The sequence below is a fragment of the Nelumbo lutea genome, chromosome 2 (assembly GCF_056320005.1).
Source record: "Nelumbo lutea isolate HS-2025 chromosome 2, American lotus-T2T, whole genome shotgun sequence".
Classification (NCBI taxonomy): domain Eukaryota; kingdom Viridiplantae; phylum Streptophyta; class Magnoliopsida; order Proteales; family Nelumbonaceae; genus Nelumbo; species Nelumbo lutea.
The window spans coordinates 80,487,081-80,559,169 of NC_142685.1; the positions used below are offsets into that span (position 1 = coordinate 80,487,081).

Sequence of the window (72,089 nt, forward strand, 5' to 3'; positions counted from 1 at the left end):
TCCCTCGAGCTCGGGGGGAGCCTGGGAGCAGATCCCGAAGGCTCGAGAGGCCTCCGGCGATGTAGCATCTACTTCTAGGGGGAGGGAGCTCGACACTTTCGACCCTTCCTCCATGACAGCGGAGAGACTCAGGTCTCTAATCTGCTACTTTCGCCTCCCTAGGGACCTGGCCTACAGTCTCCCTACTGGCAACTTCCCTTGGGAGCATGGTCCCAACGACATAGTAATCTTCCAGGAACAGCTCGAGGCTGGCTTGCGTCTCCCCCTGCACCCCTTGATAGTGGAGGTGCTAAATCACTTTAACGTCACTATTGACTAGCTTCATCCCAACGCCATTCGAAATATGGTTGGGACTATATCTTTGTGTTACGAGTACTGTCTTCCTTTGGACCTTGATATTTTTGCCTCTATCCTTTGTATAAAAAATGTTACTCTTGAGGTTCCTCCGGAGAGGTGCTTTTACTACCTCTCTCCCCATCGTGGCTATAAGCTCTTGTACGAGCTGCCAAATAAGATTCCCACTTGGAAGCGGGATTACTTTGTGGTTTGCAACCTTGAGGGGTGGCCCTTCCCAACTGCTTGGAGGGGCGCCATCCAGGACCCTGAGGCCGAGCTGGACCCCGAAACTTGGAAAACAATGTTGTCTTGGGCATCGGTAGGCTTCCTTTTCTCGGACTACTTGGCCGAGGAGAAGCTCGTGCAGGTCAGCTTGAGCTCGGGTAGGTTGTTTTTTTAGGTCGTATAGTTTCTGTAATGATGTCGTACTCACACTCGCATGCATATATTTCATCCTTGTTGGACTAACACTAATGCTCTTCTTGGCAACCATTATGTCTTGTGTCAATTCGCGCCGCCTTCCCTCGAGCAGCCAGAGGCGCCATGCGAAGAGGACGCACCTCGACCGGACTCCCCCTTCAGGAGATACTGAGTTTGGGTCTGTCGAGCCGGTTTTATCGTCCCCTCCGCCCGAGATTCTGGCACCCCCTTCCGAGGGAACCAATGGGGTCGACTTCGGGGGGATGAGCTCCCTCAACAGGGGGAAGCTCCCGGTAACCCCCTCCAGCCACGCCCTTAACTTCGATTCCTAGTGGGGAAATGGGAAGGGGTGAATGATTACCTTGTGGCTCGTCGGAGGAGCCGGAAGGCGATTACTAACGATGAGGTCGCTCAGTGGGGGAATATGGAGCCTGGGGACCTCGCCGCGTTCGTCTCTGCCCACTACATGGTGGTAAGTGACCCCTTTCCCTTTTTCTCTCTTGTTTTGCTCCTCTCCACTGTCTTCTGACCTTCTCTTCCATTGGCAGGTGAATTCCACCATCCATGCCATGGCTCTCCAGATGCACGTCCATCGCGTCGATGCCCTCGACCAGTGAGCTGCTAACAAGAAGCTCTAGGGCGGGCTCGACCAGATCCGAGGCGAGCTCCATCACACTTGCAAGGGGAGTGAGTCTCAAGAGCTACTCGTCCATGACCAGGAGGCTCAAATCGCTCGTCTTTCTAAAGAGAACGCGTGTTACAGGGAGGAATCGTCGAGGATGGCGGCGGAGAGGGAGCTCCTCAAGCTGCAGGTGCGGGACTTGGATTCCACTCTTCTAAATCGGACTCGAAACTTTGATCAGATGGTGGAGGCAGAATGAGAGAAAGCAGTATGGGATTTTAAAGACTCCTAGGAATTCCATGACCTCCAAGCGGAATATGGTTCGGGTTCGTACCGTTCTAGGTTTAAGCTTTACCGATGGCTAGTTTGGAAGAAGTTCTCTGGACTCAGCCTCAACGGCATTACTATGAAGGGTCTGTCTCCTGAGACGGCGGACCAAGCGAAGGAAGAGGAGCCTGACTCCCCAGAGGATGAGGAGGCGAATCCCTGAGGCAGTGATTCTCTGGACTTTTAGTGGCTTTCGGGTGTCGTAAACCCGGTCTTTCATAAGTCTTTGGTCGGACGGTTGTGCCCTGTGATAGTCAGACTTTCCCAAGCTGTTTAGCTTGGTTATTGCATTGTTATTCTTCTTTCTTCTCTCTCTTTTTTCTTTTTTTTAAATGACAATGAAAGTTCTCCCTTTTTTCTTCTAAGTATAGTGTGCTCTCTTTATCTTTGCTAAGGTGATCTCAACACCCAAGCTATTAGAGCTATGTACCCGAATTAGAACTCCTCGATAACTGTTACCTCAAACTGTTCCTTAAACTGTTTAAGGCATCTTTATGGTGCACGATGAAGTGATTACCAAGTGTGCCCGAACTATATGCTCGTCAGTTATGCTCTAGTTTGATCACCGTACTAGAACAAGTTGTGCGCGGTGGGGTTTAAGCCCGAGCTACTTACACCTCACTTGAAGTTCGCCCATGTCATGAAGACAATTGGGTCTGATTGCGCCGAGATCGTGTTAGCTCGGCATTTTGGCCCTTAGGCTCTGGGAGTGATTTATAGTTCACTTTTGAAATTCGTCTGTGCCTCAAAGGCGACCGGGTCTTATTGTGCCGAGATCGTGTTAGCTCGGCATTTGGTCCTTAGGCTTTGGGAGTGGCTCGTAGCCTACTCAGTTGTTACAGATAATATCGTCTTAAGTTGGCAATATTCCATGCCCGAGGTACTTGCTTCCCTTCGAGGGTCTCGAGCTCATATGTTCCTTCCCCGAGTACTCGTTTCACTCGGTAAGGTCCTTCCCAGTTAGACCCAAGCTTGCCAGCGCCGGGCTCAGGTACCATAACCTTTCAAAGAACCAGGTCGCCGACGCGAAGGTTCTGCTTCTTGACCCTGGCGTTATAGTACCAAGCTACTCTCTGCTGGTAGGCTGCAATTCTGATATACGCGAGGTCCCTAACTTTGCCGAGTAGATCGAGGTTGGTATGGAGCTCGTCTTCATTCATCTGATCACTGTATGCTTCTAGTCGCAGCGTAGGCACCTCGATCTCTGCAGGGATCACTACTTCGGTGTCGTAGGTGAGATTGAAGGGTGTTTCTCCCGTGGTGGTCTTCTTCGTGGTCCGGTAAGCCCATAGGATGCTAGGTAATTCATCTGCCCACAACCCTTTAGCCCGGTCCAGCCATGCTTTCAGTCCGCAGATGATAGCTCGGTTCGTGACTTCTGCCTGACCGTTTGCTTGAGGGTGCACAAATGAAGTAAAATTCTGTCAAATTCCCATGTCTTGGCACCAGTCTTGAAATTTGATGTCCTCGAATTGCTTGCCGTTGTCAGAAATCAATACCGGAGGTAACCCGAAGCGGCACACGATGTTCTTCTAAAAGAAGTTTTGGACGTTCCGGGCTGTGATCGTTACAAGGGGTTCAGCTTTTACCCACTTGGTGAAGTAGTCCACTACTACTACTAAAAACTTCCTCCCACCCGTTGCCAGCGGGAATGGCCCAAGTAGTTCAATGCCCCATTGTGCGAAGGGCCACGAACTGGTGAGATATTTGAGATCGGTGACAGATTGATGGTGAATATTGGCATGCTTCTAGCATTTGTCGCATTTTTTAACAAGCTCAGTAGCATCTGCCTTCATTGTTGGCCAATAATACCCTTGTCAAAGTGCCTTCTGGGCGAGGGCCCTACCTCTTTCTTTGATACTGGTACTGGTATTGAGAGATCTGGTGCAACACGTGTTGTTGATAGACCTGAAACTGTTGAAACTGTTGCATTTGAGCCTGCATGGCCCGCATGCACTGCACCAAATCTTCCAACTAGTTCGGGCTAGCCGTTGGGGGCACAATCGAGGGTTCAGTGAAGGTTGTTCCAACTGTGGTAGGGAGTGGAGCAACGATGGGTGCCCTTGCAAGAGGCACGTTTAAACTAGGGATCCCGTCCGCTGAGAGGGGGATGGTGAACTGTCCGATACAGACAGTAGGGAGCTGGGGTTGTTCCGTGGAGTTATTCATCTCCCTGCTAAGGATTTCACTGATTGGCATATCAAAGACAACCCAATCCGACACCTAGTGCAGTATCATAATCGAGTCTAGGGGTCAGGTGTAACTTTCTAGTTTTGCCCACTAATCACCAAGGTTCAGAGCAATACTGGAAATCTAGTTCGGTTCAGGGTTTCAAGTAAACCTACACTGCATGTACCTCGGGTCTCACCCTGGCAGCTGAGATAGGCCACCCCAACACTTGGCGGCACACCAGTGTCAGCCTTAGCAGGATAAATCTCCCTAGACTTATCTAACGACTGTGAACATTCTAACTAACACGAGTCTCATTATATGTTCAGTTTAAGGGTATTATAGAGAAACACACCACAATAACATGAATCAAATATGTACTTTATTCATTTGCAATAAATCATAAGTACATCAATCTGATTGGAGCTAAGGGCATACACTGTCTAATAAGAGCCACTATCGAATCAACATGGGCCAAGTGCTTATGACCCATGAACGTAGCACATCTCACATCCATACATCTCATGCATGATATCCATAATTGATCCAATTAATTAAATAACTGTAAAACCCATAAATAAAGCCCATTTCATTCCATAAAATTACCAATTTATTTGAATAAATTCTTTGATCGTTTGATAGACAAAATATACCAATTCTAATAACTAGCATATCTTGCAAGTTCATAATGAAGAATGTGAACTATTCTGTTTGGACTATGAGCCAACCATTGATGCCAACAATGATGGCATTAACAATGGGACTTATGAGGAGCTTCTGGCAGGTGATGATGAAGGTCCTAAACAAGATTTTCATACAAAACGAATGAAAATCACACATTCGAGCGAATTTCTCATCTGAAAACGAATGAGAAATATGAAATATATGGTCCTAAACAAAATTCTCATCTAAAGAATCCTTAGAATCAACAAAATTAATTATGAAGAGTGATACCAAACAGAGCCCAAAAGAATCACCATAAATGATTATTTGGAGTAATGCTAAACGAGGCATAAAACTTTGATGATGGATGAGGATGGACAAAGTAAAATTCTCTCAATATAGTTAAATCTATACTACTTTAAAAAGCACGAATAGACTCTAGAGTATTTTTGGATTTTTTTGAGGACAAAATTTACCCATCCATATTTAAATTTAGTGATAAAAATGAGGGCGAATAGGGTAATTGGTTAGTGATATTAAATGAGTTAAAAAGATGTAATTTTAAGATATTAAATGCATCCAATTCCCTTTCATTAAATTCAACATTTAAGGTATTAAATTGCATTCAACTTCATTAAATCACATTTTAAAACATTTTTGTTTCTTCTCATCATTAAATTAAATTAATTAAATCCATACATAATAAAATAATAATTCCAATAACATAAAAACTTATACTTTCAAAACCTACCTAGAAAAAAATAGTATTTTCATCTAGGTAGTGGTAAGAAATTACACCATTTTGGTTCAAATGAGTCAATCAACGTTGCCACATTAAATAATAAAATTCAAAATTAAAATAGATAAAATGCAAACAATATAAAAATAAAAAATGAAAACATTTTTAACATTATGTTTGACATGTTAAACTATGATAAGTATGATAAATAAGAAATGCTTTTATTAATGATGAAAATGGAATATAAAATTAAAACCAATTGGAAATAAAACTATTTTCTTATTATTTCTCATTAAATCTTATATCTAAGGTATATTCTTTCATTAAATCCTATATTTAAGATATTTATTTCTCATCATTAAATTTTTTTAATTAACTTCATAGCATTAATTTTAATAGTATAAAAATAAATATTGTCAAAAGTACTTTAAAAACAAAATCACTTTTTTCCCTCCCAATGGTGGGTAAGCAATTCAACCATTTGTCAAATGGGTTAATAAACAATACCATAATTAAAAAATAAAAAACTAAAATAAATAAAATATACAATACAAAAAACGGGGATATCTCTAATATTGTATATTCACTATACTAAACAACAATAAGTATGTAATGTAAGAAGTATTTTTATTAACCATGAAAATGGAATGCCAAATTAAAAATCAACCTAGAAATTAAATGATGTCATAGTCAAATAATAAAATTTTAAAAATAGAAAACAAAGAATCACAAAAATAAAAAAGATAGAGAAAATTTTGGACACATATCTAATCCTATATGTTTATAAAAATAAAGTATTGGGTAAATCTCTAATATTATAAATTCATTATATCAAACAAAAATAAGTTTTATACATAAGAAATAATTTTATTAATGATGAAAATGTAATATAAAATTTAATTTCAGCCTAGAAATCAAAATATTTTCCTTTTTTGAGTGGTGGGTTATTGGTTTGGGTCAAATGGGTTAATCAATGATATGATGGTTAAATATTAAATCATTAAAAAATATAAATAAACAAAAGAATATATAAAAAATTATATATTAATTATGTCAAACAAAAATTTAGTGTGATAATTAAAAATTATTTATATAAGGTAAATGAAATATATAATTTAAAATTGATTCAAAAGCAAAGCTATTTTCTTACCTAGATGGCGGGTCAATGATCCAACTTTTCAAAAGACCCATGAAGTTATAATTGAATAAAAAATATTTAGAAAAATATAAAACACAAAGTTAAAAAATATAAAATTTTGTTGAAAACATTTATAATTTTATATGTTCATCATATTAAATAAAAATAATTATTTATAAAAGAAATGGGATACAAAATTTAATTATAATAATAATTTGTTATTATAATTTAAAATTTTCACATGCGCACATTTGCTACAAATATTTAAGTTTATTTTTAATTATATTATTATTTTTATAAATTTTTAATTTCTATCTCCACTATGATATATATAAAATTAAAGTAATTAATATCAAGAAAAGTTTTTCACGTACGATGCACGTACCTAATTACTAACAGAAAGTAATAATTTTAGCGTAAAAATTCTCCATCAAACTTCTAAAATCTCAGGAAGTAAAAATTAACGCTTCTCTTCTGCTTAACCCCTAAAAGTGGATAGAGATATGCTGACAACATAACGCTCTCAAAACTGTCCCAACAGATACTGCAGCCACACATTGGTAACAATCTTCCTTGTCATCATTCATTGCGAGAAGTTTCCAATATAAGGCTGCAATGGCTTGTTGGGACTTGTTGGGCCCGTTTATCTGTAGCTGAGCCGGTAAGTCTTCTCTTATGCGTCTCACGTAAACCCTAATTCCTCCCTTGTTTTATCCGTATTTCTCTTCGTTTAGTTTCTCTCTAATTTTTCCTTTCTAATCTTCTTCTGGGTATTGTTATTATTCTTGAATTATTCAATCCCCTTTTCGATTAACGGTTTCTACACTGGGCTTTCTCTTGTGCTTAGGAACTTCGTTAATCGTTTGTGTATTCAATTTTGTTTGTTTGTGATAGTTGGCGATTATAGTGCGGAAAAAAGGTGATTTCGATGTCTGTGGCAGCCCCTGGGCAGCTCAATCTCAATGAGTCCCCCTCGTGGGGATCTCGAAGCGTTGACTGTTTCGAGAAGTTGGAACAGATTGGTGAAGGAACATATGGGTAAGTTGGAAAATTAGAGGGCAAGCAACAAAGTCCATGTGTTTACTTATTTACTTGTCTTAGTAGAGCTCGTTGTCTATTTTGTCTGCTAAAATCGTGTGTCCCATATTTGGATGTGTTTATGATTATGGTTTTCATCAATTGGTCTGACTATGAGATGATTTATAAAGGCAATTAATTTGTGGGTTGCCCATAATATGAACGTAACGGAGTTTTTCTAGTTTTTTTTTTTTTTTTGGATTTTCCTCTAGCTGGAAGTAGAAGGTAGGATTTCCAGTTTTTATTCCGTTTATTTTGTTGTGTTAGCTGTTCTTTTAAACATCATATTTTGGTTTGAAGTGATGCAGTTTCTCAATTGATGTTATGTTTCGTTAACTAGTTAACAGCATATGGTCTTTCATTTTAGAAATATGTATTAACATTCCTTAGATGCCAGAAAAATGAGGGAAAAGTAGAATCCTTCACAAAGCATGGTATACCATATATATCCACCATCCATCATTCTATTGTACCATCTTCTCCTTTTCTCCAAGGAAGCATAATCCATGCCAAGAGTATTCACTAAGAATAATGAGCGATCCCTCAAGGTTCTTGCCACAAATAGTTTTCACTTTATATGATCTTACTGGGAAGTGTCATTTATCTAATTTTACATCATTGTCTTGGTCATTATAATAGATAAGCTAGCCTTTTCTTTAGAGCATCTCCCTGATGTGTAGGATATTTCTTTACGATAGTGATTTTCCAATTTGGAAAATAGAGAATAAGAAACTTTGTTTCTTGTAAAATTGGATTTCTAATCAGTGAGAGTACTGGTTTTTGTGTGCACTGCTTTGTCTTCCTTTCCCCCATGTATGCTGAAATTTCTATCAAATTTCTAATTGGAAACATTGAAAGAACAATTCAACTATACTTGAGGCACCTTAAAGAAATATGAGAGATTTTTTACACTAGTTTCTGAAGTTTGCATTCCTTCTGTTTGCATGTAGAAATATATATTTATATTTAATTTGATCTGTTTCATAAGAATATGGCTTCCCATTTTGGGGTACTGCCTAAATCTCTTAAAAATGCACTTTTGGAAATAATTATAAATATTACCTGGTTGTTGATGAACCTGGAAGAACCTTGAATGACTTTCTATTTTGTTTTTGTGCTTGCAGTCAAGTCTACATGGCTAGGGAAATTGATACAGGGGAGATTGTTGCATTGAAAAAGATTCGAATGGATAATGAAAGAGAGGGTGTATGCTTTTACCACAGTTCCACCCCCTTGTTGATTTTTGCAGAGGACAGTTATGAAATTCTTACTTTTATGCATCTTTTCTTTTGGAATGAATATGATAGTTCACTTTGATTATGCAGTTTCCAATTACTGCCATACGTGAAATTAAGATTCTAAAGAAGCTGCATCATGAAAATGTAATTAAGTTGAAGGAGATTGTTACTTCTCAGGGTAATTCTTGTTTTTCATCTTTCGTATTGACTGGATACTTATTAATCTTTCTACACAAGAAATGCCTCATTTATGTGATCTATTTTACTCTCTTATAAATTTTAAGTTTGTTTTCTAGGTCCTGAAAAGGATGAGCAAGGTAGATCAGGTTAGTAGTTCAATATTACATGTAATTCAGTTGGCTTGGCTAGATTAATGAATGCCATCATAGTTTTGCTTCTCATTGATCAATAATTTAGTCAATTATATAGTTTCTCATTATTACACTTTTATATTGTATATATTGTATACATGTTTGCTTGAATTTGAAGCATATATTGTATAATGCTTTTTGTTATCTTTAAAGGATGAACTTCCCTGATGTTAATCATGTTTGCTTGAATACAGATGGCAATAAGTACAAAGGTGGGATCTACATGGTTTTTGAGTACATGGACCATGATTTGACTGGTCTTTCTGATCGTCCTGGGATGCGATTTTCAGTTCCCCAGATCAAGGTATCACAATTCCATATAGATTTAATAATTGTCATCTTAACTAATTGGCATTCACCTGATAGTAATGATTTAGTGATGAATTTTCTTATCAGTGCTATATGAGGCAGCTGTTAACTGGACTTCATTACTGTCATGTTAATCAAGTACTTCATCGGGACATCAAAGGTTGAAACTTGCCCAAATGTTATCATTTGTTGGATATGCATATTAACCTTTTACAGATTGTTTGATGTTTTTAATGCATCTGTTTCTGCAGGCTCTAATCTACTGATAGACAATGAGGGAAATCTGAAGCTTGCAGATTTTGGCCTTGCACGGTCATTCTCCAATGACCATAATGGACATCTTACAAATCGTGTCATTACTTTATGGTATAGGTAAATAATTCTACTTTGTGTACACTGTTATGCAGAATATAGATTTAATAATCTACTATTTGTTTCTGTAAATATTCACCATTACATATCTTTTAAACTAATGCTATTTTGTATTCATAATGATTTGATCAGGCCTCCTGAATTGCTGCTTGGGACCACAAAGTATGGCCCAGCTGTTGACATGTGGTCTGTTGGTTGTATATTCGCAGAACTTCTGCATGGAAAACCAATCTTTCCTGGGAAAGATGAGGTGGGGCACTCATTCTCCTCAATTCATGTGGGTTTCTTGAAGTTTTAAGAATGGTGGATATGAGATGAACTTGTTCCTTCTATGATCAAAGAAATATAATTAATGTGATATAAACCATAAAACTTCTCCATTCAAAGAGAATCATGTGTAGTGGATAAATGATTGCACAAAACTGACGACCATAAGATAAGTACATGCTTCAAGAATCACTGATGCAGAGCAAACCTCACCTCTGTACCCCAAGGCCTGGAGCACTGAGATTCAAGATGGGCTTTCTCCAATATATGATCATTTAATCAGTCTAGTTGTTGTTCCATACTGCATGTAGGTTGTGCCTTATTTTATGTATTTAAGGATACACTTAATTTGTTCCATAAGCAGGCCTCTTATCTCCTTTTCTCCCTTTTCCAAAAGGAAGCACATGAGTCCTCTGAAATTCCAACCTTTTTTCTGATCATTGACAGCAACATTTTATTAATTAGAGGAAAAGTAATTACAAGGGAAGCAAAGGGGAGAGAAAATCTCTTAACCATCCCCAAGAAAACAGAAAACAATTACAACATTGCCGAAAATAATTGTTCCCTTCCCACCCCTTGTTTAGCCAGAGCTTCTGCGAAGGAATTAGAAATTGTTTTCACCCATTGAAGCTGAATCTCTATTCCCTGAGTTACCCATTCAAACTCCCTTTTCTCATTAGTAAATTTCCAAAGGTTACTATTCTCCTTTTGCAGCCATCCTGTTCTGAAATTCCAAATTTTATCAGCTAAGTCATGTGGAACATGAAAAACTAGCCTTTTTCTTCCTAGTCTGAATAAGAGGAGGAAGCCAAAACATATAATATCAACTGTAGCAACATTGAAACGCATGAATCCAGCTGGTTCCTATCCCCAACCTTCTCTTACAAAGGACAACAGCAACTCTCACAGGTCTTCCCTTTTCATCACTGGGATCTCTCTCTGTCTCTCATCTTTACCATATGGTATTGATTAATCACATTTAACAAAAGTTTCTTAGTTAAGAATTATAGACCAGTTTCTGAACTATCATCCTACACACAAACAGAGTGCAGGCAAACGAGCAAGAAATTGACTCTTAAGCAGATCATTTATCAAATTAAATAAATAAATACAAAGAATCCATTAAATAGTAATCCTAGTAATGACTGGTAAATTAAATCTGCACTGATGACTGACCGACATCATCCATCATCCACTACATTCTACTAATCACAAAATAAGGATAAAAATAAGAAAAGAACCAAATAAGTAATAATTCTGGCCAAGGAGATAGAGTGTGTATTGGCAATGAAAAAGAACAATAGTAAGGGCACAGTGGTGAGCACTCTAACCATAGGAGGTCCACTGATGGTAATTCTATTTAGTCGTTGTAAAGCTATGGGTAATCAACCACAGCAAACTAGCAATTTGAAGAAAAAATCTCCTGTTTGAACCTGAGTACTCACATGTTCTTTGGTTTTAACCAGTCGAGGATATGGATTATGCAGGCAGCACACAGAAGCAGTTCAAGAGCCTACTTCAAGCTTTCAGAGTTGAGAAGAGACTAGAGAGAACTTGTCTGTTCAGTCTCTTCTTCAACAGTTCAATTCAAAGCTCGAACTAGCCCTAATAGTTTTTTTTACTCATTTCACCGATTTTGCCCCTTAAAGAAACTACTTCTCTTGAAAATTACAGTGGCTCGAGGCACCTGCCTCTAACAATTTGTGGTGCAAGGTGAAAGGTGTATGCCTCTTGGCACTTCAAAACCTATGCCCTGCATATACACCATGAAGCTCCAAGGCCAAGTCATTTTTTAGTGCCTTGAGGCGTATGTTTTTGCTTCGCCTCTGATACCTTTTAAAACCATGATCCTATTAACTCAAGAGGGAGATACAAGAGAAATCTGTGCATATGTGTGTTGAAAACAAAGAATGGGGAAAAATAGAGAGAAAAGAACAAATCAAGGAGCTTTTGTCCCTAATTAGCCAATAGAGGGAGATAATACCTTGTACTGCATGTGAGAATTGAGGGATATGGGAGTAGAAGGGCCTTCTTACAGAGAATACACAATGAAAGCTACTGATTTAAGCCCTATTGCAATGAACAGTTGAACACATTACTTTTCATTTGCCGTCATGGTTTGCCTTAGAACCTGTTTTTATGGCTCTCTAAACTGAAAACTAGTCTTTTTATTTTCAGGAAAATGAGCTACAACAGGGGTAGCCATCCCCCAAAACCCAAACCCCCCAAATTCAGGTGGAGACAGCAGTACCCAAGTCTCTGCTACTACCAGCTAGAGATCTTAACAGCAAGCTAGTTGACACCTTTGGAAATTTGTCTTTTATGAGGCCATTTTTTATGCTTTGACCCATATTTATATAACATGATATGGTTTAGTTGACTACACCTAAAGTTGGTATTACCTCCCATATAAGAACACTAAGGTGAGGCACAAGATGACCCCAAAAATATGCCTTATCGACTACATATTACCTTAACAACTATGTTATCAGAACCAGTGATTCAAAAGGCGTGCCTAAGTGCACAGGCGAGGTGCATTTTGGGGTATGCGCCTCGCCTAGGACGGTGTACCCCTTTCAAAAGGCGCACGCCAAGTGATTTAAAAGGCGCGCCTAGGCGCACAGGCGAGGCACATTTTGGGGTATGCGCCTCGCCTAGGTCCTAGGCACACCTCTTTCAAAAGGCGTGTGCCTCAGCCCAGGCGTGTGCCTTTTTAAAATTTTGCATTTTTTTCTGTTTTTTGAGTCTAATGGCTGGGCCGGGAACCGAAGCTCCGAGAACCCCTATTTGCTTATGTTATATATATATTTTTGATGAATTTTGCTTATGTTGTTCATTAATTCATTGCAATAAAATCTCTTCTTAAAAGGTAATGAAAGTTGTAAAATCATTATTTTTTATGTGAGAAATAAGAATTTCAGACCCTAACATAGACTTGTTCGGGCTTGCCTTGAGGGGCATGCTACAAAGGCGACTCATAGAATCAAGAATGCAATATGTTTTAGATCACATTAACTACTTGAAGCAATGCAATTAAGGAAAAAAAGACATTGCGGGTTTTACATGCTTGAAAATACTTTATATGTTTGCTTTTATTTTTAAATTTTCATTTGAATACGCTTTACATGTTCTATTTATGTATTTTAATTTTAGAAGATATGTTTTTTAAAACCTTTATTTTTAAATTTAAGTTTGTATTTTTTAGCATTATGTTTAGTATTTTTTGAAACTTTTGCAAATTTTTTAAAATTTTGGCTTTTTTTTTTATTTTTTACCTTTTTTTTTTTGTAATTTTGCGCCTTGCTTAAAAAGGTGCTTGCCTCGCCTTGTGCCGTGTGCCTTAGGCGCAAATTGGCCCTTGCGCTTTTAAAACACTGGTCAGAACATTTGATGGGACTCCCCTAAGGACTCACCTCTGCTGGGAAACAAAGAGATGCAGTCCATCTCTTTCTTCCTTTGTAAAGCACCCAATAAATTTCTAACTATATCAAAAAGAACTATTTTCTAACAATTCAGGACTTTTGATACAGAAAGAAACCTCAACAATTCACTAAATTAACTCATTTTTTTTAGAACAAGGCAATTCAAATATTCCATAAATTGCAATTATTCTGAAGATGTCACTTTGCTGAGCTATCTTGAGCATAGTTTTCAAGGCGCCAAGGTGCCTAGTCGCGCCTAGGCGATGGATTTTTTTTAAGTAAAACCATATATCCTAGTGTAGTTCCCTAGGTTCCATAACCATCTTTCCTTAATAATTATTCATAATTTTCATAAGAGAAGTACACATTTCATGTTTAAGTCTAGAAAATCAACATTTTATGAGAATAAAAAGAACAAAGGATAGAAAATTAAAAAAATGTAGGGGTAGAACCCCTACTTTTGTTATAGGAAAGAAGAAAAGAAAAGGTGGAAGAAGAAGAAGAAGAAGAAGATGTGGAAGAAGAAAATGTGTTGATTAGACAAAATTTTAAGTTCTTCCCTTGCTTATTGGTTCAGGTTTTGAAAATTTTGAGGGTTCAATCAAGGATCAAAATTTTGATATGATACGCCCTATATCGGGTGTATTGTATTGTATCTTTTGGGTCTTGATACACCTGTTTATAGGTGTTTTCAGGGACCCATTTTTTTTAAATAATATATATATATATATATATATATATTTAAAAATGAAATTGAAAACCAAAGAAATAAAAGAATAGGGGGAGTATCGTTACAAGTACTAATACACTTCTATCGATACACAAACATGAATATTCTAGTTTAATAATGTCTATTTTATAATTATAATTGTCAAAAAGTTAAAAATATAAAAGTATGTTATAACCCAGTGCACCTTGACAACTATGATCGTGAGATACATTTATCTTGATATCTAGTGGAATCTGAAGTGGCATATGGCAACCATTGTCTTGCTTAGCCTCCTTTAGGATGGGCATGATTGCCAACTCCAAAAATCTTTTGATCCAACAAAAAGAGTCTTCCTAAATTTGCAGCTTCTCTCCGTGGATTTTTTTGCTTGTTTTCAGGTCCTGTATCACATTGGAGAGCAATATTTTTTCTATGATTATAACGCATCCTTGTTTGAGTACTTTTTTTTATAGGAAACGGTAACTTTCATTAGAGAATTGAAAAGATTTCAGGCTTACCACCCACAAAATGGATGGAAAAAGAAAATAAAAAACTTACACACAAGCCCAAAACAAAGCCTCCCTAGTAACTCCTTGCTTAGATAAAGTGGCAGCCATTCCATTTGCTGACCTTCTTACCCATTTAAAATGCACCCCAATCTCTCTTGCTAAGCTAATAATCTCTCTTAGAGGCTGTCTAAGAGACCACACTCCTAGGTTTTCAGCTTACATCCACCCTATTACCAGCTTGGAGTCTCCTTCCACTTCTAATTGCTGCATTCCCCATTGTTTCGCTAGTTTCAAACCTTGAAGTAAGGCCATTACTTCTGCCCTTACCCTTAATGAATCTCCCACCCCAATTGGGCCCGATTAAATGGCCAAGACTTTTCCTTCCTCGTTTCTGTACACACCTCTAACTCCTGACTAACTTGGATTACCCAAGGAGCTTCCATCAAAGTTTAGCTTCACCCTGAACTAAGGCGGTGGTACCCAACATTCATGTACCATAGGGGAGGAAGGTGAGGACACAATTATAGCACTCCATTTCTAATTAAGTTAGTTGAGGAGAAGTCCTTGAAGAGATGATGTACTTTCAGCCAATGCATAACCTTGATGGTGACAACCTCCACATGTGCTTCCTTGGATTTTTTTTGCCCTAGGAAGATCCTATTGTTTCTCTCTTCCCAAATTGACCATAGGATGATTGCTCTTGTTATTCTCCACATCACGTTGCCCTTTTTCCTTGGTTGTCAGAAGAAGCTAGAGTAAAAAAGGTTCAGCACACCCGGTGGGGGGGGGGGAGGGGGTTCCATCTATAACCAAACAAAGAAGAAAACCAATCCCACAAATAATAAGAAAAAGGACAAGAAATCAAAAGATGAGTTGCTGCCTCACCATTTCTTAAGCAAAGGTAAATGTGGGGAAAAGACTCTAGTTTGGCCTTTTTCTTTGAAGTACATCCATGGTATGGATCTTTTGAAGAGCCACTTCCTAGCAAAAAGCCCTAACCTTTGGTGACATAGGAGAATACCTGATTTTTTTAGCAGGAAAAGAGACAGACACAAAAGAAGACTAAACTAAGGCGTTGAAATAGATGAACAAGAGAAAGTCCTTGAAGAGGACTCTTTCCAAATTCTACTATCTGGGCAGGAAAGGTTTAGGAAAATTGAATTCAACACAGTGAATAACTCATCTGTAGAAGCCAATTCTGAATCCCTCAACCCTCTTCTCAAACCCAAATCTCAAGTCCCCTCAGACACACAAAGTGAGGAGATGGTTTTGAATTTATTTAGGGAAAGAGAATACATTACCAGGAATCTATCCTTAAGGGGGGTGTTTCTAAGCCAAAGGTCCTCCCAAAATAGAATTTTATTACCTGAGCACACATCAATCTAGCAATTGCTTTCCAAGGGGAGAAGTGAGAAGCCCTAGGGTTGATGCCAACATTTCATCCATTATCTGCCATCTCGTGAATACTTTCCACCACCAAGTGCCACAAACTGTCTTGCTCCAAAGGAAATCTCTACAACCACTTTCTTAACAAAGCTACATTTCTTAATCTGATATTGCTAATGCCTAGACCCCTCGCTTACTTCTTCCTAGAAACTACTTCCCACTTCACTAAATGGTCATTTTTTGAGTTACCCGGTTCCCACAGTAAATCTCTCATGAGCTTTTCTAACTTATTTGGCAACCTTGGCAGGAAGCTTAAAGTTAGACAGAAAATACATCGGAAAGTTGGCCAGAGTGGACTTGATACCCCCTAGTGAGATATAATTTCTCTTTCACCCTGCTAGCTTCTTAGTGAATCTTTCTAAAATTGGGTACCAAAAGTTTTCTGTTCTAGGATTCCCCCCTAGGGGCAAACCTAAATATACTAGAGGCCAACCACTTACCTCGCAACCGAAAGCCCTAGCCACCAACTATACTTCATCATCCTGTAAATTTACCCCCGCTACACAACTCTTGTCCCAATTGACTTTTAGATTGGATCATTGGAGACTCTCAAAATGCATCACCCCCAATCTCAAATTATCCATCTCCTCAATTTCCCCTTAACAAAAGAGAATGAAATCATCCACAAATTGTAGGTGAGTGACAATCACTTGTTGCCTCCCAACTCTCCAACCTTTTAGTAGATTTCTTGAATCAGCCCTATAAATCAAGACACTTAGGACATCCACTACTAAGGTGCAGAGGAAAGGTGACAAAGGGTCTCCTTGTCTAAGGCCCCTCTTTGCAGGAATCCCTAGCTACTTCATTCAGTAAGATTGAGAAGTGACAAAAGGTAATACAACCCTTCATCCACTTACACCATCTCTCCTCAAAGCCTCTATTCTTCAGCACTTCTAGCAAGAAATCCCAATCCACCAAATCATAAGCTTTTTCTAAGTCAAGTTTACAGATCAGGCCCTTTTCTCCTTTTCTTTTTTTTTTTGTAATCCACACATTCATTGGCTATTAAAATATGATCAATAATTTGTCTCCCTTTCACAAAGGCCCCTTGATTCGGTGAGATTAAGGAAGAAGGACTTTCTTGAGTCTTAGTGCAAGAACTTTAGAAATGATCTTATACAAATTCCCAATCAGACTGATCGGTCTAAAGTCCTTGGGTTGAATTGTAGGTACCTTCTTAGGGATCAAAGCTATGAAAGTAGCACTTGCACCCACATTTATTTTTCCTCTTTCAAAGAATTCCAAGAAGACCTCTACTAGGTCATTACCTAAGATGTCCAGCAGTCTTAATAAAAAGGCATAGTGAATCCATCCGAGCCCGGGGCTTTTGATCTTTCCGTAGAGAAAGCTGCCTCTTTTATTTCTTCACCTCAAATGATCTTTCTAGGGGTTCCAACAATTCCCTTTCTCCAACATGCCACTCAAAGATGGTTGGAGTCTCTCTTACTCTACTGGGGCTGTCATAAATGGATTTAAAATGCTCCACAAAAGCTCTTGCAATCTCTTCCTCTCTTGTCAGCATTGCCCCATTCCATTCCAAATTTTCCACTATGTTCTTCTTCTTTCTTCCACTTGCCAAGCTATAGAAAAATTTTGTATATCTCCTTTCTTCAACCACTTGCATCTTGATTTTTGTCTCTAGCTTATCTCTTCTTTTCCGAGAATTTCCTCCAAATCCTGTTTCAACTTCCATCTTTCTTCCCTTTCTTCACACCTCAATCCTCTCTCTGCCTCAGCAACATCAAGTTCTTGAATCCTTTTACTAATAGCCTCCTTTCTGTCTTCAATTCTACCAAACTCTTCTTTGTTCCAAGCTTTGATCCTGGCTTTTAGATTTTGTAGCTTCTTATAAAATCTATATCCCTTCCATCTAAACTCCACCTGATCCTCTTCCCACCATTCTTTCACTTTCTTTTGAAAGTCTGGATATAATAACCACACGTTTTCAAATCTGAAGGGGCAAGGCCCTCCCCCTAGTCTTTCTTGAGATGGTCTAACTGGACAATGATCCAACATAGGTCTAGGTAGTGCCCTCGTCACCAAACCACCCCATACTTCTTCCGAATTTGAAGAGAATAAAAATCTCTTAGTTTACGACAAAGCGGTTCTTCCTGAAAATTTCATATTTGCACAGTTTTTGTTTCTAAATAATATTTTGGATGCTGATGCTCATATGCTAATTTGTTTACACCATAAATTTTCTTTTCCTGAATAAGTTACCAAGTATTGTAGAAAGATCTCATGAAAATATGTGCACTTATTTGCATTACTTCTACCAGTAATTATTTTGTCTCAAAATTTTCATTTTCTTTGTGTCTTTTACCTTCTCTTAGTTTGCTGGTATATATTATAATTGATCAGAAGTCTCTGAACTGGGTTCAAAATCTTTTCATCCTTACTGTAGCCAGAGCAATTGAATAAGATATTTGAGTTATGTGGAGCCCCCGATGAGGTCAATTGGCCTGGAGTTTCCAAGATTCCTTGGTATAACAATTTCAAGCCAACTAGGCCAATGAAGAGACGTCTTAGGGAAGTTTTCAGACAGTAAGTATGGAAATCTTTAGTATTAGCAAATGATTGCCAGAATCTGATTTTTTGTCAAATTATGTAAGATTCTATACTTATCTTTCACTACAAAAAGACCTTGAGACGGTTGTTTTTCTTTTTTGGCTTTCCAGTTTTGACCGCCATGCTTTGGAGTTGCTTGAAAGAATGCTTACTCTTGATCCATCTCAGGTATCATTTAAATGTGTCACAGTACCTACTGGCACACTAAAGGTACAAATATGTGCCAGAGGCTTCTGGGCAAAAGTTATACAGTACATGCTGATATAAATATGTTCAAACACAGGGTTAGACACTTGTGGATGTGTCTATGTTTGTTTCCTTTTAAATGCACATAATGCACATAAAAATGTCTTATGCAGTATATATTATGCACAATGTTCTGAAAATCGTAATCGTATTGTAAATCATAGAGAAAGTTGAATCAAACCAAATTGTGAACTGTAAGATAATTTCTATTTTTTACAAATTTGTCAAAAAGTTAAATATAGATAATGCTAAAATGCCAAATATATATGAAATGTCCTACCCGATTTTTAAGTCATATCTACCATATCTGTACCTAAACCAATAGAATTTTACCACTTTTACAATACAAGTCTAAGATGATATAATCAAGCTTGGCTTGACAGTCAAATAATGCACATATAATGGCTCTTTATCGAACATATGATAGAAAGTAAACTCAATATAGGGCCTTAAATAACATAAATAAATCAATTTTAGAAGGCCTTTAAATGAAGTCACCCTTGGCAAAACTAAATATAAACAAAACAAAATGACAAAGTAGTGAACTAATTCTTAATTGAACTGATTTGAATCACATTTTCTTTTAAGAGGTAAGGTATTGTATTAATATCAACAGTACAAGGTCCTGTACAAAGAGAGGCTATACAAAAAAGGCCAGAATTATGACCTCCTAAAATAGTCCACCCTCAAAAAAAGAACTAGCACAAAAAAATCTAAAGCATCAGACAAAGACAACCCGCTCCTAAACTCTTCCACTATGAAGTTAATTACCCCAGACTTAGCATTTTGCTCAAAGACCCTATCGTTTCTTTCCAACCAGATTGCCTACAAAACTGCAGAGGGAATAACAGATAACACTTGCTTTCCTTCCTTGGACCTTCCTGGGATTCTTCAGCCAGATAACAAAGAGGAAATGGACTCTGGTTCCAGCCAGCACCAGCCAAGATTAATTGCTCTGAGAAACTGCTGCCACACGACTGCCATGAAGTGAAGTTACAAAATGAATAGGTGAGTTGAAGACTCAATTTGCAAATTGCACCAAAGGACAGAGCAAGTCTGGCAAGGTGAAACCTCTTCTCAATAACATTTTCTTGGTGAGGCACTTCTCTTTTGCAACCACTCATAAGTAGAACTTAACTTTAAGGGGAGTTATTACTTTCCAAATGGCCTTGAAAGGAAAAAGACTACTGTTCATCTCCAATGAGCCCCGGGTAGAAAGGTCTGACTGAAAAGCTACCCAATTTTGCCCATTTCCAGCATCTAGAATCCTCAGATTGCAGATCTGGGTGCTGATTCTGAAGTAATCATTAAAATTTCTTCTAAAAACAGGGGACCGGACTAATCTATCACCCTCCTGTTCAAGGCAATCAGCAATAAAAATTTCAGTATCTTCAGCCACAGCAAACAAAGAAGGAACCATTTCTTTTAAAGCAATATCACCACACCAAGGGTCCAACCAAAACCTCAGTGTTCTTCCATTTTCAACTTTATAAGAAATGCCCTTGATGAAATGAGGGTAAGCTCTGTAAATGCCTTTCCAAAAGCTGCACCCATAAGGCAGAAGCGAGCCATCTGTGTCCCACCCATTATCATTGAAATCCTATTTTTCAGCAATTAAAACTCTCCATAATTCTTGAGGTTCATTAGAGAATATCTAAAACGAGCTCCCTTAAAGTGCTTAATTAAACAGTTTCACCTTTCTAATCCCCAACCCTCATCAAAAGATAGGTTTACCGATCTCATCCCAGTTCAGCAGATGGTATTTAGAGGAATCCTTCTACCCTAGCCACATAAAATCCCTCGTCTTTTTTTTTTTTTCTATTTTTAGTGCCACCTCAGAGGACATTAAAATGAGAGACATGAAAAAAGTGGGAAGGCTGGCCAGAACACTCTTTACTAGAACCAGTTATCCCCTTTGGAAAGATATCTAGCTTTGCAAGCTTTCCAAGAAGTCAATTTCCTCTCTGTTTTCTCCAAAATAGGATTTCAAATATTGCTTGAATTACACTTTGCCCTAAGGAGTGACCCAGATGCTTAGAAGGGAAACTATCTGTTTTGCACCCCAAAATTTATGCCAAGTCCTGCAAATTCAGTAACTTCCCCAACTGGTAAAATCTCAATTTTAGAAACATGACTTTGAAACCCGAAAGCACTTCAAGCCAGCAGAGCAAGAACTGAAGATTAAGAACCTGGTTGGCTGCACAAGAGCAGCACTACTTTGGACTGTATGGGAGGAAAGAAATGCAAGAATGTTTGAAGAAAAGGAAAGAAGCAAGGAAGCCTTGGTAGAAACAATAACCTTGAGAGTGGCACATTGGGCAAAGAGTTTGAAGCTGTTCTCAGATTTCAAGATTTAAGATTTCTTTAGAGCTTGGGGTGTTATTGCTGCATCCTCAACTACAAGACAAAGATCTGTTGAGACTTGGCCCTGTGGACCAAGGTGATGTGGCAAGACTAGAGTTTTTGGCTGCAGTTTATGGGGTTGAGAAGGCAAAAGAATTTGGTATTGGTAGGCTGATTATTGAGGAAGACTAGAAAACTGTGGTTAAGTTGCTGTTTAAGGGGGAGGGGGTGGCATGGCATTTGTAGAATGATTTCAGAAGATTCAAATGGTTGTCATAGGACATGTCAATTGGAGTGAGATGGGTGAGGAGAACTGCCAACAGCTTGGCAGATAGCTTAGCCAAGCAAGGGGTGTACATAGAACGCATGTTTTGGGTTAAAATGTAATCTTGAGTTGGGACAGCTTCTAAAGCTGGTTTTCTTTCACAACATCTTGTTGTAATTCTGTTTTCTTCTAATTAATGAAATCTTTTTTCTGTGTTGCTGATCAAAAAAAAAAAAAAAGGGAAAAAGATTAAGAACCTGGTTCACTGAAGCCTCACAAAAAAAGAGGGTGTCATGGGTAAACTGCAGCGAAGTGACCTTTGATCCACCAAGACAAACCTCAAAGCCTACAACCATACCCAGTTTTGAGGTTTTCGGTGCCATTTTGCTCAAGCCCCCATGACTATCAAAAACAGTAAGGGTGATGGTGGGTCACCTTGTCTAAGCCCCCCTTGAGCTTTTGAACTTGCCTTTGGTTGCCCCATTAACAAGGGTTGAAAAACTAGGAATAGTGACACACTTTCGTCCAGTTTCTCCACTTCTGGCCAAAATGCAATCTATCTAGCATGTAATCTGGAAAAGCCTGGTTTACTTGGTCATAAACCTTCTCTATATCGATTTTACACCTACCCACTCCTACCATTCCTTGATCTTGAATTGATAAGCTCATTGTCTATAAGAACGCAGTCATGAATATGCTTGTTGCAAACAAAGCACCTTGATAAATAGAAATGACAGAGCGCATAACCCTCATTAGCCTTGTGGCCAGCACTCTAGCTAAAATCTTGTACATACAACTTCCAATCAAGCTGATGGGCCTGAAATCCTTTAGCTCTATAGCTCGACTCTTTTTGGGAATTAAGGAAACAAAAGTTACATTGAAGCTTCTTTCTAGAGTAGTTGAATTGTGAAATTCCTCCAATACTTAAAGTAAATATTGTTTAATGATTTCCCAGTATTTTTTGTAGAACAAGATGGTGTAACCATCAGGTCCAGGGGCTTTCTCCCCTTCCAAATTGTCCACAGATTTTTTGACTTCATCCTTTGTAAAGGGTTTTTCAAGCTTCACCTCTTGTCCCAAAAGATGGTGGAAATGCAAACTATCTAACTTTGGCCTAACTTTACAAGGCTCCTTGTATTAGTTCTCATAGAAACTGACAATGGTCTTGTCAACTTCCTTCATCTTCAATCACCTGCCCATCAAGAAATAACCTCTTGATAGAATTGGCTCTTCTCCTTGCATTAGCAGTTTTGTGAAAGAAAGCAGTATTGTTGTCACATGCCTTCAACCAGTTAATTCTTAACCTCTGCCTCCATTTAACCTCCTCTTCAAAAGCCAAAACATCATAATCCTTCATAGCAAGCAACTTCTTTTGCCTGAGGTCCTCCTACAAAGGTCCCACTTCCTCTTCTAAATTCAAATCAACAATAGTCTTTAGGCATTTAGCTTTTCTAATGATTTAATCTCATCAAAAGAAGCTTCTGACCATCACTTCTTTATGTTGGAGTCAAACTCCTCCGCCCCCTACCGGCAATGCTCCAAGCTGAAAGGTTGTACATGTCTTCTTATTGCCATTTGTGTCTAGCTGCAGTGTCACACGGTCTGACACTGGCCTTGGAAGGGCTTCTTGAATAGAATTGGGATAAAAGTCTTTCCACTCAGAAGAGACTTACAAATCTCTCTAGCCTTACCAGAGAGGGCTGCTATTGATTGTTGGTCCAAGTATAAGAAGCTCCAGCCAAAGGCAAATCATTTAATTCCTAATTTTGCATGAAATTGGAGAAAGCAGCAACCTCATGCTCCTATCAGTTCTTGTGCAAACCTTTTTGTTCCCCATCTTGAGAATAGCATTGAAATCTCCACCAATTAACCAAGGCCTACTCCATTTTCTTCTCACCCAATCTAGTTCCTCCTAAAAAACTTATTTAGGTTGGAGTCACTCCTGACACCACAAAAGAAAAGTTGAGAGGGAGCCATAGGATCTTTACTGAAATTGAAAACCTTCCAATTTCATGGTCTAGAAGCTTGAAACATTTTGGGTTCCAAATTAGAGCTATCCCACCTGTTGTGTTGACCACCAGAATGATTAGCCAATTGCAAGGACCAAAACCCCACACTTCTCAGTATCAAATTTTTAAAGTTTAGTTTCCTGCAACAACTGGATGTCGGGCTTCCTTTCCTTAAAATGTTTCCCACCACCAATCTCCTTCTACTTGAGCCTAGCCCATGAACATTCCAAGAAATCAATCCTACGTTTCCATAGATTTTCTTCTAAAAGCTCTATTATTTTGGCTTCCACTCCCAGCACAATCGTTTAGATCCCAGGCCAAACGAAGCAACTCTTTGGATTGCCTCCTATTCTTTTTTCCTTTTTCTAGCATGTGCCTACTTTTGATTGCCACTAACAAGGCTTTTGTTTCCTCCTCCAGGCCCTTGAAAGAAAGCCGTAGAAACTCTCCCTAAAAGAAAGCAACTTCGAAAGAACCCACGCCAAAACCTCATCTTTGTTTGCATTATCTCAGGTTTACCATGTGTTGTTGAAGCAATGACTGAGGAGCAAAAGGTTCTTTGTTCTTTGGCAAGATCTTTGCTAGTGTATCCTGAATAACGAGGGGCAAACCTCTGGCTGAGTTGTCACAACAAACCCCTTCAATAGGTGACATAGCCCCAACTAGGGGTGAGCAAGAAAAATCAAAAGACTAAATCGAACTGAAAATTCGATTAACCTAACCGATTGGTTTGGTTTTGGTTCAGTATTTAAAAAAAAACCAAAGGTACTAGTTTGGTTTCAGTTAACCAATATAGAAAACCAGCGGTTGACCGAACTGATCGGTATACATATAATTCTATATATTTTCGATATATTTATGTATATTATATATATATTTATATATATTTTATATTTTCTATATATTATAAATTAATAAATATGCAATATATAAACATATATTTATAATATGTAATATATTATTTATTATTTAAAATATAATATTTTATATATATTTCTGATTTTTTGTCATATCTTTATATATTTTTATAATATATTGAAGATATAAACAATTGAAAAACTAACGAACCGAACCGGTCAATTGGTTAACCGATGGTCCGGTTTCGGGTATTAGTTTTTCAAAAACCAGTGATACCGGTTTGGTTCAAAAAATAAGCCCACGGTTTAACCGAACCGTGAGCACCCCTAGCCCCAACCAAACCTACTACTTCGGAAGTGCCTAAGGTCACCTTCTCCAAAAGCAATTAAAACTATAAAATCATTATTTTTTGTGTGAGAACTAAGAATTTAAGACCCTAACGTGGACTTGTTTGGGCTTGCCTCGAGGGGCGTGGCACAAAGGTGACTCGTAGAATGAGGAATGTAATATGTTTTACATCACATTAGCTACTTGAAGTAATGCATTGAGAAAAAAAGAGATTGTGGGTTTTACATGCTTGAAAATGTTTTATATGTTTGATTTTATTTTTAAATTCTCATTTGCATATGCTTTACATGTTATGTTTATGTATTTTAATTTTAGATAATAGGATTTTTAAAACATTTATTTTAAAATTTAAGTTTATATTTTTATTAATATTATGTTTAATAATTTTTTGATTTTTTTGGCATTTTTTTTATTTTCTGACAATTCTTTTTTGATTTTTTAATTTTTGCGCCTTACTTAAAAAGGTGCATGCCTTGCCTTGCGCCTTAGGCACAAATTGACCCCTACACCCTGCACTTTTAAAACACTGCAACAACCTAGGAGGACTTCTAAAACGAATAAGGCTAGGTCCCCAGATTTTCGGGCTTGACCAATTAAAAGTGCCTAGAGGCAACGGGTTCGGGTCCCACCCGCCAGCCTTGATCCGATCTATAGCCACACCTTATAATTTGTCAAAAAAGTCCCCTTCATCTTCCTCAGCCACTCGGTTTAAAATTTGAAAGGAAGCTTACCTCATCGACAAACTGGAATCTTCTACCTTTTTTTCCTAGCCGTTCGATCTAGGGGACAACCTGTGATGCTGATTGTTTCTCCTTCTCCTTCGTACTGTCTGCCATTCTCCTTCTTCCTCAGCTTCGGCATAGCCCTATTCATTGGTTCTCCTCTTAGTGACTAGAATCACTTTGAAGAATGCAACTCTGCCCCCTGACTCTTTTGTTTCTCTCTGATAACTTTTTTTTTTTTTTTTTTTTTTTTTTTTTTTTTTTATAGAAAAACCAGCTGAAGCCTTTTTAATTAAGTTTTGCTTGACTTGTACTGCCTCTAAAGAGTCCACTGAAATCTTCATCTTTTCCGGTTTTATCTCTGGCCAGATTGTGACCATAAACATCACATTCTCTGCCATTACATTAACTGTCAGGGGAGGAATTCCTGACCAACAAACCTTGATCTGAAAAAACTCCGCCTTGTCTCTGAAATTCTCTGAACTGTAACATCCAGGTAACCCCAACACAGATCCCCAATGCCTCTGGTGATTGGCGATATTGTTACTCCAGAGGTGTAAGGTAAGCCATAAACCCTAACCCAGATGAAACCAAGCAAGTCTTTTGAAGTTTGCCTAGTACCAGTTGTCCTTTTCCATGGCTCAAGATGCAAGAGGGCTCCTCTGAAACATCTTTATCCCATGTTTACCACCTTTTTGGCATCCTCCTTTGTAGGGAGGAGGATGATAGGAACACAGCTCGGCCAACTACCACTGCTGCGCCCAGCAGCATGATACCCATACGGCCTTATCCGAATACCTATGTGAGAGGGCCACGCCAGCTAGTTAGTTACAACTGAATCAGTCCCCCATGTGATATAATGGGCTATAAATAATAATAGAATTGCAGTAAAGAGGATTGCCTTTTTGAGCATCAATCCATTCCTCTCTTTCTTTCTGTAGGAGGACTGAGCTCCCTCGAAGAAGCTCCTGAGGTAGGCAGAAATCCTACCAAGTGGTATCAGAGACCGATCTTGGGACGACACCATAGTGGGAACGAGAGTTTCTGTTAGTGAAGATAGAATCGAGAAACTGGAAGGGGATATTACTAAGATCAAGGCGACACTATTAGCGGTCCTAGCCAAGCTGGAGAAGGTGCCTGTCAGTGAGAACGCGGATGGGGAAGGAGAGGGCAGCAGCCAGCCTAGCAACAGGTCTAGAGGAAATGGAGTGTTGCGGCAGACCAAAATCACCTTCCCGAACTTCTCAGGTGAGGACCCTGTACCATGGATCTATAGGGCTGAGAGATACTTCGAATACCATGAAATACCAGGGAATCAGAGGGTATCAATCACAGCTATCCATCTGGAAGGAGAAGCAATTCTCTGGTTCCAGTGGTTTCGCTGGTCACACCCCCAAGTGACTTGGGCTGATTTCACCGGTGCCCTATGTGTGCAATTTGGACCCACTGGGTTCAAAAACTACGATGAACAACTAGCGAAATTGAGACAGACTGGGAAAGTGAGGGAATATTAGATGGAGTTTGAGCGTTTATTCTCGAGGGTACAGGGTTGGCTGAAAAATGCTCTGTTGGGCAGTTTTATCGGTGGGTTGAGGGAGGATATCCGAGTGGAGGTGAAATCCATGCAACCTCCGATGGTCATGGCTGCTGTAGGCCTGGCCAGATTTTATGAAGAAAAATTTGGCAGACTCAGAAGATCATTGGGCCCGCCTTTAGGGATCTCTCTTGAGAACACCTTTGATGGGGCATGGCCCTGAAGATAGAAGCGGCCCATATCTAGCCACTGCTGGGCCCGCTAAACCAGAGAACCAAGGCTTAAAGCCCATCGTCCCCTTCAAAAGATTGACATGGGCCGAGATGCAGGCCTGTAGAGAGAAAGGCTTATGTTATAACTGTGACGAGCGGTTCGGCCCAGGTCACAAATGTAAGGCCCAACAGGCTTTCTTGTTGCAAACAGATGGCCCAGAAGAGGGAGAGCAGGTGGTGGAAGGCCTTGAAGAAGACAGCCCAACCAGCCTTGATATGATAATCGGGCTCGGCCCACCTGAGATTTCTCTACAGGCCCTTACAGGCCTCACGTCACCCCAAACTATGCGTGTCATGGGTAGAATGATGGGTCGGGAGGTATCAATTTTGGTGGACAGTGGGAGTAGCATGAATTTCATTTCAGATGATTTGGCCATTCAGATGGGGGTGACCATTAGACCTACCTCTAAATTCAATGTCCAAGTGGCCAATGGTAGTCAAATACCATGTGAAGGGGTCTGTAAAGACATGGAGCTAGCCATCCAAGGGGGAAATCTTTCGCGCTGATCTGTACACCTTGGCCTTCAGTGGGGCTGACATTGTACTGGGGGTACAGTGGTTGCAACAATTGGGGCGGGTGGTTTGTGACTGGTCCAAACTAACCATGGAATTTCAAAGGGGGAATCACACCATAACTCTAAGCGGCTCTAGGCTGCTGGTTCCACAACCAGCTACCCTCAGCTCTATAATCAAAACCAGTTGGGACCAAAGCTGACCCACCTTGATGTTCATAGGGGCTGCAGACCTGGCCCACATCTGAAGCCCACGAACAATGAAGGTAAAATGGCCCGATCCACGGCTGCAAGCAGTTTTGGCCGAGTACCTCGATGTCTTTCACGAACCACAAGGGCTCCCTCCCGAGAGAGTTCACGACCATCGGATTCCCATTGTACCAGGGGCAGAACCAGTCAATTTACGGCCTTACCGGTACCCATACAACCAGGGCTAGGAAATCGAGAACTTGGTCCAAGACCTCCTGCAAAAGGGGTTCATACAACCTAGCAACAGTCCCTACTCCCCAATTCTACTAGTGAAGGACGGTTCCTGGCGGTTTTGTGTGGATTGCTGGGCACTGAACTCCATCACTGTTAAGGACTGGTTTCCGATTCCCTTGATTGATGAGTTGCTAAACGAGCTGCAAAGGGCTCGGGTATTCTCGAAGTTGGATCTCAGGTCTGGGTTCACAGTGACGATGTGCATAAGACAGCTTTCAGGACTCATGATGGCCACTACGAGTTCTTAGTCATGCCGTTTAGTCTGTCCAATGCACCATCAACTTTCCAATCACTTATGAATGACATATTCAGGCCCTACCTTCGTAAGATCATTTTAGTATTTTTTGATGACATTCTTATCTATAGCTCTGATTTGGAGCAACATCTTTTACACTTGAAGCTAGCATTTGATGTGCTAAGGCGGAATCAGCTCTCGGCCAAGCCCTCCAAATGTGTTTTTGGGCAGGGACGAGTGCATTATCTTGGTCATGTGGTGGAGGGAGGGGAGGTGAAGCCCGATCCTGAGAAGGTGGCCAGCATAAGGCAGTGGGCCAGGCACACTTCAGTAAGACAACTGCAGGCCTTCCTAGGCCTAACCGGGTATAACAGACATTTTATCAGGGATTATGGGCTGATAGCAGCTCTGCTAACTCAACTCCTCCGGAAGAACACCTTCTACTGGATAGAGGAGGCCCAACAAGCTTTCAGCCTCTTGAAGACAGCAGTCTCCACTCCACCAACATTGATCCTACCAGATTTTGAGCAACCCTTCGTGGCAGAATGTGATGCATCGGGCGCTGGCATTAGAGCTGTTTTGATGCAAGGGGGTAAACCCTTAGCTTATTTCAGCAAGGTTCTCTCCCCTCGAGCGAAGGCTAAATCCACCTATGTTAAGGAGTTAATGGCTGTAGTTCTATCAGTCCTTAAATGGCGCCACTACCTCCTGGGGTGACGCTTCATCATCAGAACTGATCAACGGAGCCTCAAATATCTGTTGGAACAGCATCTCCTTACGGAAGAGCAGCAAAAATGGGTGTCAAAATTGTTGGGGTTTGACTATTTAATAGAATACAAAACTGGGGCTTCTAATTGGGTAGCGGATGCCCTATCAAGACAAGGTGAACTACAGTTGATGGAAGAATCCAGACCCATATACCCACTGTTGGAACAACTCAAACATGAGATACTGAGTAATGAGGAGCTGGCCGCTATGAAAAGGAGATGGGCCGTGGGCCCAACCAAGACTCCGGGCTATACTGTGAAGGACTCTCTTGTTTTATAAGGGGAGACTGGTTTTACCTTCATCATCCTCACACATAGTGGAGCTTCTACGGTTATTCCACTCTTTCGTAGGTTCCTTTGTAGGTGGAGGTCACTTCGGGGCACTGAGCACTTATCAGCATATTGCAGCACACTACTATTGGAAGGGGATTAGGAAGCATGTACAGGCCTTTGTGGCTGGCTGCCCAACCTGTCAACAGCAGAAATACGATACTCAACAGATAGCTGGGCTCCTTCAGCCCCTTCAGATTCCAAATCAGGTTTGGGATGACGTCACCATGGATTTCATCACTGGTTTGCCACCCTCTCAAGGCAAGACAGTGATCATGGTGGTAGTCGACAGGCTTAGCAAGTATGCTCACTTCTCAGCCTTGTCACACCCTTTCACAGCAGCACAAGTAGCAGATATGTTTGTGAGGGACATTACAAAGTTACATGGAACACCAGCTTCCATCATCTCCGACCGGGATCCTCTATTTATGGGAAGATTTTGGCAGGAGTATTTTAAAATCCAAGGGACACACCTAGCTCATTCCACAAACTATCACCCCCAGTCTGATGGACAGGCAGAGGTAGTCAACAGGTGCATCGAGACCTATTTGAGGTGCTTCGCTGGACAGAGGCCAAAACAGTGGTTGAAGTGGTTATCTTGGGCAGAACTCTGGTATAACTCCACCTTCCATGTGACTACCGGTATGACACCTTTCAAGGCTTTGTATGGTAGAGACCTCCCTGCCATTCTACCATATGAGACGGGGTCTACTACTGTAGCTGCAGTAGACAAATATCTGACCAGCCGGGACTTAATCTTGCAGGAGCTTAAGAGCAATTTACAGCGAGCTCAGCAGATAATGAAAGCTACATATGACCGCAAGCATCGTCCCTTGGAATTTCAGCCTGGAGACATGGTCTACTTGAAGCTCCAGCCCTACCGGCAGACTTCAGTAGCCAAGCAAGCATGGCAGAAACTAGCTCCCAAGTTGTATGGACCCTTCAAAATCTTGGACAGAAACGGGTCAGTCACCTACAAGCTAGAGCTCCCACCATCCTCCAAACTCCACCCTGTCTTTCATGTATCACTACTCAAGAAACAAGTGGATCAAGGGGAGAAATCTCAGGCAACCCTCCCAGCCTTCACTGATGAGGGAGTCATGATCATGGAGCCCCGCAAGCTGATAGACTTTCGCTGGGTTCGCAAAGGGAGATACTACATCGAAGAGGCCCTGGTTGTATGGAGAAGCCTTCCTGAAGAGGAAGCCACTTGGGAGGAATATTCTCGATTGAAGCATGAATTTCCCCATGTCAATCTTGAGGACAAGATTGATCTCAAGGAGGGGGAGTTGATAGGAACACAGCTCGGCCCACTACCACTGCTGTGCCCAGCAGCATGATATCCATACAGCCTTATCCGAATACCTATGTGAGAGGGCCACGTCAGCTTAGTTAGTTACAACTGAATCAGTCCCCCATGTGATGTAATGGTTTATAAATAATAGAATTGCAGTTAAGAGGATTACCTTTTTGAGCATCAATCCATTCCTCTCTTCTCTTTCTTTCTGTAGGACTGAGCTCCCTCGAAGAAGCTCCTGAGGTAGGCAGAAACCTACCAGAGGAAGAGCGAAAGTTCATCGTCCAGTCTTCTAAACTCCAAGTTTTGAAGGCCCATTGTTGTACTTCCTCCTCTCTCAGAACCCTTGTATTGAAACATCCAACCAAGCAAGACTGAAGAAAAGCTTTGTGCTTCTCTACTCCACTGGCTTCTACCTCCAAGAAAAAATGTTTCTGGTTGGCATACATTTTCTTCAGACAGCCAGACAGGTTGGTTTCCCTTGTTCTGTTGAAGATCTGCTTCCTTTCTGCAATGTCTAAACTTATTCTTTCCCCCATTAGATTCCCATCTTGGCCTCTGAAGAAAAGTTTTAGTCCAGCCCTTGATGCTTGTACCTGGAAGCATGTTGTGGTCCGGCGAACATTGTTAACAGATTTTATGATAATATTGCACTTCTGTCTTCTCTTCTTAAGATTTATGAATCACAGGAATCGCATAAATCATAAGATTTATGAACCAAATCATAGGATTCAAACAAAACTCATAAGAAAAAGATTTAGACATAAGATTTGAATTGAAACCCTTGGGATTCATGATTCAAATCGCGAATCATATTGTAAACTGTAAGATTTTAATTACATTTATTATGCAACCCATCATATTGATTCTTCATTAGCAAATATCCTAGATTCTTAATTCATGATGAAAGGTCCCATTGTTGGTCCTCACTATCAGGGTCTTGGGAGGTGAGCACTTGGTATGAGGCTAACCTTTGGGTTTATTTTTTCTTTTTTCTGGCACAAATAATCCACTTTTAGACTCCAACTGGCATTCTCACACTTTTCAGCCTGAGATTTTACCACTGCATCAAGCAATGACCCTGGCTTACTTGCATGCATTTGTGCTTATAATACAAATAATGCAACTTACAGAAAAATGTATCCTTCTTTGTTGCTGTGTTTCCACACTTACAGATTTTTAGGGTTTGCCATGCCTGAATTTTCTTGTCTATCATACAACACAACACTTTGTTTTCATGGTTCATTGTGGCATATCGGTGTTCATAATCATAGATAACACATCCAATTGTAAATTGTATGTCTTATTTATTATTGTACAGTTTTACACGTTTGACCTTGATCCAACGGACTTTTGGCATTCTGTTATACCTGTCTGCTAAATAAATGAAACTTAATTTCTTTGAACAAATTAATCCTACGAGAGGTTGGAGAAGATGACTCCTAGGTTTCATTTAGAAGCAGCGGATCTTGTTGTCAGGAACTAAACTATATTCAATTTTTAATTCTGTGCTTGTTGGCTTAGCATCCAAATGGAAAATGGTTTTAATTTGTGTAATTTGTTTATTGTTGTTGTGTGCTTGTGTCAAAATTTTCCATTTGCTTTTCAATATTCTCCATATTATTTATGGAAGTTGTTTCCTTACTATTTTGTGGTAATAATAAATGTTTCACTAATTTTTCTGTTCATTCTTTTATATAAATAGAGAATATCTGCTAAGGATGCACTTGATGCAGAGTATTTCTGGACTGACCCATTGCCTTGTGATCCCAAGAGGTTTGTTTTCCATAGCATGTGTAGTTAGTTATATTCTTCCCAAATCTTAGTTGACCCTCGCTTTGTTCTGGTTTAATGGTATTTCCTTTTTCATTTCAGCCTGCCCAAATATGAATCGTCACATGAGTTCCAGACAAAGAAAAAGCGTCAACAGCAGCGCCAACATGAAGAAACGGCTAAACGGCAGAAACTACAGCATCCCCAGCCACATGCACGCTTACCTCCCATTCAACAAACTGGGCAAACTCATCCTCAACTCAGACCAGGACCTAACCAACCCATGCATAGCTCCCAGCCTACAGCTGTAACAGGACCTAGCCACCACTATGGAAAGCCTCGTGGTCCTTCAGGAGGACCAAGTAGATATCCCCAGAGTGGAAATCCTAGTGGGGGGTACAATCACCCAAATCGTGGAGGCCAAGGTGGAGGTTACAGTGGTGGCCCATATCCGCCTCAAGGACGTGGTCCTCCATACGCTGCCAGTGCCATGCCGGGTGCAGGACCCCGAGGAGGCAGTAGTGGTTATGGAGTTGGTGCTTCAAATTATCCCCAAGGTGGTCCATATGGAGGTTCTGGTGTTGGTCGAGGCTCAAACATGATGGGTGGTAATCGCAATCAACAGTATGGTTGGCAGCAGTGAAGTACCAAACATATGCGACTTGGACAAACACTTGGATGAACCGGGCTGATAATAGAATAACAAGAAGAAAAAGAAAGAAAAGGAACATTAAGGCCGAAAGCTACTTTTTGACTCAAGCCTGAAGGTTGTGTTTTCTGTGTGAGTAGGCTTTGTCAGCCAAATGCTGGAGCATGATTACCAAAAAGGGGTGGTGATGATACTGTGCTGAACATGCATTTAACTTTTTTACTTGAAATGTCTGAGTGAGCTAAAAAACAAAAAGAGAAAAAAAAGAAAAAGAAAGGTCTAAGTGAGCTGAAACCTTTGGTATGATACATTTTAATGTAATCTGGACATGATTAAATTTTTCACTAATGTAAGTTAGCTTCTCGACTTGTTTTGTATGAATTCTCAGTGTTAAATAATCAATGGAAGTGGATTTCATGGTTTATTGACTCTGACTTTGATGTTTTCTGCTTATTTTGAACTTTGTATGAATTCACAATGGTAATTTATTCATGTTTGAGTCTGATTTTTTATGTTCTCTCCTTGTCATGAACTTCGTATGAATTCACAATGGTAAATATATTCACAGATGTGGAATTTATTTTGGTGAACCTTGTACATAGATCGCCTGATCCTTTACATCTATTGCACCACTTTCATCTACATTCTGCATATACAGATATACTCAATTAGATAATTTTGTTCTTTGGAGTCCCCAAATTTGATTTGGGTTACCTAATCCAATAGGATAGAGCTCTATATAAGGGAATAGAGAGATTATCTCTTGCTCTCTTTCTCTTCTCCCTTTCAAAAATTCTAGTTCAAACCATTCATAGTGAAGGATGATTCCCATCAGTTTTCTGCTGTAATTTTGAATAAAATTATTTGAGAAAATCAGATCACATTACTGCATAAAATCCTAAAGTGTTAAGAGTTCAAATTACATAAAGAGGGTTGTTGAATCAATTTTGCTCATACGGCTGTGCCATCAGTATTATCACTGGGAGTTACATTTTATGAACTTTCGTATCATGTATTTTCAGCACTAAAATCCAGTTTCAAATTTGTTCAAATTTGATGCAATATATATCCGAAAATTCAGATTTCAAAATACTAAGAAACTTGTTATTGGGTTGGGTTAAAAATTTCTTAAATTTCAGCTAGCAATTGTAACAGGTACGGCCATGTTTAATTAGGTTCAGTCCTTCCAAGAGGTGGGTTACTTGCAAAGAAAGTAGAGCACAATTTTGCCAACCGTGTTATGCGGTTTGTTAATTTAAAACTTTAGGATGCGAGGCGCTTGATCACAATTATGAATTAGGTACTTACACCTTACAAACTTGAATTCGATTACAAATTAATAATGCTAGTGAATATATGAGTAGCCTAGCATTCTTGCCATTCAATAGCCATTAGCTTCCAAAATTCCAAAGAATTTTACAAACAATTAGCTCCCAAAATTCTGAAGAATTTTACAAGCAAATTAGCCTCAGTGTTGGGGTTAAGTTATTATGTGGTGTTAGCCCCACGGGTGTAGTGTGCGTAGCCAATATGATAGTAGACTGTGATCTACAAAACCTAAGAATGAACGTGAGCATATTAGGATACACATTGCGAGTCGTTATAATGAATCATTTTATCATATGTAAATATAGGCATATAAATATGGGAGGTGAATGAAATATTGGAACTTTAGGATTCAAACTTGCTGTGATAAACATTGACAAGGGGAGTAACCCGTGCTAAGGACGAGATGTGTGGAGGGTTTTTGTGTTCCTATATTTGGAGGAATCTGATCCGGTGAACTTTTGGGTAAAACGTAAGGAAGGGTCTGTATCCAGGGATCTGATAGTCCTTTTCCCGGAACCAAGTTGGTTCTTACAAAGCATTACTAGTTCTAATTGGGCTGGTCATTTTCTTGTAAATTATTAATTATCAAATTAAAGTCACTCCGGGTAGTCAAAACAAAAAGACCCACTGTCTGACCTTGGGTGTGAGTCACCCTATTTATTTACCAGTTAACAAAATCAAAAGACAAAACAGCCCTCTAAGAGGTTGTTCAAAACTACATGTTACAGTAAACTAAAAGCATTCGGCATGCTACTGTTTTTGTTGCCAAGTTTTTTTGGCTAGGGGTGGGTTCGAGTTGAGCCGAGCTGGATACTTGGCTATTTGAGTTCGGTTTGCTGAAACTATGTTAGGCTCGAGCTCATTTGAGCTAGAAACTTGAGCTCGAACTCAGCTTGGTTCAAAGCTCACAGGTTCAAGCTCGGCTCGACTCAAGTTCAATTGCAAGCCAAGTTTTTTCTAAATAAATAAAAATATACATAAAAATATTTTTTTTATTTTACATACAAAAAATTAAGAATTACAAAAATTATTTATTATTATACATATAAACCAATAAGAATATACATATAAAAATGTTTTTATTTTACATACAAAAAATTATTTACTATTATACATAAAAATAAAAATATTATATATAAAATAAAAATTATGTATGTATGTATGTATGTATATAATAAAAAAATATTTATTTATTAAACTAGGCTCGTGAGCCTCACGAGCTGAGCTTCAGTATTGGGCTCAAGCTTGACTCGATTAGAAAACAAGCCTATATATCAAACTTGAGCTCAGCTTGAAACTCGGTTTAAATCAAGCCACCTGAGCTCGAATAGCTCGTGAGAAGCTCGACTCGTGGTCACCCTTATTTTTGGCTATGCCCGTCTCATGTCTTCCACTTCCATACTAGGCCTATAGCCGTACTGTCAATCTTGTAAGTGGAGCCATGAGGCTTCTTTGGACTGCAAACTGGCATGTTTGCTAGACGACGATGGAGAGGTGGCACTTTGCGTCCCATATGACATAGGCTGTGATTGGAATTCTATCCTAAGCTCCACAAAACTTCAGAAGTGGGGCATTATTGAAGGGATGAGAGATCCATCCCATGGACGCCCAAAGATTGCGGAATAAGGGGCGAATTTCAAAAAAAATTTCTCTCCCTTCAACTAGGAATCACATTCCCTATTTAGAAAATCATATTTTCAAGGATCATTCTTGAACCTTAAACTGAACCAGATCTGAACCAAAAGGAATAGGAGAGAATTATACCTGATACGGAGAAGTAATATCTCCCAACGAAGGTGTTCACGCCCAAGGAAGGATCCAAAGACTGCTCCCACTGAAGATGGCGCAGTGCAGGATGGAGCAGAATCAGCAGTGTTCTTCCCCAAGAACTCAGTCCTTCGCAAGAATCAGTAGAATGGTACGTGAGCACAGATTCCTTTCAATCCTTTCTCAAAGAACTGATGTCAAGATCCAATCTTGACTTCTCCCACAACTGGAGATCGAACTGGCAAACAGGGCGGCAAGAACAGGGAGGCGGCAAGAGAGTATTCGCAGGGTGCAGAAAACTCTCTTCTTGGTTTCAGCACTAAAGAGGATCTGATGTATATCTGTTAAAGGCTGCCACCCCCTCATTCCTTTTGTTAACTTAAAAGATCAGCTCCTAATCCCATTAGGAGCTGCTTATCCAAATCATATTTGGATCAGCCTTCTCTTCTAGTGATAAGGATAAACCCTTATCTTATCTACAGATTAGATTAGCTTTCTCCTAATCCTATTAGGAGGTTTCTAGATCTGAATCACATTCAGATCTGGACTCTCTGAGTGGATAGGATTAATACCCTATCCTATCTGCTAATCCATCTCAGAATTCGCCCATTTAATTAACTAAATAAATAGCCCAGTTCGAAATGGGCTTTAGGCCCATTAAGCTTATGTGCTCACTTAACTTTCCTAACTGCTGCCCAGTTGGGTTTCCTTGTATGGCGTGGGACCCAAGCATTGATCTACACATCAGCCACATGGGTTCGGCCCAGCCTTTGTTACAAGGCCTGGTCGAATACACTGTTAAAGACAGTGCACCCCCTGAAACCCATTGAATGGGCTCTATGGGCCCAACACTTACCCTAAGTGGTCCCTGGGCCAAGCCACCTTGTAACACCCAGGGACTGTGGGTAGATGCAAGGTTAGCCCATCAGGTATTATCCTCAATGGTCTTACTCTTAACCTCTCAGCCCTTAATGATCATACACTGCCCGACAAGAGAGGACCTCTCCCTCGACTGCAAGGAACAGTGTTGCACTCTCTACTTATATGGATCCCGGGAATTAAAACATTTTTGCAAACATTTTAGAAACCATAATATATATACTTTTATATCTCATATAAAATATACTTTGCAAAACAAATCTCAACAGTTGAAATCGGCTGCCGGCAGTCTTGGTTTCCAACAGTGAGAGTGCATCCCCGATCATTACCTTTGTCCGACAAAGGGGCTGATCCTGTCATTATGATCACCCACTTAGATGAATTCTCGGATTGTCCCAACATACCCAGGTTTTGATCCCCGCTAAGGATCTCATTGATTGGTACATCAAAGACAACCCGATCCGACACCTAGTGCAGTATCATAATCGAGTTTAGGGGTCGGGTGTAACTTTCCAGTTTTGCCCATCAATCTCCAAGGTCCAGGGCAATACTGGAATTCTGGTCCAGTTCAAAGATTCAATTAATCCCACACTGTATGTGCCTAGGGTCTCACCCAGTAGCTGAGACAAGCCACCCCAACCGACTTGGTGGCACCACAGTGTCAGCCTTGTCAGGATTGGTCTCCCCAGACCGACCCACTGGCTGTGAACATTCTAAACTAACACGAGTCTCATTAAGTGTCCAGTTTAAGGGTATTACATAGAAACATACCAAGGGAACATGAATCAAATATGCACTTTTATTCATTTACAATAAACTCATAAAGTACATCAATTTTGATTGAAGCTAAGGGCATATAAAACTGTCTAACAGCTCCCACTTGCACTTAGGTCCAATCAGGTACTAGCCGGAGTCCCATGCTTTCCACGTGTTTCTCAAACACTTTCTCTGATAGTGGCTTTGTCAGTGGGTCTGCTACATTCTCCGCTGATGCTACCTCTTACTATCATCCTCCCATAGGTCCAGTGTTGTCATACAACAATGGAATGGGTGATGTGCTAAATTCATGAATGAACACCTTCATTCATAAGGTAGCCTCACTTACGGCAATGCGCTCGGCTTGGGTTGTGGACTATTAATTTGCAACTTAGGACCCCTGTTTGCTGACACTCAGGAAACAACACACGATCCTATCGTGAAAACATATCCAGATGTAGACTTTCTAATATCTGGGTCTGACTGGAAATCAACATCTGTATACCCTTGGATCTGTAGTGAGCTACCGTCGAATACTAGACAAAACTCTTTTGTCCTTCGAAGGTACTTAAGTATGTTTTTCACAGCAGTCCAATGCTCCTGCCCTGGGTTGGCCTGAAATCTGCTTACTACACTCACAGCCTGAGCTATGCAGGACGAGTGCACATCATGGCATACATGATGCTCCCTACGGCTAAGGCATAAGGAACATCTTTCATGCCATCAATCTCCTCAGAAGTCTTGGGAGACATCTTCTTGGAGAGAGTGACTCCGTACCTAAAAGGAACATTTCCTTTCTCGGAGTTTTCCATGTTGTATCTCTTGACTATTTTGTCAATATAAGCAGATTGGGATAATCCTATTATCCGCTTCGATCTATCTCTATAGAGTCAAAGACCTAGTATATAGGAGGCTTCTCCAAGATCTTTCATGGAGAATTGCTGTGATAGCCATACTTTCACCGTAGTTAACATACCTACATCATTCCCAATGAGTAGAAAGTCATCTACATACAAAACGAAGAAGGTAACCTTATCTCCACTGTACTTCCTGTAGACACAAGGTTCATCCGGATTCTGCTCGAAGTCAAACGATTTGACAGCAGAGTTAAAATGGATGTTCCAACTTCTAGAAGCTTGCTTAAGTCCATAAATGGATCTATTAAGATTACATAGCATGTTTTCCTGACCTGCGGCTATGAAGCCTTGCGACTGCTGCATATAGATATCTTCAGTAAGATCTCCATTCAGGAATGCAGTTTTGACATCCATTTGCCAAATCTCATAATCATGGTATGCTGCTACAGCTAGCAGGATCCTAATGGATTTAAGCATGGCCACAGGCGAAAAGGATTCCTCATAATCGATGCCCTCTTTCTGAGTGTACCCATTCGCCACCAGACGAGCTTTGAAGGTCTCAACCCTACCATTGGGGCCCTTTTTCCTCTTGTAAATCCATTTGCAACCAATTGCTTTTACCCCGGAGGGCGGATCTACTAGAGTCCAGACTCCATTGGTCTCCATTGAGTCCATCTCTGCTCTCATGGCCTCCATCTACTTCTGGGAATCTATGTCCAACATAGCTTCCGCGTAAGTCACGGGATCCTCCTCACTAGTCAAGGTTTCCACTAGGTAACTATCCTGGTCATAACCATAACGGACTGGTGGCCTGGATACCCGAGTGGATCTTCTAGGTTGGTCACTACCTGGAACTTGTGGGACATCTCCCACTGCTCCCGAGCTCTCCTCATCAAGAACAATTTCCTAACGATGGGTGTCCAGGACATAATCGGTCTCCATGAACTGGGCATTTCGACTGCAGAACACTTTCTGCTCACTTGGGTCATAGAAAAGGTAACCTACAGAGCCTTTTGGGTAGCTTACAAATAGGCAACGGCTGGTCTTGGATTCCAACTTGTTCGCACTCGTTCTTTTAACGTGTGCTGGACAACCCCAAATCTTCAAGTGTCTAACACTTGGTTTCTTTCCGGTCCAAAGTTCATATGGAGTATTCGGAACCGATTTGGTTGGAACCCGATTCAGCACATAAATCGCAGTCTCTAATGCGTAACTCCAAAAGGATGTGGGTAACTCTGAGTGTATGAGAAGCGACCGGACCATATCCAATAAGGTCCTATTCCTCCTCTCCGAAACACCGTTAAGTTGTGGTGTAGCAGGAGGAGATAATTGTGATACTATCCCATTGTCCTTTAAGTAGTCCCTGAATTCGTCAGAGAGGTACTTGCCACCTCGATCTGATCGAAGGGCTTTAAATTCTCTCCCTAACTGTTTCTCGACCTCTTGTCTAAACTCTTCAAACTTTTCAAAGGATTCAGACTTGTGTCTCATTAGGTACATGTAACCATATCGTGAAAAATCATCTGTGAAGGTGATGAAATACATGTGTTGATTTCGTGTCCTAACACTCAGGGGACCACATACATCAGTATGTATTAGGTCAAGTGTGCCTGTACATCTTTCAGGCTTACCGTTAAATGGCCGTTTCGTCATCTTGCCTTGTAGGCAAGGCTCCCAAGTGGGAAGATCTTCTACAGTTAGAAAATCCAAAGGACCATCCTTTACCAACCTTGTGATTCGGTCAACACCGATGTGGCCAAGTCGATAATGCCACAGACACGTGGGATTAACTGTATCACGTGCTCTCTTCTTGGGTATTTCAGCCGACGTAGTTTCGGTTATGTTAGTTTCTAGAGAAGGATGTAGAACATAGAGACCGTTCTCCAGTTCCCCGTATGCGATGAATCTGTTGTTTCTTTTAATAGTAATCGTATTACTAAAGAAGACAGAATAACCATCTGCACACAGTTTTGAGACAAAAATCAAAATTCTCCTTAAATTTTGCACATAAAGACAGTCTTTCAGTACAATTGTTCCTTCTCTAAAAATTAACTCCACGGTTCCTATGGCCGCGGCTGTAACAGTTGCAGTAGTCCCCAAGTAGAGTGTGACTTCTCCTTCACTCAGCCTTATGCTTACCTTGAACCCCAGCAGTGAGTTACAGGCATGAGTTGAAGCCCCGGAGTCAATACACCAGGATGCAGAAGATACCAACAAATTGGTTTCTATAACACAAGTTTCGAAGTTACCTTGCAGAAGTGATAGGCATCCGATGCTTTGTCTTTCTTCTGCTTCTTGCTCTTAGTGGCTTTTTTCTGAGGCTTCTTTGCCTTCCTCTTTCTCTTGCCTGTCTTGCCAGCTTCAACAAGCATGGCTACAGGCTCATCCTTTCTAATCAGTTCTTCATCTCTTTGCAACATATTGCTAAGCTCTTGTAAGCTGACAGTCAGCATGTTCATGTTATAGTTCATGATGAACGGATTAAAGGAAGGAGGCAAAGAGTTAAGGATAGCATCTATCTGGGTTGCAAGGTCCAACCCGGATCCAAGAGCCTCCAGTTCGTTGATGTATCCCATCATCCGAAGACAATGGTCGTGAACTTGTTGACCCTTGGACATTTGTGCGGTCATGAACTGTTTCAAGACCTTTTGTCGAGTAGAACGATTCTGCTCTTCATACATTATCCTGAGACTGTCCAATATGTCTTTGGCAAGTTTGATCTGATCGAAACTGCCTTTGTATCGGGTTGTCCAAGGAGGCAATGATGTAACACCGGGCAAGGGAGTTTTTCTCCTCCCATTCTTGATAGTCTCTCCATCAGGCCTCAGAAACCCTATCACCCGAACGCTCCGGGGCAGGATTCTTTGCCACTTTGTCTAGCTTTTCAGAAGCTAGGACCAGCATAAGGTTCCTATACCAGTCAACATAGTTTGGGCCCTTCAACTTGTTGTCATCAAGTAGTTTTGCAACAGTGATTTCCCTATTTTGATTCATGTTCATTTCATAGATATGAATTTTAATCTACGATCCATTTCCATTTATTCGTCTCTGAGACTTCCCTCCTTTCTCAGTGACGGAGACTACGGGTTGTCTCTGGAAATGTGGGAAATCACATAGGGTGCATGGAGCCAACTGTTTCAGCTGCATAACCCACCACCTTTCTATGAAGGATCATATCCACTCATCATATGAATTTTCCCTTTGGCCTCTGTCAGACAAGGTTCAGAGCCGTTTTCAGGTAAACCTTTCTGTCCAGTGAGTGCTTACCCATCATATTCGTGAACGCCAAGGTACCGTGAGAGAGTTCCCATTTTCTGGTGAAGCCCCTCCCACATCGGTCTATGACGCCCCTATCATCTTATGAAACACTCAGACAAGCCCAACAACAAATGGATAGCCCATTTTCTGGTGCGTTTCCTCATTACTGAAGGACCCATCCTCATGCTAATGATGGAAGGCCTTTAGAGAGTTCATCATATGAATCTCCCTATCACATGCACTCATATTAGCTGGAGGGAACAAAATTATGCCCTATTAGGTCAAACCAAAGTGGCTCCCACTGACTTTCATAAAGCCAGATTTCGGTGGGCCTTAAATCGGCTAGGGTTCCGCACGTAACCTCTTGATGAGGTGTGGGGCCCACCACTGAGGGAAGTCATCCAATGACCAAAAGGGACACCATGGCAATGATGTGCATTCAGCCATGGTGTGTGCAAGAGCCACTGTCGAATGAGCATGGGCCAGGTACTTATGGCCCATGTACGCAGCACATCACACATCCATAAATCTCATGCAGGGATAAATTGATCCAATCAATTAATTATCTGTAAGGCCCATTGGAAGCCCGTTAAAATTCCATAATATTAACCATTAATATTATCTAGGTATATGGGCTGAATTAGGGTTACCCAGTTCAGCCCATATAGCTTTATCCTTTAAAATGGGCTTTTGTAGTTTTAACTATTTAAAACTGCGCCTTTACAGGGATGGGCTTTAGGGCTGACTTTCAGCATTGATTAAACCCTAGAATTGGTCCAAACAGTTTGAACCAATCTTGGTTCGAATGGGTCTAGGGTTTGATTTTTAATTAAATACTTAATTCAAGAAAATAATCTGAAATTAAATACTGATAAAAGGAAAAACAAGAATCAGTCAATCAGGGCTGTTCGCACAATCCATCCTGCAAAACAGAGGTTAGATCACAGAATGCAGTTTCACAAACTGCAAATCACAGATAGCGTTTCTCCCATCTGCGAAATCTCCTTCTCTACGAAATCTCCTTTTCTGCACCGCCATCTTCGATCCAAAATAAAAATAAATAGAAATCCTATTTCTATTAATAATTACATCAGATCGAATACCTATACATTGAGTCTAGAAAATAAAAAAAAAAAATTACAGACCCAAAAAATAATTCAAGAAGTGCGAAATCGCAGGTTCCCTGCGCAAACCAAGAATTCGATCTCCTCTTGTACGAACAGCCCATAAATCAAGAAAATTATAAAGAACAATTCTAAATAATAATCAGATTTATTTAAAATTAATTTCAGATTATTTGCCCATCTGTTTTGGGAACAAATTTCCCAAAAACCATATCTGCGCAAATTGGGTAGAACGCCTTCTCCCTAATTGCGCAGGTTCAGATCTGAAACAGAATGGTTCAAGATTTGAACCATGGCTCTGATACCACTAAAGGGATGAGAGATCCATCCCATGGACGCCCAAAGATTGCGGAATAAGGGGCGAATTTCAAAAAAAATTTCTCTCCCTTCAACTGGGAATCGCATTCCCTATTAAGAAATTCATATTTTCAAGGCTTATTATTGAACCTTAAATTGAACCAGATCTGAACCAAAAGGAATAGGAGAGAATTATACCTGATACGGAGAAGTAATATCTCCCAACGAAGGTGTTCACGCCCAAGGAAGGATCCAAAGACTGTTCCCACTGAAGATGGCGCAGTGTAGGATGGAGCAGAATCAGCAGTGTTCTTCCCCAAGAACTCAGTCCTTCGCAAGAATCAGTAGAATGGTACGTGAGCACAGATTCCTTTCAATCCTTTCTCAAAGAACTGATGTCAAGATCCAATCTTGACTTCTCCCACAACTGGAGATCGAACTGGCAAACAGGGCGGCAAGAACAGGGAGGCGGAAAGAGAGTATTCGCAGGGTGCAGAAAACTCTCTTCTTGATTTCAGCACTAAAGAGGATCTGATGTATATCTGTTAAAGGCTGCCGGCCCCTCCTTCCTTTTGTTAACTTAAAAGGTTAGCTCCTAATCCCATTAGGAGCTGCTTATCCAAATCATATTTGGATCAACCTTCTCTTCTAGTGATAAGGATAAACCCTTATCTTATCTGCAGATTAGATTAGATTTCTCCTAATCCTATTAGGAGGTTTCTAGATCTGAATCACATTCAGATCTAGACTCTCTGAGTGGATAGGATTAAGACCCTATCCTATCTGCTAATCCATCTCAGAATTCGCCCATTTAATTAACTAAATAAATAGCCCAGTTCGAAATGGGCTTTAGGCCCATTAAGCTTATGTGCTCACTTAACTTTCCTAACTACTGCCCAGTTGGGTTTCCTTGTATGGTGTGGGACCCAAGCATTGATCTACACATCATCCACATGGGTTCGGCCCAGCCTTTGTTACAAGGCCTGGTCGAATACACTGTTAAAGACAGTGCACCCCCTGAAACCCATCGAATGGGCTCTATGGGCCCAACACTTACCCTAAGTGGTCCCTGGGCCAAGTCACCTTGTAACACCCAGGGACTGTGGGCAGATGCAAGATTAGCCCATCAGGTATTATCCTCAATGGTCTTACACTTAACCTCTCAGCCCTTAATGATCATACACTGCCCGACAAGAGAGGACCTCTCCCTCGACTGCAAGGAACAGTGTTGCACTCTCTACTTATATGGATCCTAGGAATTAAAACCTTTTTGCAAACATTTTAGAAACCATAATATATATACTTTTATATCTCATATAAAATATACTTTGCAAAACAAATCTCAACAGTTGAAATCGGCTGCCAGCAGTCTTGGTTTCCAACAGTGAGAGTGCATCACCGATCATTACCTTTGTTCGACAAAGGGGCTGATCCTGTCATTATGATCACCCACTCAGATGAATTCTCGGATTGTCCCAACATACCCAGGTTTTGACCCCCGCTAAGGATCTCACTAATTGGTACATCAAAGACAGCCCGATCCGACACCTAGTGCAGTATCATAATCGAGTCTAGGGGTCGGGTGTAACTTTCCAGTTTTTCCCATCAATCTCCAAGGTCCAGGGCAATACTGGAAATTTGGTCCAGTTCAAAGATTCAATTAATCCCACACTGTATGTGCCTAGGGTCTCACCCCGGTAGCTGAGACAAGCTACCCCAACCGACTTGGTGGCACCACAGTGTTAGCCTTGTCAGGATAGGTCTCCCCGGATCGACTCACTGGCTATGAACATTCTAAACTAACACGAGTCTCATTAAGTGTCCAGTTTAAGGGTATTACACAGAAACATACCAAGGGAACATGAATCAAATATGCACTTTTATTCATTTACAATAAACTCATAAAGTACATCAATTTTGATTGAAGCTAAGGGCATACAAAACTGTCTAACAATTATTGCACTTTAATCTCACCATAGATTAAAATCAAATGGTGTTTGAAAATTACATGGAGAAAATTTACTTTCATATGCACTTGAAAACTAGTTTTAAATTTTCCAACAAAACTCTATCTTTACTTGTTTTCTCTTCTTTCAAGCCTAATCTCATATTAAAAGATTATTGAACCTGTTTTGAGCTTTTAAGTGGGACCTTGTTTACACTCCTTAAAGTTATATGGAGGAAAGTATAGAGACTCGTTGTCGTGCAACGTGTGTGTGTGTGCGTGGTGAAATGAGGCACTTTAGAGGCGTATCCACATGGTTCACAAGAAGTGGTGTTATTTTTAGTATGATCGTATTTGATGCGAAGGAAAAAAGGTTGCGATGACACATTATTCACAGACTGCAATTTTTTTAAAATCGCAAAATCATAGGTTGTGAGTTTTGTGAAATCACAAAATGCAGACATTGCAGTTTGCAAATTTGCAAGTCACAGAGTTTGCAATTTGCAAAATTGCAAGTTGAAAGATGTGCAAAATCACATCTGATTTGAACCACACATAAGGGTGCGTTTGGTTTGAAGGTGGAACTGTGACCTTTGACGTTTTAAGTTAATCCAATGGTCATGAATTAATCGGGTGTGGTTAAGGGACACCACTTAAACATTAACAATCACTAACCATTATCTAAGAACTATCACAAAATTTGAAATTATGACTGTACAAAGAGGCTCTTCGAACCAACTCCCACTTTTCTTTGTAATGACTCTCTAGAATTTATATAAAGAATGTAAACCAAGCCAATTTACACAAGTTTTTCAATCACTTCTCATTGAAATTCACCAGTCTCTTTCATTTCAATCTATTACTATCTCACAGAAGGTTTCTTCGGAGATTCTTCAACTTTGTTAGTTGAAGTTTCCCACCCAAGACACTGTTGTATCCTGGGAACAAATTTTCCAGTAACCTAATAGCAAACTTAGTAAAACTAAGTGGGAGCAAATAACATTCTAAAGACAATATCTTTAGATTTGCCTCGGAGTTTCTCCTCCAAAATTTATAACCCCATTTCTCAACAGAAGTAGCATGTACTAACAATAACTTATGAAGAAGCAACACCAATATCTTTATTACCGATTGAGGATGTCATCGAAGCAGAGGGGCTTCCATGAGGTGGTGGGGCTCAACCTACAACTAGGCAATCTCGGTCATTCTCTTATGCTTGGATTCCTGAAGAGAGTGGTAATCAGGGGACAAGGGGTGGGAGGGATGATGATGCAAATGGTAGAGAAGCGTCGGCCAGGGAATGCATCCATGAATTTGGAGACAATGAAGGAATGATTTCAAAAACAATATCTGATTCCAGAAGACAAGAGCTTGTGTGTTGGACCAATTATAGTGAGTCCCTACTTAAATAAATGAAACAAAGGATCATATAGCTAACGTGTGCAAATGAAGAGATACGACGTGGTGGTTCTCTTCAAGTCTTCAACTTCCTTTCTAACATGTAAATAAGGTCCACCGATTGCATGATAGTACCCCTAAGGTTATGGATTCACATCGTCTACATCCACCACATCACTTAGGCTGCGTTTGGAAACAATGCAAATGGAGTGTAAATCCTGGGTCGGCGTAAATTTGCACTCTGGTTCACTTTTGCCTGTGTTTAGCAACATTACATTTATGCATTGACAAATGACAAACCAATGCATATTTGCATTGATAATAAGATGTAAAAGTACATCAATAAAAAAGAAGTAAATTTGCATTCAAGTGGGCTTTTGATAAAAAAAAAGCTTATACTTTATTGGAATTCATGTTTGCATCCATTATAGTTAAAAGTCTGTTTGGTAAGAATGTAAATTTGTCCATGCAAAACTAACCCAATTTTGCAATTTATATGAACCGTTTTACATTCTACATATTTGCATTGTTTCCAAACACAGCCTAGTGGATATATTTTGATTTGTGTGATGAATCTTGGCCACGCTTATTATATATAAATATACATATGCACTCATATTCCCTAGAAACCCTAGGAAGGCCCTGGCAACCCCAGGCGTGTTCATATTCCCTGGCAACCCCAGGCACGCTCATATTCCTTGGCAACCCCAGGAAGACCCTAGAAACACCAGGTGTGCTCATATCACCTCGCAACCCCAGGCTTGCACACATATTCCCTAGAAACCCCAGGAAGGTCCTGGCTATTAGACAATGTATTCCCTTAGCTCCAATTAGATTGATGTACATTAAACATTTATTGTAAATGAATAAAAGTACATAATTGATTCATGTTATACTTGGTGTGTTTCTATATAATTATCCTTAAATAGAACACTTATGAGACTCGTGTTAGTTTAGAATGTTCTCAGCCATTGGATAGACTTGGGGAAGTTTATCCTGCCAAGGTTGACACTAATGTGATGCCAAGTCGGTTGGGGTAGCTTGTCTCAGCTGTCGGGGTTAGACCCGAAGCACATGTAGTGTGTGTTTGTTTGAAACACTGAATCCGGACCAATTTCCAATTATGCCCTGGACCTTGGAGACTGGTGGGCAAAACTGGAAAGTTACACCCAACCCCTAAATTCGATTATGGTATTGTATTGGGTGTCGGATTGGGCCATCTTTGATATGCCAATTAATGAGATCCTTAGAGGTCAAAACCTGGGTATGTTGGGGCAGCCTGAGAATTCACTCGAGTGGGTGATTATAGTGACAGGATCAGCCCCTTTGTCAGACAAAGTGAATGATTGGAACTGCACTCTCTCTAATGAAAACCAAAACTGTCGATAATCGATTTCAACCGTGTTTGAGATTTGTTTTGCAAAATATAATATATATATATATATATATATATATATATATATATATATATATATATATATATATTATATGAAAATGGATTGCAAAAGGTTTTAATTCCTGGGATCTATTTGAGTAAAGAGTTGAACACTATACCTTGCAGCTAAGGGAGAGGTCCTCTCTTGTCGGGCAGTGTTTGATCATTAAGGGGTGAGAGATTAAGTGTAAGACCATTTACGACTATTATACCTGATGGGCTAATCTCACTTAAGACCATAGTTCTTGGGCTTTCATAAGATGGCTGAACTCAAGGACCATTTAGTGTAAATGCTAGGCCCATTAAGAGCCCATAATGATGAACTTAGTGGTTCACTATGTTTAGTAGTGAATTCAACCAGGCTTTGTCACAAAAGCTAGGTTGAACCCATATGGATTTTGTGAAGGTCAATGTTAGGGTCTCACGCCATACAAAGAGAGCCAAGTTAGCCAACAATTAATAAGGGACGTGAGCTACTTACTTAATGGTTTTAAAGCCCAAAGATTAATTGGATTAATCATCATGGGCAAATTTGGGTATGGATATGGGTTTGGATCAGCAAAAAAGGATAAGAGGATAAGTCTTATCCACTTAAAGAGTCCAGATCCAAATAAAGATTTGGATTAGGAAATTCCTAAGTAGATTAGGAGGTCAACTTTTTAAGATCTATAAATAGGTGAGGGCGAACTGCTCCAGGATATACACTGCTCTCAGTTCTCCCTTTGCTTCTTCTCTTGCTGCCATATACCCTGTTCAAAGTGGGCAATTTTATTATACCTGCTGACTTCATTGTGTTGGATATGGAGGAAGATAGGACAATGCCTTTGATTTTAGGAAGACCTTTTCTTGCTATTGGTAATGCTTTAATTGATGTGCAAAAATGTCTACTTACTCTTAGGATCAATGGTGAAGAAGTAGTATTTAATGTATTTAAGACCATGAAGTAACCTAACACAATTTAACATGAAATATATGCATTCGATTGCACTGATGTTTGGGTATCTGAAATCAATGCATCTAAATTAGATGATCCTTTAGAAAGCAACATTCGTAATTCTTGTGAAAATGTGCAGGTCTTGGATGAAGAAATTAAGGAGGTTTTGAACTATTTGGAGGCTGGTCAAGAAGGGTTCAAGCCAAGACAAGGAAAATTTTTACCACTGGATGGACCGACCTCTACCAAGCAATTGCGACCATCCATTGAAACACCTCCAACTTTGGAACTTAAACCTTTACCTTCTCATTTGAAATATATATTTTTGGGAGAAAATTCCACCTTACCTATGATTATTTCTTCTAATTTAATAGGTCTCCAAGAGGAAAAGTTGGTAAGGGTGCTCAAGCAACATATATTGGCTATCGGATGGAGCATCGCCGACATAAAAGGGATTAACCCTTTGGTGTGCATGCACAAAATCTTGATGGAAGAAGGCTACAAACCCAAGGCACAACCACAAAGAAGGTTAAATCCTAAAATGCAACAGGTAGTGAAGACAAAAATTCTTAAATGGCTCGAAGGAGGTATTATCTATCCTATCTTTGATTCATTATGGGTAAGTCCTGTTCAAATTGTGCCAAAAAAAGGTTGGACCACTGTAATTTTAAATGAAAATAATGAATTGACTCCCACAAGAAAATAACTGGTTGGAGGGTGTGCATAGACTATAGGAAATTGAATGAGGCTACTAGGAAAGATCACTTTCCTTTGCCATTTATTGATCAAATGATAAAGAAAATTGCAGGACATGAATATTACTATTTCTTAGATGGTTACTCTGGTTATCTTCAAGTACCCATTGCACTTGAAGATCAAGAGAAGACTACTTTCACTTGCCCATATGGAACATTTGCATATAGGAGAATGCCATTTGGATTGTGTAATGCACCCACTACTTTCCAGCGTTGCATGATGTCCTTGTTTGGCTATTTCATTGATGATTTCATGGAAGTGTTTATGGATGATTTCTCCATTTATGGATCATCATTCGATGTGTGCTTGTATAATTTAGAATAGGTACTTCAAAGATGTGAGGAATCTAACCTTGTTTTGAATTGGAAAAAATGTCATTTCATGGTTAAGGAAGGAATAGTTCTAGGGCATAAAGTGTCATCCAGGGGCATTGAAGTGGATAAAGATAAAGTAGAAGTGATTGAAAAACTTCCTCTACCTCAATTGATGAACATACAACTTATCTATAACTTATGATGTCTTTACATGAATTCTTGTGCCGATTTTATTCAATTTTTCCATAATTTAGCTTAATGCCAAGAAAGATTTAAGGGGTAATCAATTCAAGAAAAAGAAGGCAAAAGGTAAGAAAAGAATGCCAAAAATATTTCCAACTTTATTCAAATCCTGTCAATGCACTAAATAGAATTTTCAACTATATTTTTGTCCCCTTGAACCTTAGCCGTCACCAAAATATTTAATTGTTTTTTTTTTGTGTGAGTGCATTTTATGCTCCATCTCACACAAGTTACAGGCTAGAGGCAGATAACAATATTCATATTCCAAGTTGCTAGTTTTACTATTCAACTTGAGATAGTGGAGTTGGGACTGAACTCATATCATAAACTACTAGTCTTACTATTCAATTTATGATAGTGGAGTAATTCGGACTTTGCCCTTTCTTCCTTCTCTTTTCTCTTCTTTTTTTTTGAATCAATTGTTGAAGTTCATGCATTAACAGTCCATGATGCACTAATAGCTCGAATGATCATTAAGATTTCAATCAAGTGCACTATACACATGAGTAGAGTTAGTGCTGGTCATGATGAAAGTCCTATTCAACTTCATCATCCTCATGTATTGTGATAAAATTGAATACTTCACAAGAACAAATTCTAGCACTTATAGTGATTTCCTTCGACTTCATCGTATTCCCTCTTGGAATTCACATTATAGACAACAATAATATTGATGGAATTTCTAGTTCATGCAGCCTATCAATGTATTTATGTAGTGGGGTGATTGATTTGAGGGCTTCGACAACTTGTCACACTCACACAAAAAAAAAAAGAGTGAGATGGAGCATAAAATGTACTCACACTAAAAGAAGAAGAAAAGGGTGAGATGGAGCATAAAATGCACTCACCCCTAAAAATAAGTAATTATGGTGACAACTGAGGTTCAAAGGGGCGTACTAAAGTTGAACTCTCATTAAGATATAGTTACAGATGTGAACTTAGTGCAATTTGATTATTAACTTTGATAATTAAGGAGCTAATTTATATATTGATTGGGAGTGAAGGTTGGACTTTGAAGAAATTCATATTCTCCTTTCCTCGGATCTTATACATGTGTTAAATGGTAATTTACAAGAATAAGAGCCGAACACTTACAAAAGTTCCCCGACCACTCAATGCATTTCTATCTTAAAAAAATTCAGATGATAAATGGTGAGAATAGATGGGGGAATGTTCAGTTTATGGCTGACGTCTTTGCTTGAGGACAAACAAAAGCTTAAGTGTGGGGGTATTTGATGAATAGACAATTTATCTATAATTTATGAGGTCTTTACATGAATTCTTATGCCAGTTTTATTCAAATTTTCCCTAATTTAGCTTAATGCCAAGAAAGATTTTAGGGGTAATTAATTCAAGAAAAGAAGGCAAAAAATTACCAATTTCAGCCTAACTCAGCCATAGAAGCAAGAGAGCATAATTCGACCCAACTAGTGCAAGTTAATTCCTTGGGAGAACCTAAGGAAAGAAGCCTAGCAAGGAGAAAATTTAGGCCCAGCAAGAGGAGGCCCATTCTCAGCCCAAAGAACAACCATGAGTGTAGCTAACATGTGCTAAGAAGGAGCTTAATTGCAGCCCAAATAATAGCCCAAAGGAGCTAGGGGCGGCAACCCTTAGAAGGTCCTTGAGAGAGCACTCTAGAAGGTTCAAAGGGGGTGTAATACACCCCATTCTAAAGGCTTCAAGAAGGGGCAAGAACTCCCTTGAAAATCTATATAAGGAGGCCTCTAGAGGGGGGAGAGATGTTCAATTTCTTGAGATCAAGGCTCTCCCATTCCTAGAGGTTTGAACACCTTAAAGAGAAGAGAAGAAGGGCTAGGCACAAGGAGTAGAAGAAGAAGGGCTGAAGGAGTTCAAGTCAAGCTAGCAAGAAGAGAAGATGAGTTCGAAATTGGGGGTTTTTGATTCAGAGATCTATTGTAATAATTTCATTATAGTTTCGTTTTCCTTTGATTTGAATTCAACTTCATTGTTGTAAATTTTTCTTTCTCCCTCTTCCATTCTTTCATTCGAATGGGTGTGAATGGTTCTTGAAGTTTCTTGAATAGGGGTTAATTGTAGAACAATTCAGCCAATTAAACTTTCAAAACTCATATCTGAAATTGCAAAATCTGAATTGCTTGAAAGTGAATTCAGATCTGCAAATTTTTAGATTGGCCAAATTGATCTAAGCTTGGAATTCTTAGAATGCTTGATAAAGACTCTAGGAATTCAGATCTATTATTCAAGAACTGAATTGGATGCAAGATTAGAGATAACTTGCAAAATTCAGTTGGTGATCAATTCAGGTTTGAATTGATACCTTAGAAGTGTTTGAAAAATGCATGCATGGGGATTAGATCATTGATAGAGATATGGGGATCATTACTCATGCATAGGATGAACATGCACTTGAAAGAGGCTATTCATGACCTTGGGGTTTCACCAAACCAAGGCTCAATCATGATCTATTCAAATGACTCAATTTGATTGATTGCTGAATTCTGAGATTGACATTAAGTGCTTACTCTTCTAACCTGAATTGAAGGCAATTGGGCCAATAATTTAGACAGATTGTAGTTTAGGATCTTTAGCTTTTGAATAAAGTTTTGATTTATTGTTGATCAGATAAGAAGTGCCTAATTTAGTATTGGTAATTATTTCCTAAATCCTCGTGGGAATGATACTTTATTCACTACTTTACTAGTTGAATGACTAGTGCACTTGCTAATGTTACAATGATTTGATCATCAATCCTTAAAGGAAGTTAGGGGTTTTTATTGGACATGCAGGTTTTTATAGATGATTCATTAAGGATTTTTCTAAAATAGCTAAACCCTTGACAAATCTTCTAATTAAGGATGTACCTTTTGAATTTGATGATAATTGTTTGCATGCATTCAACACTCTCAAGGAAAAATTGATTCAATCACCCATTGTATCAGCCCCTGTATGGGAACTACCCTTTGAAATCATGTGTGATGCAAGTAATGATACATTAGGTGCAGTTTTAGGGTAAAGAAAAGATAAGAAATTTCATACCATTTATTATGCAAGTAGGACCATGAATGAAGCATAAAGAAATTATTTCACTACCAAAAAGGAATTACTTGCAGTAATATTTGCTATTGAAAAGTTTCAATCTAATTTGCTCTTGTCTAAAGTCATCGTGTTCACTGATCATGCTGCTTTGAGACATCTACTTGCTTAAAAAGATGCAAAGCCCAGGCTGCTGCGATGGATTCTGCTATTGCAAGAATTCGATCTAGAAATCAAGGATAAGAAGGGTAGTGAAAATATAGTAGTTGATCATTTATCAAGGCTTGATGAAAATTATGTTGAAATCGCTAATGATTTCCCATTGCATTATGAATTCCCAGATGAGCAATTGTATGCGATTAACATAAAAAATGAACCTTGGTTTGCTGATTTTGCTAATTTTCTAGCAGGAAAGGTGGCGCCACTTCACTTAACATATCAACAGAAAAAGAAATTTTTCTCTGACGTGAAGCATTACTTGTGGGATGAACCCTACCTTTATAAAATTTTTATGGATTGAATGATAAGGAGATGTATTCATGAGGAGGAAGTGCGGAGTGTTATAAGTTTTTTCCATGACAAGGAAGCAGGAGGTCACCATGGAGCATCAACAACTGCTTCAAAAATTCTTCAGAGTGGTTTTTACTAGCCTTCGCTCTTGAAGGATATTTACTCTTATGTAAGTGCTTGTGATCATTGTCAAAAGACAAGTAATATCTCCCATCGAAATGAGATGCCCTTGAACAATATTCTTGTTTGTGAAATTTTTTATGTTTGGGGCATCGATTTCATGGGGTCTTTTCCTAAGACTGTTAATAATTCATACATACTTGTGGCTATGGACTATGTGAGTAAATGGGTGAAAGCATGTGCATATCCAACTAATGATGCTCGGGTGGTTATTAAATTTATGAAAAAGGTTATATTCACTCGTTTTGGAACACCTAGAGCTGTCATAAGTAATGGGGGGAAGCATTTTGGTAATAAACAATTCGAGCATTTGTTGAACAAATATGGTGTTACCCATAGAATTGCAACCCCCTACCACCCTCAAACTAGCAGCTAAGTGGAGGTCTCTAATAGAGAATTAAAACAGATTTTAGAAAAGACAGTTAGCACATCTAGAAGAGATTGGTCCTTAAAATTAGATGATGCACTTTGGGCTTACTGTAGTGCATTCAAAACCCCAATAGGTATGTCTCCATATCAATTAGTTTTCGGTAAGGCTTGCCATCCACCTGTTGAGTTGGAACATAAAGCTTACCGAAATATCAAATTTTTGAATTTCGATTTGAGTGATGCAGGTGATAAAAGAAAACTTCAACTCAACGAAATAGAAGAATGGAGGAATAAGCGTATGAGAATGCCCGGACTTACAAAGAAAGAACCAAAGCATGGAATGACTCCCATATTGCAAGGAAGGAATTTAAAGAGGGAAACAAAGTTCTGCTCTTTAATTCTCATCTAAAGCTATTTCCTGGAAAGTTGAAGACCATGTGGAGTGGACCATTTGTAGTGGCTAAGGTATTCCCTCATGGAGCGCTGGAATTACACAATGGTAAAGGAGGCACATTCAAAGTGAATGGGCAGCGTTTGAAGAATTACATCGAAGGGGAGCAACCTATTCATTATAGGTCCACTCTTTTCTTGCATCAACCATGAAAGAAAGAGCAAAGTCAAGCTCACGACTTAAAAGAAGCGCTTGTGGGAGGGCAACCCATCGAGTTCAATTATTTTTGTTCGGTTATTTTTATTTATAGCTATGATTTTTGAACATTTTTTATAGCAACATGGTCATGGTTTACAAAAAGTGATCTCCTATTCTATTTTCCAACATAAACTAGATAGGGGCACTGAAGATGAATTAGGTATGAAGGAAGATTGAGATATCCCTTCCACATTGAATGCACCTCCACAAGCTGATTACGGAGAAAAATTTGGCAGCCTATTTCGCATATGTAGGATTTCAACATTCCTCCCCACTTCGTCGTTCAGGGAAGTCCCCTTAAATTTTCCTATTTTACTCAAAGTTATAGGTGAGCTTGATACATTGGGGACAATGTATAGATTAAGTGTGGGGGAGGAAACATGATAATTTTTGTGTTAACTCTAGCATGCTTTAATATCGTCACTTTTTTAACCTTTCTTTTTTGAAATTTCTACTCCCTTGAAACTTATTTTTGAATGACTTCAAATTTTCATGAATTATGTGCTTAGGTTGAATAGACAAGATAGGATGCAAGCATGAATAATTGATTTTTTTTTGCTACGATAGGTACCTCATTATTTTGAATGGTCAAATTAAAAGAAAAATGGGCAAGATTCAATACAAATTTAACCCTTATGTGAGCTTTTGAGCCAAATTTTCGATTGAGTGATTGTCAAACATGGTTTTGATTATTCTAGAATATGATTTGTTATGCATGTTGAGACCACATTAATGAGTTCATGGATTAGAATGAAAGTTGTAGTGCTCTTGAAGAAAGATAGTACAAGTTGTTTTTATTTTCAAAAAAAAAAAAAAAACTGTGAGTTGGAGCATAAAATGCACTTACACTAAAAGCAAAAGAAAAGGGTGAGATGGAGCATAAAATGCACTCACCCCTAGAACCCTAAACCCCATTTCACCTTGATTTTTAATACATTGAACTCATGCTTAGTGGTGGAGATGTGATATATAAACAAGCTTATGGTAATAACATTCCTTGTTTTGACTTGAGGGTCTAATGATACCTTAAACACCTTCAGTGCATAGAGTGAAATCCATGAAAGAGTATTTGAATCTTGTTGCATTTTGATTTTAAGAGAGATTGTTAAGACAATGAGTGCTTATTTTAGTCCTAAGAAGTCCATTCTGTGAATTGCTTGTTTTCTTTGATTGTTGATTTGACTTGGGTTCATGAGGAATGGTGATTTGAGATTGTTCTCTGATGAGTTGAAAAGGAGAAAGAAGTGAAAAATGGAAAAATTATTAAGTTTGGATTAAGGTATGCTTGAGGACAAGCATCACGTTAAGTATGGGGAATTTGATAGAGTGCAAAGTGTATATATTAATTGTAGATAAATCCCTTTTATTTTGATGAAAATTGTGCTTAATTTATAAAATTCTATTTAAATTTCATATTCAATGAAGCCAAATTAATGTTGCAGGTACGATGGTCTTGGAATTGAAGAATTTAATACCAATTGGTGGAAATCTCCATCTATGGCGCAAGTTGAAGTGAAGAGAGGAAGGAGGTGGCGAACAAAGGAAGGAGCGAATTCCCAAGCGGATTCACCCCAAGAATTTCCTTTTATTTTGGAAGGATAAGATGGCAGATTTGACCATATATGGATTCCTATTTTTGTGCTAAGAAAAGGAAGTTGTTTAGGAGAATTCAAATCCTATCCTATAGGAGATAATCTATAGGGAACCCTGATCTTTCTAGTATTATATAAAGAGAAAGGTTCTAAAAGAAAGACACACGGAGGGAGGCGGCGGAAAAGGAGGAGACAAACAAGGAGCTGGATGGTGGCAAGGAGAAGAGAGGCTCACCGATCTCAACCTCAAGGGCGACATCATGAGTTCTTTCTTGTACCTTATTTGTTTAATTTCCTTTATCATGAACTAATTATTTGTAGCTAGGGCAATGGAAAGCCTAACCACAACCATGGACTGATTTTTATTTAATTTAACCAAGTTGTTTTTAGTTTCATATTGTCTATGAGTTATTATGCACAATGCAATTAGGAGCTTGGCCGCCTCTTAGTTGATTTGGTTTATGTGAATGAATCGGAAGGGGAATTCATATAATAGACTAAATAATTCATAGTGTGAATCAAATGGTATATAGGAATATATATGCATGATTCATCTGATGATATAGGTTTTTCATAGAACTTAGTGCACTTTTTATCTCGAGAACTCTAATAGAGGAATCGAAGGGTTACTTGATAGAAGTAGGTTTGATATATCCTGGAAGGGAATATTAAACGAGTTAGGAAAAACCTTATCTTATTAAAATAATAAATTATCTTGGTTAAATGAATAAATTGATGTTCATTGGAATGGTTAGGTGGACCAATAGTCCTGGCGCTTTCAATTAGATCGTTGCAAGTTCAATCATTGATTGCCTTTGTTTTTATTTCTTTTATCTTTAATTTTTAGTAGTTTAAATTGCTAGATCCAATATTTGGTTGTCCAAATAATTAAGGGAAACTATAGTTTTAGTACTTATTTCGTTAAATCCTTATGGGAACGATATCTTTATACTACTTGATAACTAGTGCACTTGCTAGGGTTTTATAATTATAATTATCACAAGTCCATCGCAAACGTGCGATGGACCATGTGTTTATCACAAGCGTACGATGCATTATAAGTCCATTGCAAGTGACCGATGAACTACAAACTAATCGCAAGCGCCCACATGGTATCAATATGATGTCTCCCATTCTCTAAAGGGCTGAGTGAGCACTATGTACCTAAAAAATACAAACAAATCATGGCTTCTAACTTCAACAAATTAGTAAAGCCTAGAAAATTCAAACAGGGCGACAAGGTTCTTAAAACAGCACTCCACGTCAGACAAGGTAAATCAACTGGAAAATTTGTACCTAACTAGGTTGGACCTTACATAATCCAAGAAGCTCACCCAACCGGATACTATGTACTCAAGACTGTAGACACAAGTGAATAAGATGAGATTGTAAATGGTCACTGGTTGAAATAGTATCATGATTAATGTTGTAAATTGTAACTCTAAAGGAAAAGCATGTTACATGTCTCATGTACTTGTACTCAAAACAAAGCATTTTATGAATTTTGACTGTGCAATTTTGAAAGAAAAGTTTGTCATATGTCCTTGTATATGAAAGATATGTTGTACTCAAAACAGAGCATGTCATGAATTCTTTGTGTACATTCTTATTGTTGAATAAAGAATGCTACCTTTTGAACACATTATTGCCTTCAAATTGTGTGATAACTCTTTCTTAACTATGTCTATATATATATATATAGATACACACACACATTACACATATGTTGGTCCGCCCAGGATGCCACATGCTCCATGCGAAGACCTGGCAGCCCCAGGGGAGGTTTGGAAACCCCAAGTCGGATTACACATACCCTGGTCCACCTAGGATGCCACATGCTCCATGCGAAGACCCATCAACCCCGAGGGAGGTTTGGCAACCCCAAACTGGATTATACATACCCTGGTCCATCCAGGATGCCGCATGCTCCATGCAAAGACCTGGCAACCCCGGGGGAAGTTTTGGCAATCCCAAACAGGATTACACATACCCTGGTCCGCCTAGAATGCCACATGCTCCATGTGAAGACCCACAACTCCGAGGGAGGTTTGGAAAGCCCATACCAGATTACACATACCCTGGTCTGCCCAGGATGTTGCAAGCTCCATGCAAAGACCCAACAACCCCGGGGGAGGTTTGGCAACCCCAAACCGGATTACACATACCCTGGTTTGGCCAGGATGCCGCATGCTCCATGCAATGGCCCTAGCAACCCCATGTGCGCTCTTACATACCCTAGCAGCCCCAGGAAGGCCTTGGTAACCCCTAGAGTGATGGCAAAGCTATGCAGGTAACATTCCAAATTGTGATGAGTTACCTTGGCAACCCCAGGAAGGCAGTGGCAACCCAAGTGTGCTCTTACATACAAAGCGGGTAACATTCCAAATTGCAATGATTTAGCCTGGCAACCCCAGGGAGAGCATGTCAAATACAAGGGACGATGACAGAACCCAATAATTTCTCTTCGAATATGTATAATCACCATGGCACACCTAGGAAGATGTCAATCGCATTGGACACGATAAAGCATCTTGGCATTTGGACTTTTTTATGTGCAACAGACTATCCTAGCAATACTAGGAGTGACTCAATTTAATTGTTAGATAGTGTATGCCCTTAGCTCCAATCAGCTTAATGTACATTATGACATTTATTGTAACTAAATAAAAGTACATATTTGATTCATGTTATATTGGTGTGCTTCTGTGTAATACCCTTAAATTGGACAATTATGAGACTCGTGTTAGTTTAGAATCTTCACAGCCGTTGGATAAATTTGGGGAGATTTATTCTACCAAGGCTGACACTAATGTGTTGCTAAGTGGGTTGGGGTGGCTTGTCTCAGCTGCCAGGGTGAGACTCGAAGCACATGCAATGTGGGTTTGCTTGAAACTCTAAAACCAGACCATTTTCCAGTTATGCCCTGGACCTTGGAGATAGATGGGCACAACAGGAAAGTTACACCTGACCCCCTAGACTCGATTATGGTACTGCACTAGGTGTCGGATTGGGCTAACTTTGATATGCCAATCAGTAAGATCCTTAGAGGGAGTCAAAACCTGTGTATGTTGGGGCAGTTTGAGAATTCATCTTAGTGGGTGATCATAGTGGCATAATCGACCCTTTTGTTGGATAAAGTGAATGATCGGGGAATGAACTCTCTCTAATGGAAACTAAACTTCCGATAGTGGATTTCAAATTGTTGAGATTTTCTTTGCAAAATATATTTATATAGAGATATACATATATATTATGGTTTCAAAAAATACATGCAAAATGTTTAATTCCCGGGATCCATGTGAGTAGAGAGTGCAACAATGTACCTTGCAGTTGAGGGAGAGGTTCTCTCTTGTTGGCAGAATATGAACATTATGGGTTGAGAGGTCAAGTGTAAACCATTTAGGGATGATAAACTTGATAGGCTAATCTCACATAAGTCCATAGTCCTTGGGCCTTCATAAGGTGGTTGGACCTAGGGACCATTTAGTGTAAATGTTGGGCCTGCTAAGAGTCCATATTGGTGGACTCAGGGGTTCACTATCTAGGGTCCCATGCCATATCAAGAAAACCAAACTAGCCAGCATTTAAAGGGAAAGTGAGCTATGTAACTAAATGGGCCTAAATCCCATTTCAAGCTGGGCTTAAGTGATTTAAGTAAATGGGCGAGTTCTGGTTTATAATCTGATTAGGATTAGCTAAAAGATAAAATAAGTCTTATCCATTTAAGAGTCTACATCCAAATAAAGATTTGGATCAAGGAACTCTTTCATAATTGGATTAGGAATCTGATCCAAAAAGGTTATAAATAGGAGGGCAAATTCTTCTTAAAGAATAAATTCTTTTTGCAATCTTTTTCTCCCTCTGCTCTTGCCGCCCTACCCAATTCAATCTCCACCTCCCTGCAAGGTTTGGCCATCCATACGATGGATCTCCCTTTCCTTCATTAGTATCAGAGCCATGGTTTAATTCTTGAACCAAATCAGACCTGATTTGAACCTGCGCAAATGGGTAGAATTGGTTCTATCTGATTTACGCAGATTGTTGTTTTTCTATGAATTGGTTCCCAGTTTTTTGGCATATGGCCTGAAAATTGTTATTTATCTGCAATAATTATAGAATTGTTCTAGTTTTATTTCTCAATTTTTGAGTTGTTCGTATGGTGGAGAATGAAATCTTTATTGACGCCAAGAACTATGCACCATGCTGCATTATTCTATTCAATTTGGTCTGTAAATATATATATTTTTTTATTTTTAGATGAAATGTATAGGATCTATTCTGATGTAATTAATAGACAATTAGGTTTTTCTATTTTTTTCATTGGAAGAATTGTAGGAAGTGCGCAAAAGGAGAAGATTTTGCATAACTAAATTCAATCATCTGTGATTTGCAGATATGGAACCTGCGATCTGCAAACTAACTTTTTTTCTTGCAAGATTGCAGCCACACGAACAGCCCTCTAATTCTTGTTTTGCTGATTCTTGATTGTCTTTTATTATCTTTAATTAATTTTCAAATCATTTACTTGAATTGGATCTTGCAATAGACACCAAACCCTAGGCCGATTTGACCTAGATTGGACCAAACTGGTTGGACCAAATTTTTGGTTCAATAGGGTATGTTCTCAGCCCTAAATTTTGATTATGGGTCAAGGGTTTGATGGCCCATTACAAGATCTAATTCGGCCCACCCCTATAAAACCCAGTTTTATCAAGTTGAAAGTACATTAGCCCAAATCAGCATAAATGCTATATGGGCCGAATTGCTTTTTGCAGTTTAGCCCATATACCTAGATAATGTTATGGGCTGTAAATGGGTTGATATTGTTTTAACTGAATTATTTAGGGTTTTTTAGTTTATGTGATTGATTGGATCAATTCTTATGCATGTGGATGTATGTGATGTGTGATGTGCTACGTACATGGGCCATAAGCACTTGGCCCATGTTCATTCGTTAGTGGCTCTTTGCACGCACCATGGCTGAATGCACATTGTTGCCATGGTGTTCTTAAGATCATTGGATGATCTCCCTTCCTGATGGGCCCCACATCAGCTTCCTCCTCAAGAGGAACCGTGCGGAACCCTAGCCCATTTAGGGCCCATGTAAATCTGACTTTGAGAAAGTCAGTGAGAGCCACTTTGGTTTGATCTAAATAAGAACTAGGGCGTAATTACATGTTCCCTCTAGTAAAATATAAGTGCATATGATAGGGAGATTCATATGATGAACTCTCTAATGGCCTTCCATCATTAGTATGAAGATGGGCTTATCAGTAATGAGGAGATGCACCATAAAATTGGGTTATCTATTTGCTGGTGAATTTGTTCAATTGTTTCATAAGATGATAGGGGTGTCAATAGACTGATGTGGGAGGGGCCTAACCTAAAATGGAAGAATCTCTCATGGTAACTTGGCATTCAAGAATATGATAGGTTAGCACTTACTTGATAGAAAGGTTTAACATAAAATGACAATGAACCTTGTCTGACTGAGGCCAAAGGGAAAGCTCATAAGATGAGTGGACATGATCATTCACAGAAGGTGGTGGACTTATGCAGCTGAAACAGTTTTCTCCATGCACTGTATGTGATTTCCCACATCTCCAAAGACATAATCACGTCATTGTCACTGAGATAGGAGGGAAATCTCAGAGATGAACAAATGAAAATGGAACATAGATTAAAAGTCATTTCTATGTAGATAACATGAATCAAATCAGGTTGCAGACTAATAATTTGCTTTGCCCTTTATCAGAAAAGGCAAACAAACAATTCACCAAATAGTTGGACAACAATAAGCTTAAGGGCCCAAACTATGCTAGTTGGTTTCGTAACCTTATGCTAGTTTTAACGTCCAAGAAATTGGACAAGGTTGCTAAAAACCTTGCTTTGGATCGTCTAGGTGATAGGGCTTCTGAGGCCTGAAGGAAAGAGTATCAAGAATCGGAAGAGAAGAATTCTCTTACCCGGTGCTTTATCATAGCCTCCTTAGACAATCCAATACAGAGACAATTCGATTAGATCAAAGTGCCCAAGGATATCTTGGATAGTCTGAGGACAATGTACGAAGAACATAATCGTTCTACTCGGCAAAAGGTCTTAAAGCTATTTATGACCGCAAAAATACTGAGAACCAACATGTTCATGACCATTGTCTAAAGATGATGGGTTGTGTTAATGAACTGGAGGCTCTTGGTTCCAGGCTTGACCATGTCACCAAAGTTGATGTCATCCTTAATTCTTTACCTCCCTCCTTCAATCGGTTTATCATGAACTACACCATGAACAAGCTAAATGTTAGCCTTCAAAACTTAGTAATATATTGTAGAGGGTTGAAGAACTGATAAAGAAGGACAAGTTGATAGCCATGCATGTTGAAGGTGGCAATTCAGGAAAGAAAATGAGGAGAACAAAGAAGAAGCCTCAGAAAAATGTAAGCAAACCTAAAAAGTAGAAGAAGGACAAGACATCGGATGCCTATCACTTCTACAAATAGACCGGCCACTAGAAGAGGAATTGTCCTCAATGCCTAGAGGCCAAGAAACAAGGTAATTTTGAATCTTTTCTCATAGAAACCAATTTGTTGGTCACTTCTCATTCTTGGTGTACTGACTTCGGGGCTTCTACTCATGCTTGTAACACATTGCAGGGCTACAAGACAAGCAGAATGCTGAGTGACAGAGAAGTGACTCTTTACTTGGGGACTTCTGCAATAGTTGCATCTACAACTATAGGAACTATACATTTACATTTCAAAGAAGGAATTATAACTTTGTAAGATTGTCTTTATGTGCCAAATTTGAGAAGAAATTTGATTTTTGTTTCATAATTGTGTATGGATGGTTATTCTATTTTGTTCAGAAATGTGATAATATTAAATGGAATAACAAATTCCTTACTTATAAAGAACATGGGAATGGTCTTTATGTTTCTCATCTTTCTCTAGTAACCAACCTAACCAAAACTGCGTCGAAAATAATCCCTGAGAAAAGAACACGTGAAACAGTTAATCTCACGTACCTGTGGCATAACCGACTTGGCTACATAAACATAGATCATATCACAATGTTAGTAAAGGATGGTCCTTTGGTTTTTCTAACTGTAGAAGATCTTCCAACCTGTCAACCTTGCCTTCAGGGTAAGATGAAAAAATGACCATTTACGAGAAAGCCTGAAAGATCTACAGGCACGCTTGACCTAATACATACTGATGTATGTGGTCCCCTGAATGTTAAGACATGTAACCAATATGTTTATGAGACATAAGTCTGAATCCTTTGAAATGTTTAAGGAGTTCAGGCAAGAGGTCGAGAAACAGTTGGAGAGATAGATTAAAGCCCTTTGATCAGATCAAGGAGGTGAATATCTCTCCGACGAATTCAGAGTCAACTTAAAGGACAATGGGATTGTTTCACAGTTAGCTCCTCCTACTACACCATAATTAATTAAATGGCATGTCAGAGAGGAGAAACCAGACTTTATTGGATATGGTCCAATCACTTCTTGTACACTCGGAACTACCTATATCCTTTTGGGGGTACGCATTAGAGACTACGATATACGTGCTGAACTGGGTTCCAACCAAATCCATTCCTAAGACTCCATATGAGCTATGGACCGATAAGAAACCAAGTGTGAAACACTTGAAGATTTGAGGTTATCCAACACATGTTAAAAGAACAAGTGCTGACAAATTGGAATCCAACACCAGCCATTGCCTATTTGTAGACCCCAAAGGCTCTGTAGGATATTTATTCTATGACCCAAAAAAGCAAAAGGTGCTCTGCAATCAAAATGTTCATTTCTTGGAAGAAGATTACATCTTGAACAATCATCATCAGGAAGTTTTTCTTGACGAGGAGAGATCAAGGGTAGTGGGAGATGTCCCACGAGCTCCATATAACAACCAACCTAGAAGGTCTACCTGGGTATCTAGGCCTCCAATTCGTTACGACTATGATCTAGAAAGTTACTTGATGGAAGCCATGAATAGTGAAGAAGATCCCATGACTTATATGGAAGATATGTTGGACAGAGATGTTAGACAGTTGTATGCCCTTAGTTCCAATCATAATGATGTACATTATGAATTTATTGTAAGTGAATAAAGTACATATTTGATTCATGTTCCTGTGGTGTGTTTCTATGTAATACCCTAAACTGGACACTTATGAGACTCGTGTTAGTTTAGAATGTTCATAGCTGTTGGATAAGTCTGGGGAGATTTTTCCTACCAAGGCTGACACTGGTGTGCTGCCAAATGTTGGGGTGGCCTGTCTCAGCCACCAAGGTGAGACTAAAGGCACATGCAGTATAGGATTAATTGAATCTTTGAACCGGACCAGATTTCCAATATTGCCCTGGGCCTTGGAGATTGATGGGCAAAACTAGAGAGTTACACCTGACCCCTAGACTCGATTATGATACTGCACTAGGTGTCGGATTGGGCTATTTTTGATATGCCAATCAGTGAGATCCTTAGCGGGGGTCAAAACCTGGGTATGTTGGGACAGTCTATGAAATCATCTGAGTGGGTGATCATAGTGACATGATCAGCCCCTTTGTCGGACAAAGGTAATGATCAGGGATGCACTCTCTCTGATGGAAACCAAGATTTCCGGCAGCCGATTTCAATCGTTGAAATTTTGTTTTGCAAAATATATATTGATATACATATATATATTATGGTTTCCAAATGTTTGTAAAAAGGTTTTAATTCCCAGGATCCATGTGAGCAGAGAGTGCAACACTGTTCCTTGTAGCCAAGGGAGAGGTCCTCTCTTGTCGGGCAGTGTTTGATCATTATGGACTAAGAGGTTAAGTGTAAGGCCATTGAGGGTAATACCTGATGGGATAATCTTGCATCTGCCCACAGTCCTTGGGTGTTACAAGGTGGCTTGGCCGATGAACCACTTAGGGTAAGTGTTGGGCCCATAGAGCCCATGTGATGGGTTTCAGGGTGTGCATTATCCATAACAGTGTATTCGGCCAGGCCTTGTAACAAAGGCTGGGCTGAACCCATGTGGCTGATGTATAGATCAATGTTTGGGTCTCATGCCATACAAGGAAGCCCAACTGGGCAGCAGTTTGGAAGGCTAAGTGAGCACATAACCTTATTGAGCCTAAAGCCCATTTCGAACTGGGCTGATTTGATCAATTAAATGAAGGGTGAATTCTGAGATTAGATTAGCAGATAGGATTGGGTCTTAGCCCTATCCACTCAGAGAGTCCAGATCTTAATGTGATTCAGATCTAGAAACCTCCTAATAGGATTAGGAGGGGCTGATCTAATCTGCAAATAAGATAAGGGTTTTTACTCTTATCACTTAAAGGGAATTCTGATCCAAATATGATTTGGATCAGCAACTCCTAATGGGATTAGGAGCTGATCCCTTTAAGCTTATAAAAGGAGGAGGGGGCGGCAGCCTTTAGAAGACATTCATATTCACATCCTCTTCAAAGCTGAAATAACAGAAGAGAGAATTCAGCATCACTACGCTAAATCTCTCTTGCCACCTCCTTCCTGCCTTCGCCATATCTGCCAGTTCGATCTCCTCTTGTCAGTAGGAGTAATCAAGATTGGATCTTGATATTAGTCCTTTGTGAAAGGGCTGATTGGAAGAAGTGCTCACGTGCCATCCAGCTGATACTTGCGGGGGATTTGGTTCTTTTGAAGAACGCTACTGATTCTGCTCCATCCTGCACTGTGCCATCTTTAGTAGGAGCAGTTTTTTGTTCCTTCCTTGGGCGTGAACACCCCCATTGGGAGATACTATTTCTCCGTATCAGGTATATCCGTATCCTACTATTTTTGTTCAGATCTGGTTCGGTTCTTGGTTCAAGATTTATCATTGAAAAATATAATTTTTCTAAAATAGGGAATGCGATTCCTAGTAAGATGGAGAAAAGTTATTGAAATTCACCCATTCTATTCCACAAGATTCGGGCGTCCATACGATGAATATCTCATCCCTTCAAGAGATTCCTTGAAGTGGATAGATGCCATGAGTGCTGAGATGGACTCAATGGAGACCAACGGAGTTTGGACTCTAGTAAATCCATCCCCTAGGGTGAAAGCAATTGGTTGCAAATGGATCTATAAGAGGAAGAAGGGCCCCAATGGTAAGGTTGAGACCTACAAGGCTCATCTTGTGGCGAAAGGGTACACTCAGAAAGAGTGAATCAATTATAACTAAATGTTTTCACCCGTGGCCATGCTTAAATCCATTAGGATCCTGCTAACTGTAGCAACACACCATGACTATGAGATTTGGCAAATTGATGTCAAAACTGCGTTCCTGAATGGAAATCTTACTGAAAATATCTACATGCAGCAACCACAAGAGTTCATTGTTGTAGGTTAGGAACACATGGTGTGTAAACTTAATCGATACATATATGGACTTAAGCAAGCTTCTAGGAGCTGGAACATCCGGTTTAACTCTACCATCAAACAGTTTGACTTTAAGCAGAATCCGGATGTGCCCTATGTTTACAGGAAGACAAAGGGAGATAATGTTACATTCTTTGTTATATATGTAGATGACATTCTACTCATTGGTAATGATGTAAGAATGTTCTATGACGAAAGTATGGTTTTCACAACATTTCTCCATGAAAGATCTTGGAGAAGCCTCTTACATCTTGGGACTTCGACTCTACAGAGATAAATCGAAGAGGATAATAGGATTATCCTAATCTTCTTACATTAACAAGATTGTTAAGAGATACAACATGGAGAACTCTAAGAAAGGAAATGTTCCTTATAGGAACGGAGTCACTCTCTCCAAGGGTATGCCTCCCAAGACTCCCTAGGGAATTGAGGGCATGAGAGATGTTCCCTATGCCTCAACCGTGGGGACCATCATGTATGCCATGCTGTCACTCAGTTAGACATTGCTCAGGCTGTGAGTGTGGTAAGAAGATACCAGTCTAACCTGGGACAAGAGCACTAGATTGTTGTGAAAAGCAAACTAAAATACCTTCAAAGGACAAAAGAGTTTTGTCTGGTATTCGATGGTAGTTCACTATAGATCCTAAGGTATACCAGTGCCGACTACCAGTCAGACCTAGATTGTAGAAAGTCTACATCTGGTTGCATCTTTATAATGGGGTCTAGAGTAATAAGAAGAATAGTCCACGGCCCAAGCCAAGCACATTGTCATAAGTGAGGCTACCTAATGAATGAAGCTATTCATTCTGGAATTAGGAATTCAGCATATCACCCATTCCATTGTTGTGTAATAACACTGGACCTATGGGAGATTGTTATTAGAAGGAAGCATCAGCGAAGAATGTGGTAACCCATTGACTAAGTCACTGACATAGAAAGTGTTTGAGAAACACATGGATTGTTTGAGACTAAGGCTTGGGTTTACTTGAAACTCTAAAACTGAACCTTTTTCCAGTTGTCCCTGGACCTTGGACTCGACTCGACATAGAAAGTGTTTAAGAAACCCATTGACTAAGTTACACTTGACCCCTAGACTCCTATGGTATTGCACTAGGTGTTAGATTGGGTTGCCTTTGATCTGCCAATCAATAAGATCCTTAGAAAGGGTCAAAACCTGGGTATGTTGGGGCAGTCTGAAAATTCATCTTAGTGGGTGATCATAGTGACAAAATCAACCCCTTTGTTGGACAAAGTGAATAATCGGGGAATGCACTCTCTCTGATAAAAACCTAAACTACCAGCAATTGATTTCAAATTGTTATGATTTGTTTTGCAAAATATATTTATATAGAGATATACATATATATTATGGTTTCCCAAAATGTTTGCAAAAGGTTTTAATTCTCAGGATCCATGTGAGTAGAGAGTGCAACATTGTACCTTGCAGCCAAGGGGGAGGTCCTCTCTTGTTAGGCAGTGTATGATCATTAAGGGCTGAGAGGTTAAGTGTAAGACCATTTAGGGATAATAAACCTGATAGGCTAGTCTCACATAAGCCCATAGTCCTTGGGCCTTCATAAGGTGCCTGGACTCAGGGTCCATTTAGTATAAATGTTGGACCTGTTAAGAGCCCATGTTGATGGGCTCAGGGGTTCACTATCTTCAACAGCGAATTCGGCTAGGCCTTGTAACAGAAGCTAGGCTAAACCATGGCTTTTGTGGAGACCAATGCTAGGGTCCCACACTATATGAAGAGAACCAAACTAACCAGCATTTAAAGGGAAAGTGAGCTATGAGACTAAATGGGCCTAAAGCCCATTTTGAGTTGAGCTTAAGTGATTTAATTAAGTAGGCAAATTCTGGTTTATAATCTAATTAGTATTAGCTAAAAGAAAAGATAAGTCTTATTCATTTAAGAGTCCAAATCCAAATAAAGATTTTGATCAAAGAACTCTTTCCTAATTGGATTAGGAAGTTGATCCAAATAAGGTTATAAATAGGGGGCAAATTCTTCTTAAAGAAGAAATTCTTTCTGCAATCTTTTTCTCCCTCTGCTCTTGCCGCCCTACCTTGTTTGATCACCACCTCCTGGAGTGATCAAGAATAATTCTTGATATTTTTTTCTTGGTAGAAGAAACAATATGAAGTCATGCTCACATACTCCCTACTCAATTCTTGGTGAAGAACCCCTTTGCTAATCCTGCCTCAACATAGGCTGTGTCATCTTCAATGGAGGTGGGTTTTGGTGACCACTTTGGGTGTGAACACCTACATTGGGAGTAGCTTTTGCATGGATTCCATATCAGGTATTCCTCTTCCTCTTTTGGTTTCAAATTTGGTATTGTTTGTATCAAGAACGTACCTTGAAAATGCAGTTTTCTAAATTTGGGAATTAGATTCCCAGAAGGGAGAAAGAAAATTTTTAAAATTTCTCCCAACCTCCCTACAAGGTTCGGCCATCCATATGATGGATCTCCCTTCCCTTCACTAATCTCTATATACATGATAATTAGCTCTCAGTTGAACATCATTTATTTTTCCCACACGTGTGCGATGCAATTGTACTCTCTTAAGAGTGCGATGACATTTTGTCACCTCAATATGCAATGAAGCTTTACCGGCTTGCACACAGGGGCACTCATTTTTTTAATAACGCAATAATACTCTCAAACATGGTGACACTTAACCCTTGTGTGATGATACTTGATTCGTTTCACAATTGCAGCGAGTTCTAACTCTCGCGAATGCAATATTCACTTTTCATATGCGATGAACTCTATCTTTCCCATACGGTAGTACTTAACTTCGGTATGTGCAATGAAATCTAATATTCTTATGTGACAGTACTTAGTTGTGGCATGTGCGATGAAATACATCTCTTCTTCATGCAATAGTACTTAGGTTCAACGCATGCATTAAACTCTTCACACGTGATGACCTTTTATAGGATTTAAGTTTCTTGTGTGCGATGTAGTCTCACTTTGAAAAATATTTAATTTCCTAAACTGTGATATACTCTAACTTTCACAAGCGTAGTAAAACTCAGTTTCTTCAAATGCAACAAAATTCAATTTCCTCAAGAGGGACAGTATTCAAGTTTCTCGTATGCGATAAAATCCAACCTTTGTACATATAGTTACTTTTTTCAGAAATACTGATATCTAATCGTTGCAACTGCGTTGCGTTGCAACCTCAAACACACTAAGGGGCTATGGTACAAGGATGCCAATGTGAAAATATTACAGAACCCGCATTTGTAGGACACACAGTGCCCAAATATCTTACTAGCACCACATTCAACCTACTAAGGCCTACTAGCATGTGCTCAATCAAGACAGACTCATCAACACTTCTATGTTGCCAAAATTATAGAAGGCTATAATCAAACAGAAAATTAAGATACACTATACAAAAGTAAAAACAAATATAGCCTTTCATTACAAAATCTGAGTAATTTATATGGTATAGAGTTCATATACATTTCACACCATATACCATTTTCTCATACGGGCTATCTCTGCCAAACTCTGCTTCCATGCTTCAAAATCTAACAGCTCCTACTCCACCTCATACTATGATACTATTTTCCATTGACGACCGCACTCATCAAGAAGGACGTTTAACTTTTTTGTCTCCTTTGAAAGATCGACTCAACGACCTTGAGGGGTAGGCTAAATTTTTTAGAGATTGCACAAAAAGAAACTGAGACCCCTTGAGACCAGCTTTCCAAAACACGTGGGCCAGCAAAACAACCCGCTCCTCAATCTGGTCCATTTGGAAACCCAGAGCAAAAAAGAACTCACAAGTCCTCAGCCAATGTGCAAATCCAGACCACGAAAGCTCATATGTGGATTGGTCCATAATACAATTCATCATTGTCGCAATTTGATGTGTGCGCATGTTATACATTATTTTTATTGCTTTATACATGGTTTTGATGATGAGTTTCAATGGTTTTTACCCTAATTGAGCAGAATTTCAGGAAGCTAGGAGTTTGGGACAGTCTAGGGTGAAGAGAGCGTGAAGACATGTAGATATGGCAGAAAGGGAAGCACTTCGGCCCATCAAGAAGAAAGGCCCGGCCAAAACCCTATGGGAGAACACTTCGGCCCACCAAGGAGAGCAGCCCAACAGTAGTTTGGCCCACCAAGAACCGTAGCCCTAAGGGAGGCTCCAAAAGATGGCTGACATTAGAGAATTGAAAGAGGCTGAAAGGAAGAGTATAAAAGAAAAGAAAAAAAGGAAATTAGGGTTCAGACCCCTAAAGACAAAATCCAAGAGGAGAAGTGCCGGAGAAGGAGAGAAGGCTGTTGAATGTGAATTGAAGAGAAGATCGAAGATTGATGCAGAAATCCTAGGTTGTCTTCTTCTTTGATTCTGCGAATTTGGTAACCTAGATTCAATTAGGGTTTCATGGTTTTTCTTTGTTGAATCTTTCCTTCTTTCTGTTCTTTGAATCAAGATGGATGTTAATTCAGATTTGTAATTAAAAATTTAAGCAGATCTGATTGATTGTGATTCATTCTTGGGATTTCTTGATTAGGGTTTTTGATTAATAGAGTAATCTTGGCCAAATTATTCTTGTTTCTTGGATTGCTTGAATTGCTTGAGAAAGGGTTTAGGTAATCAGGTCAACTGATCAATAAAATGGATTGAATGCATCTTAAAGATAATATGCATGATTCATTTGCCATTCATTCAACTAGAATTAATTTTTGTCAAAATCCTTGTTCTTAATGCATCT

General features: G+C 39.4%; 1 protein-coding gene across 5 annotated transcripts; it reads left to right on the forward strand.

The window, feature by feature from the left end:
- The first annotated feature begins 6,914 nt into the window (after positions 1 to 6,914).
- On the forward strand, positions 6,915 to 33,769 carry LOC148871638 (cyclin-dependent kinase C-1-like). 5 transcript variants are annotated; one of them, XM_088969475.1, is made up of 13 exons: positions 6,915 to 7,075; positions 7,309 to 7,452; positions 8,616 to 8,697; positions 8,817 to 8,907; positions 9,026 to 9,055; positions 9,295 to 9,404; positions 9,497 to 9,569; positions 9,661 to 9,781; positions 9,914 to 10,031; positions 18,539 to 18,678; positions 18,813 to 18,870; positions 32,629 to 32,699; positions 32,799 to 33,769. In XM_088969475.1, exons 2-13 carry the CDS (start codon positions 7,343 to 7,345, stop codon positions 33,337 to 33,339), a joined length of 1,545 nt encoding a protein of 514 aa, XP_088825601.1. In that variant the 5' UTR covers positions 6,915 to 7,075; positions 7,309 to 7,342; the 3' UTR covers positions 33,340 to 33,769. The 5 variants fall into 5 exon arrangements, with proteins under 5 accessions (XP_088825601.1, XP_088825605.1, XP_088825603.1 ...); XM_088969477.1 differs by lacking the exon at positions 6,915 to 7,075 and adding an exon at positions 7,127 to 7,184; XM_088969479.1 differs by lacking the exon at positions 9,026 to 9,055 and having other exon boundaries at positions 6,933 to 7,075.
- The last annotated feature ends 38,320 nt before the right edge of the window (positions 33,770 to 72,089 follow it).

Excerpts from the sequence above, each read along its gene's own strand:
- LOC148871638 (XM_088969475.1), top strand. The coding sequence starts at position 7,343 with ATGTCTGTGGCAGCCCCTGGGCAGCTCAATCTCAATGAGTCCCCCTCG. Across the intron at positions 8,908-9,025 it reads GGAGATTGTTACTTCTCAGG|GTCCTGAAAAGGATGAGCAA; the intron begins GTAATTCTTGTT and ends TTTGTTTTCTAG. Across the intron at positions 9,405-9,496 it reads TTTCAGTTCCCCAGATCAAG|TGCTATATGAGGCAGCTGTT; the intron begins GTATCACAATTC and ends TTTTCTTATCAG.